General features: G+C 48.1%; 1 protein-coding gene across 1 annotated transcript; it reads right to left on the bottom strand.

The window, feature by feature from the left end:
- Window positions 1-18623: 18623 nt before the first annotated feature.
- LOC149431547 (uncharacterized) lies at window positions 18624-56015 on the bottom strand. The gene is made up of 5 exons (XM_089665486.1): window positions 55938-56015; window positions 51199-52354; window positions 30231-30430; window positions 21856-21996; window positions 18624-18706 (listed from the first exon to the last, which is right to left on the bottom strand). Exons 1-5 carry the CDS (start codon window positions 55984-55986, stop codon window positions 18624-18626), a joined length of 1629 nt encoding a protein of 542 aa, XP_089521612.1. The 5' UTR covers window positions 55987-56015.
- Between the last annotated feature and the right edge of the window lie 16074 nt (window positions 56016-72089).

Below are 72089 nucleotides of genomic sequence, written 5' to 3'. Positions count from 1 at the left end.
TTCTGGAAGAATGGTCCAACCTTCCCATAGACACCCTCCTAAACCTTGTGGACGGCCTTCCCTGAAGAGTTGAAGCTGTTATAGCTGCAAAGGGCGGGGCCAACTCAATATTGAACCCTACGGACTAAGACTGGGGGCCATTAAAGGTCATGTGTGGGGAAAGGGCGGGGCCAACTCAATATTGAACCCTATGGACTAAGACTGGGGGGCCATTAAAGGTCATGTGTGTGGGGAAAGGGCGGGGCCAACTCAATATTGAACCCTACGGACTAAGACTGGGGGTCATTAAAGGTCATGTGTGTGGAAAGGGCGGGGCCAACTCAATATTGAACCCTACGGACTAAGACTGGGTGCCATTAAAGGTCATGTGTGTGGAAAGGGCGGGGCCAACCCAATATTGAACCCTACGGACTAAGACTGGGGGGCCATTAAAGGTCATGTGTGTGGGGAAAGGGCGGGGCCAACTCAATATTGAACCCTACGGACTAAGACTGGGGGGCCATTAAAGTTCATGTGAGGGGAAAGGTCGGCGGCCCAATACTTGGGACAATATAGTGTATTTTGCAGGTAAAAAAATGTGCATTCATTTATTGATTTATTTATTTTACATAGTAGCCTGTAAGTCTCGGTTCACACTACTGCGACCTGAAGGTCGCAAAACTTACAATGTGACTTTTCCCAGCGACTTGAGTACTATTTGGTTAAGCTCCCAGGATCAGGGCCCTCCTATCCCTCTTGTATTGAACTGTATTGTTGCTGTATTGTCTCCCGTTATATTGTAAAGCGCTGAGCAAACTGTTGGCGCCATAAATCCTGTATAATAATAATAATGTAAATTGATGCGACTTTGAAGCAACTTTCAGAGAATGCTGGGTAATCTTCCTGTAATGCCGGATCCAAATCACATCAATACAGATGAGGATCCGACTCGGAGGTGACTTCCATTAAAGTCTATGGGCACAAGTTGGATAGAAGTCGCCTTGAAGTAGCAGGGGGAAATTTTCTAAAGTCAGAACTATTTCAGACGTGCTAATTTTAACATATATTTGTAAATGCATTCCAAAAATGTAGATTTGTATTTTTAAGACATACAGTATATTTGAAAAAGTATTTTTAAAAATATTTTTCATATATCTTGTAAAAAAAAACGCATTACAAAATGATATCTATCTATATATATATATATATATATATATATATATATATATATATATATATATATATATATATAGATAATATATTCTTCCCAAATATATATATATAGATAATATATTCTTCCCAAATATATTGACATATATTTGAAATACTACAATTTTGGCCATGTTCAATATATTAAAATTTATATATATATATATATATATATATATATATATATATATATATATATATATAAAATATGGCCAAAATTGTAGTATTTCAAATATATGTCAATATATTTGGGAAGAGTATTTTTAAAACATATTTCAGATATATTTTTCTTCCATGTGGGAAGGAGCACATGGAAGGACGACACATGTCAGGAACAAACAAAAATGCCCAGCTCATTTACCAGCCAGCCTACAAAACAAGTTGTCCTGTCTAGTGGTTCACGGTTTTAGTTTGCACACATTTGCAAACATATGTGTAGGTTGCAGAGGAACCCCAGTGTACTGCAGTCCTAACTCTGTAATTTTGAAAGTCTCCTGAATTTAAGCACATATATAATAATGGATAGATTGAGGTCAGGTATGCCTGGTGGGAGCACACCCCTCAAAAGGGACGGGGACGCTCAGGACACCCAGCAACAGCACAATGGCAGTGAAGGTATACAGTGTGTCCCCTCACCAATTCTCCAACAGTACAAACAATGGCAACCACCCCAACCTATAACTGGCTTTTGCAGCAAGGAGCACATGGAAGAGCAACGCATGTCAAAAACAAAGAATTTCAGCTGACTTAGTTGGTGAACTGGTGCGCGGACGCACTGGTTAACTTAAAGCGGAGTTCCACTCACTCTGTACTGTAGCTGTTAACTTTTAAAAAAAACAGCCAATCACCTGTCCGACGATCCTGCGTTGCCCCCGCTGCAGCCTATTTCACCGGCCGTCCTGTATTCCAGGATGCCGGCATCTTCAGTGTGGGCACCCGGCTGTGACAGCTTGCGGCTTCACAGGCGGGTGCCCATTGCGCATGCGTGAGAAGCTCTGCGCTTCCTGAATGGCCCCGTCCTCTTCTGGGACCTGTCACGTGTCCAAGACTTCGGGGAGGGAGGTTCGGAGGACAACTTCCGTTTCCAAACGCCTAAGAAATACGGGTACCCGTTCCTTCCCCCCGCTCCCCAAAGGTGCGGGGGACCAATCTTTAAAGCGGAACTCCCCCTTTTGGGTGGAACTCCGCTTTAAGCTGCCAACGTTTTCAAGGAATGATGGGCTTCCTCCAGGCACCCCGCTCTTTATCTATCCATTCTTGTATATGTGCTCCAACTTGTGAGACACTCAAAATTATAGAGTTAGGACCGCAGTACAATGGGGTGCCTTGACGTGGCCGCTGCAGCTTAACACATATTTGCAAATGTATGCGACTAACAGTGAACTTTTAGACAGGGAAAATTCGGTTTTGTTGCAGGCTGGCTGGTAAGTGAGCTGGGAATTGTTTGTTTTTGAATGTTCATAGCTTGACCGCAGGTTCACATTAACCTCCCTAGCGGTCTGATTATGTCCATATTTCTGTGCTCAAAGCGGTACTTTTTTTTTTGCATGGAAATGTGTTTTTTTTTTTTTTTATTGTAGGCCTGTAATTCTCAGGAATAACTCACTGAAATCTGTCCGAACAAGAGTCTAGTAAACATTATTTTATTATTATTATACAGTATTTATAAAGCGCCAATAGTTCGCTCAGCGCTGATCCCGGGTATGTTAAAATTTGAAACACGAAATCATAAATTATAATGTAATAATCATAAAAAATAATATAATAATAATAAATTTAACGCAATAATATAATCAAACCAAAAACATTGAAATGTGAAATAGAGCGCCAAGTTGGCACATCACTGAGCTCAGTCGCAGAATCGTTTTCAGTGTCTGATGAGGAATTTCCCCCACCAATCATTATCACTCAATTCTGCAAGTGGTTCTGATTTACTATCGCTGTTCTCTAGCCGGTCTAAAACCGCGTCTGACCTAAAGGGACGCTTTTTGGACGCCATGGACGTTTCTCAGTTTCCAGGCAGAAAGAACAGTAAAAATGCAGGCAGGGCGCCGGACAAAGCACTCGGGACACAATGTATGTGAAATGGTTTTATACAGGAATGTTATACTATGTGATTTTAGTGTATTTAGTGAATGTCACTTTTTGTCATTTTCAAATTTCCCGCCAGTTCTGTCCCCCGTACGTCCCGACGTCGCAGGGAACGGAACCCGGAAGACAGATGCCGGCATCGGACATTGCTGGGGACACTGCAGGAGGGACATCGCGGGAGCGCAGGACAAGGTAAGTGCTGGAGGGATCCCGGAGCAACGCGGCAGTGTATTCCCGAGTGTAGCTCGGGGGGGTTACCGCTTGTGGTGCTGAAACTTTACCCCGAACTACACTCGGGAATACCGCCAGGGGGGTTAAGGCGTTTTTTAAAGAACTCATATGTCTGACTCGAGTAGCAAAATGCAAGCGCACACACCAAGAATGCGACATGCGGGACATTTTCTGCCAACACACCTTGATGCAACGCATAACCTCAGAGGGCTAAATCCCGGCCATAGATGGATCGAATCTCGGCAGGTTCTGCAGGGTCCGGCTGAGACTCAAACCATCTACGGGCAGGCTGGTTGTACTGAAGCCAATCCATCGATCGACTTCAGTACAACCAGCCTGTTGGATTTTTAACATTTTATTTATTTCAGGTACTTGTATAGCGCCGTCAATTTACGCAGCATTTTACATATATATTGTATATTCACATCAGTCCCCGCCCCCGAGGAGCGTACAATCTAAGGTCCCTAACCCTCAAGGGGTGTACAATCTAAGGTCCCTAACCCTCAAGGGGCGTCCAATCTAAGGTCGCTAACCCTCAAGGGGCGTCCAATCTAAGGTCGCTAACCCTCAAGGGGCGTACAATCTAAGGTCGCTAACCCTCAAGGGGCGTCCAATCTAAGGTCGCTAACCCTCAAGGAGCGTACAATCTAAGGTCGCTAACCCTCAAGGAGCGTACAAACTAAGGTCGCTAACCCTCAAGGGGCGTCCAATCTAAGGTCCCTAACCCTCAAGGAGCGTACGATCTAAGGTCGCTAACCCTCAAGGGGCGTCCGATCTAAGGTCGCTAACCCTCAAGGGGCGTCCAATCTAAGGTCGCTAACCCTCAAGGGGCGTCCAATCTAAGGTCGCTAACCCTCAAGGGGCGTCCAATCTAAGGTCGCTAACCCTCAAGGGGCGTCCAATCTAAGGTCGCTAACCCTCAAGGGGCGTCCAATCTAAGGTCGCTAACCCTCAAGGGGCGTCCAATCTAAGGTCGCTAACCCTCAAGGGGCGTCCAATCTAAGGTCGCTAACCCTCAAGGGGCGTCCAATCTAAGGTCGCTAACCCTCAAGGGGCGTCCAATCTAAGGTCGCTAACCCTCAAGGGGCGTCCAATCTAAGGTCGCTAACCCTCAAGGGGCGTCCAATCTAAGGTCGCTAACCCTCAAGGGGCGTCCAATCTAAGGTCGCTAACCCTCAAGGGGCGTCCAATCTAAGGTCGCTAACCCTCAGGGGGCGTCCAATCTAAGGTCGCTAACCCTCAAGGGGCGTCCAATCTAAGGTCGCTAACCCTCAAGGGGCGTCCAATCTAAGGTCGCTAACCCTCAAGGGGGCGTCCAATCTAAGGTCCCTAACCCTCAAGGGGCGCACAATCTAAGGTCCCTAACTCACATTCATACATACACATACTAGGGCCAATTTAGACAGGAGCCATATAACCTACCAGCATGTCTTTGGAGTGTGGGAGGAAACGGGAATACCCGGAGGAAACCCATGCAGGCACAGGGAGAACATGCAAACTCCAGACAGGTGGTGCCGTGGTCAGGATTCGAACCAGCGACCCGAGTACTGCCAGGCGGAAGTGCTAACCATTTAGCCACTGTGCTGCCCATGCGATCTCTCTCGGTGGCTATAGCCGCTAGCAGTAATCATTGTGTCTGCTGGCCGACAGCAGAACACAATAGCTCTGCGGGAGGGACTCCTTGGTCAACATTGACCGTGTTGATGGAGGACTCAAGCAATTTTCTCTCTTTCAAACCACAGTTGCAGGTAACAAAATGGCATCATCTATGGCTTGCCTTAATCAGACATGTCCGCGTGTTTTGCCTGTGCTGGAAAAAGTCCATACAACATACATGACAGGCTATGGGTCTATGAAAGGAAAAGTTCTCTGTAATGTGAGCTGATGAGAAACAGATATCCCTGGTCATGTTACCCTGCAGAGGAATGACAGCACACGATCACTTCCCGGGGGAAAGGGTCAACACGCAACCCTTACATTCGGGACACATGGCACGACACATGTTCACATGGCAGGACCAGCACCAGACCCCCGAGAAAACAAACATACTGTATACATTCTATACCAGAGCGGCTGTGCTGCCCCAGCCAACCCAACTCATACACTCATCTATTCTATTTTCAGACCCAGACAATGTTACGCAGCAAATGCACATATACAGTCATGGCCAAAAATATTACCCCCCCCCCCCCCCCCCGAATTTCTTCACCCAGAAAATTGTGGCGAGTGCAAATGTTTCCACATTCTCATGTTTATTTCTTTGGTTTGTATCGGTATGACACAAAAAAAGTGGAGAAACAAAAAGCCAAATCTGACACAATCCACCCAAACCCCCCCCCAAAAATGGACCGGACAAAATTATTGGCACCTTCTCAAAGTTGTAAGAAATAATTGCATTCCAAGTGTGTGATGCTCCTGGAATTTGTCATCAAACTCACATGTATTAAATAACAGATCTTAATGTTCCTGTGTCCACTGTGCGAAACCTTGTCAAGATGTTTATTAGCCCGTGGAACTGTATCTAATCTCCCTGGATGTGGATGAAAGAGAAAAACTTGATTAAAGATCGCAACAAAGGATTGTTGGAATGGTGGGTAAAGAACCTCCATCAACTTCCAGACAAATCCAAGTTGACCTTCAGGCACCGGGTACACCTGTGTCACCTCACACTATACGTCACCATCTGAATGAAAAGGGACGCTATGGTAGGAGACCCAGGAGGACCCCACTGCCGACACAAATATGAGAGGAGACCCAGGAGGACCCCACTGCCGACACAGAAATATGAGAGGAGACCCAGGAGGACCCCACTGCCGACACAGAAATATGGTAGGAGACCCAGGAGGACCCCACTGCCGACACAGAAATATGAGAGGAGACCCAGGAGGACCCCACTGCCGACACAGAAATATGAGAGGAGACCCAGGAGGACCCCACTGCCGACACAGAAATATGGTAGGAGACCCAGGAGGACCCCACTGCCGACACAAATATGAGAGGAGACCCAGGAGGACCCCACTGCCGACACAAATATGAGAGGAGACCCAGGAAGACCCCACTGCCGACACAGAAATATGGTAGGAGACCCAGGAGGACCCCACTGCTGACACAGAAATATGGTAGGAGACCCAGGAGGACCCCACTGCTGACACAGAAATATGGGAGGAGACCCAGGAGGACCCCACTGCTGACACAGAAATATGGGAGGAGACCCAGGAGGACCCCACTGCTGACACAGAAATATGAGAGGAGACCCAGGAGGACCCCACTGCCGACACAAATATGAGAGGAGACCCAGGAGGACCCCACTGCCGACACAAATATGAGAGGAGACCCAGGAGGACCCCACTGCCGACACAGAAAAATGAGAGGAGACCCAGGAGGACCCCACTGCCGACACAAATATGAGAGGAGACCCAGGAGGACCCCACTGCCGACACAGAAATATGGTAGGAGACCCAGGAGGACCCCACTGCCGACACAAATATGAGAGGAGACCCAGGAGGACCCCACTGCCGACACAAATATGAGAGGAGACCCAGGAGGACCCCACTGCCGACACAGAAATATGGTAGGAGACCCAGGAGGACCCCACTGCCGACACAGAAATATGGTAGGAGACCCAGGAGGACCCCACTGCTGACACAGAAATATGGGAGGAGACCCAGGAGGACCCCACCCTGACACAGAAATATGGGAGGAGACCAAGGAGGACCCCACTGCTGACACAGAAATATGGGAGGAGACCCAGGAGGACCCCACTGCTGACACAGAAATATGGTAGGAGACCCAGGAGGACCCCATTGCTGACATAGAAATGTGGGAGGAGACCCAGGAGGACCCCACTGCTGACACAGAAATATGGGAGGAGACCCAGGAGGACCCCACCGCTGACACAGAAATATGGGAGGAGACCCAGGAGGACCCCACCGCTGACACAGAAATATGGTAGGAGACCCAGGAGGACCCCACCGCTGACACAGAAATATGGTAGGAGACCCAGGAGGACCCCACCGCTGACACAGAAATATGGTAGGAGACCCAGGAGGACCCCACCGCTGACACAGAAATATGGGAGGAGACCAAGGAGGACCCCACCGCTGACACAGAAATATGGGAGGAGACCCAGGAGGACCCCACCGCTGACACAGAAATATGGGAGGAGACCCAGGAGGACCCCACCGCTGACACAGAAATATGGGAGGAGACCCAGGAGGACCCCACCGCTGACACAGAAATATGGGAGGAGACCCAGGAGGACCCCACCGCTGACACAGAAATATGGGAGGAGACCCAGGAGGACCCCACCGCTGACACAGAAATATGGGAGGAGACCCAGGAGGACCCCACCGCTGACACAGAAATATGGGAGGAGACCCAGGAGGACCCCACCGCTGACACAGAAATATGGGAGGAGACCCGGGAGGACCCCACTGCTGACACAGAAATATGGGAGGAGACCCAGGAGGACCCCACTGCTGACACAGAAATATGGGAGGAGACCCAGGAGGACCCCACTGCTGACAGAAATATGGGAGGAGATCCAGGAGGACCCCACTGCCGACACAGAAATATGGTAGGAGACCCAGGAGGACCCCACTGCTGACACAGAAATATGGTAGGAGATCCAGGAGGACCCCACCGCTGACAGAGAAATATGGTAGGAGACCCAGGAGGACCCCACTGCTGACACAGAAATATGGTAGGAGATCCAGGAGGACCCCACCGCTGACAGAGAAATATGGTAGGAGACCCAGGAGGACACAACTGCTGACACAGAAATATGGGAGGAGACCCAGGAGGACCCCACCGCTGACACAGAAATATGGGAGGAGACCCAGGAGGACCCCACCGCTGACACAGAAATATGGGAGGAGACCCAGGAGGACCCCACCGCTGACACAGAAATATGGTAGGAGATCCAGGAGGACCCCACTGCTGACACAGAAATATGGTAGGAGACCCAGGAGGACCCCACTGCTGACACAGAAATATGGTAGGAGACCCAGGAGGACCCCACTGCTGACACAGAAATATGGTAGGAGATCCAGGAGGACCCCACCGCTGACACAGAAATATGGGAGGAGACCCGGGAGGACCCCACTGCTGACACAGAAATATGGGAGGAGACCCGGGAGGACCCCACTGCTGACACAGAAATATGGGAGGAGATCCAGGAGGACCCCACTGCTGACACAGAAATATGGTAGGAGATCCAGGAGGACCCCACTGCTGACAGAAATATGGGAGGAGATCCAGGAGGACCCCACTGCCGACACAGAAATATGGTAGGAGATCCAGGAGGACCCCACTGCCGACACAGAAATATGGTAGGAGATCCAGGAGGACCCCACTGCTGACAGAGAAATATGGTAGGAGACCCAGGAGGACCCCACTGCCGACACAGAAATATGGGAGGAGATCCAGGAGGACCCCACTGCTGACACAGAAATATGGGAGGAGACCAAGGAGGACCCCACCGCTGACACAGAAATATGGGAGGAGACCCAGGAGGACCCCACCGCTGACACAGAAATATGGGAGGAGACCCAGGAGGACCCCACCGCTGACACAGAAATATGGGAGGAGACCCAGGAGGACCCCACCGCTGACACAGAAATATGGGAGGAGACCCAGGAGGACCCCACCGCTGACACAGAAATATGGGAGGAGACCCAGGAGGACCCCACCGCTGACACAGAAATATGGGAGGAGACCCAGGAGGACCCCACCGCTGACACAGAAATATGGGAGGAGACCCAGGAGGACCCCACCGCTGACACAGAAATATGGGAGGAGACCCGGGAGGACCCCACTGCTGACACAGAAATATGGGAGGAGACCCAGGAGGACCCCACTGCTGACACAGAAATATGGGAGGAGACCCAGGAGGACCCCACTGCTGACAGAAATATGGGAGGAGATCCAGGAGGACCCCACTGCCGACACAGAAATATGGTAGGAGACCCAGGAGGACCCCACTGCTGACACAGAAATATGGTAGGAGATCCAGGAGGACCCCACCGCTGACAGAGAAATATGGTAGGAGACCCAGGAGGACCCCACTGCCGACACAGAAATATGGTAGGAGATCCAGGAGGACCCCACTGCCGACACAGAAATATGGTAGGAGATCCAGGAGGACCCCACTGCTGACAGAGAAATATGGTAGGAGACCCAGGAGGACCCCACTGCCGACACAGAAATATGGGAGGAGATCCAGGAGGACCCCACTGCTGACACAGAAATATGGGAGGAGACCAAGGAGGACCCCACCGCTGACACAGAAATATGGGAGGAGACCCAGGAGGACCCCACCGCTGACACAGAAATATGGGAGGAGACCCAGGAGGACCCCACCGCTGACACAGAAATATGGGAGGAGACCCAGGAGGACCCCACCGCTGACACAGAAATATGGGAGGAGACCCAGGAGGACCCCACCGCTGACACAGAAATATGGGAGGAGACCCAGGAGGACCCCACCGCTGACACAGAAATATGGGAGGAGACCCAGGAGGACCCCACCGCTGACACAGAAATATGGGAGGAGACCCAGGAGGACCCCACCGCTGACACAGAAATATGGGAGGAGACCCGGGAGGACCCCACTGCTGACACAGAAATATGGGAGGAGACCCAGGAGGACCCCACTGCTGACACAGAAATATGGGAGGAGACCCAGGAGGACCCCACTGCTGACAGAAATATGGGAGGAGATCCAGGAGGACCCCACTGCCGACACAGAAATATGGTAGGAGACCCAGGAGGACCCCACTGCTGACACAGAAATATGGTAGGAGATCCAGGAGGACCCCACCGCTGACAGAGAAATATGGTAGGAGACCCAGGAGGACCCCACTGCTGACACAGAAATATGGTAGGAGATCCAGGAGGACCCCACCGCTGACAGAGAAATATGGTAGGAGACCCAGGAGGACACAACTGCTGACACAGAAATATGGGAGGAGACCCAGGAGGACCCCACCGCTGACACAGAAATATGGGAGGAGACCCAGGAGGACCCCACCGCTGACACAGAAATATGGGAGGAGACCCAGGAGGACCCCACCGCTGACACAGAAATATGGTAGGAGATCCAGGAGGACCCCACTGCTGACACAGAAATATGGTAGGAGACCCAGGAGGACCCCACTGCTGACACAGAAATATGGTAGGAGACCCAGGAGGACCCCACTGCTGACACAGAAATATGGTAGGAGATCCAGGAGGACCCCACCGCTGACACAGAAATATGGGAGGAGACCCGGGAGGACCCCACTGCTGACACAGAAATATGGGAGGAGACCCGGGAGGACCCCACTGCTGACACAGAAATATGGGAGGAGATCCAGGAGGACCCCACTGCTGACACAGAAATATGGTAGGAGATCCAGGAGGACCCCACTGCTGACAGAAATATGGGAGGAGATCCAGGAGGACCCCACTGCCGACACAGAAATATGGTAGGAGATCCAGGAGGACCCCACTGCCGACACAGAAATATGGTAGGAGATCCAGGAGGACCCCACTGCTGACAGAGAAATATGGTAGGAGACCCAGGAGGACCCCACTGCCGACACAGAAATATGGGAGGAGATCCAGGAGGACCCCACTGCTGACACAGAAATATGGGAGGAGACCCAAGAGGACCCCACTGCTGACACAAACATATTGGAAGCCAGATTGGAGTTTGCCAATACTTACCTGAGGAAGCCAAAATCCTTTTGGCAGAATGTGCTGGGGACAGACGAAACAAAATGGCAGCTTTTTGGTAAAGCCCATCATTCTACTGGTTTCAGAAAAAGCAATGAGGCCTTTAACCTCTTCAAGCCGACAGTACGCAAATACGTGGCCTCTCAGAGGCTGGGCATCCATGCTGAGCAACCGCATATTTGCGTACCATTTGCAAACAAATGTGCTGAGAGCGGGCGCCCTGTGCGCTCCCAGCACGTGTTGGCATCCTACAGAAAGGTCCTGATCTCTCCTTGCGATCGGGACCTTTCCGGTCATGTGACTGCCATGACAGCCAATCACAGTGGTCACATGATGCCAAACCCCACCCCACCTCCCGGTGTCAGTAACTTCTTAAAAGGAGTGGGAGGCGCCAACGTGAAGGGATTAAAGAAAAGACTCCAGTCCCTCCAGTCACACATGGTGGGGGGTCCCAGTCCCTCCAGTCACACATGGTGGGGGGGGGGGGGGGTCACTGATGGTTTGGGGTTGCTTTGCTGCTTCAGGCGCTGGATGTCCTGACCATGTGCATGGCATTATGAAATCTGAAGGCTATCAAAGAATTCTGGGGGGCAATGTAGGGCCCGGTGTCAGAAAAATGGGTCTCTGTCAGAGGTCATGGGTCTTCCAGCAGGACAATGACCCAAAGCACACGTTAAAAAAAACCCAGAAACGGTTTCAGACAAAGTACTGGAGAGGACTGAACTGGCCAGCAATGAGTCCAGATCTCCATCCCATAGAGCTCCTGTGGAGAGATCTCAGACCAGCAGTTGGGGAAAGGAACCTTCCAATCTGAGAGACCCGGAGCAGTTGGTGGAAGAAGAGCGATCCAAAATTCCAGTAGAGAGGTGGAAGAAACTCATTGATGGTGACAGGAAGCCATTGATGATTTCAGGTATTATTTTCAAGGGGTGTGCTACCAAATATTACATTGGAGGTGCCAATAATTCTGTCCAGTCCATTTTTGGGGTTTTGTGGAGGTGCCAATAATTCTGTCCAGTCCATTTTTGGGGTTTTGTGGAGGTGCCAATAATTCTGTCCAGTCCATTTTTGGGGTTTTGTGGAGGTGCCAATAATTCTGTCCAGTCCATTTTTGGGGTTTTGTGGAGGTGCCAATAATTCTGTCCAGTCCATTTTTGGGGTTTTGTGGAGGTGCCAATAATTCCGTCCAGTCCATTTTTGGGAATTTTGCTTGGAATGTGTCAGATTTGGCTTTTTGTTTCTCCACTTTTTTGTGTCATACCAATAAAAACAAAAGAAATAAACATGAGAATGCCGAAACATTTGTCATTGCAACAATTTTCTGGGTGAAGTGGTGCGTTATCTGACAGGAATGCAGGTGGGGGGGGCAGCAAGATTTTTGGCCATGACTATGTATGCATGGAAGGCAATCGGTGGGAAAAAAACTGTGCAGCCCCCATCATTTTCCATCTGTGGTTGATATTTCTTTAACCATCTGCTGCCCAGGGCCATTCTGACATACCCCAAACACACCTCCAAGACCACCACTGCCTTGCTGAAGAAGCTGAGGGTGAAGGTGATGGACTGGCCAAGCATGTCTCCAGACCTGAACCCTATTGAGCATCTGTGGGGCGTCCTCAAACAGAAGGTGGAGGAGCGCAAGGTCTCTAACATCCACCAGCTCCGTGATGTCGTCATGGAGGAGTGGAAGACGGAAGGTGGAGGAGCGCAAGGTCTCGAACATCCACCAGCTCCGTGATGACGTCATGGAGGAGTGGAAGACGGAAGGTGGAGGAGCGCAAGGTCCCGAACATCCACCAGCTCCGTGATGACGTCATGGAGGAGTGGAAGACGGAAGGTGGAGGAGGGCAAGGTCTCTAACATCCACCAGCTCCGTGATGTCGTCATGGAGGAGTGGAAGAGGACTCCAGTGGCAACCTGTGAAGCTCTGATGACCTCCATGCCCAAGAGGGTTAAGGCAGTGCTGGAAAATAATGGCGGCCACACAAAATATTGACACTTTGGGCCCAATTTGGACCTTGTCACTTAGGGGTGGAGTCACTTTGGTTGCCAGAGGGTTAGACATTAATGGCGGTGTGTTGAGGTATTTTGAGGGGACAGTAAATTTCCACGTTGTACAAGCTGTACACTGACTACGTCACATTGTAGCAAAGTGTCATTTCTTCAGTGTTGTCACATGAAAAGAGAGAATCAAATATTGACACAAAATGTGAGGGGGGGGGGGGGACGGGACTCACTTCTGGGAGATAATATATATATGTTTTAAGCACAGGCCCTGGAGAATTTTTTTTTTTTTTATTTTGCAAATTTTTACAGCTGTTTTACTGAATTTAAGAGCACATAAACACATTAGAAAACTGATTTTTTATTTTTTCTTTTATTTATTTTTTACAGAATAACAGTTTTTAGTCACACAGGAGATCTGGGGATAGAATTATTGCTCTCGCCGTGATGTTTGCAGGGATACCTCACACGTGTGCTGTGAACAGCGTTTACATATGCATGCAGGACCTATGTATGTGTTCATATTTGAGAGTGTGGAAATGGCAGCACACAGCAGTGGGAGGAGCATCTTCTTGTAAAAAGATTGAGCGGCTGTTTACTTCCCCCCCCCATGCTCCATTCAAAGCAACCCACAATGCAGCACATTCCAGAGACTTGAAGGATGGGTGTATGGAGCACGGCCCACCTCCTCCAATCACAACATGCTTTCCATTGTGGGACTGTAGAGTACGGGGGGGGGGGGGTGAAAGTCGAAACTTGTGATGGGTGCCTATCGCAGATGCAGCCGCTGATCCTGACCCTCGCAGCACCGGAAGCTTTGAATAAATTATTTTCATTTTCATTACATACTTTATTTTGGATCCGGCGATGTCATCACTGAGTCTCTGTACTTCTCTATGCAATGCAGACAGATCGTGGCTGGTAGGAGGGGCCAGCAGGGTGCTGTACACAGCTTCCTTAAAACATCAGTGCACCCTGCTTCAGCACTCCTCCTGAGAGCAAATGATGGGATGGCTGATGGAAGGAGTGATGCAAATATCAAAATGGCTTGATGGGTGTAGACCAGGGGTGGGCAACTGTGGCCCTCCAGCTGTTGTAGAACTACAAGTCCCATGAGGCATTGCAAAACTGACAGTTACAAGCATGACTCCCAAAGGCAGAGGCATGATGGGACTTGTAGTTCACCAACAGCTGGAGGGCCACAGTTGCCCACCCCTGCTCTAGGCACATTAATCAAGTGAATATACTCAGAGAGGTGACCGGCCTCAGGTGATACACAGAGATGAAACCAATCCTCCTACATAAGTTGTACCTGTTTATCTGTCGCCCTCTCTTCTCTACAGCCATTTGCACAGCCTTTCTGAGCTTCAGCTGGAGGGCCACAGTTGCCCACCCCTGGTGTAGATTAATCTAGAGGAGTGGGCGTTCCTAGGCAGGCTGGATTTGCGTGCAATAAAACCTACGAAACATCCGCCTGTGATGCTCCGCCTCCATTATTGAAGGAACTGAAATCCAAAGAAAGGGGTGGGGCCAGTCTGAGGAGGAAAGGGCAGATTGACAGCCTCAGCTCTGTGCCTGTGTGCTGTTTGGAGGGGGATGTCTATCCCTTCCCTCCAATCAGCTCTCATTGAGTGCAAATTCAGCTCCCCAGCCCCCTGCTTTCTGAGTTCTCAGGCAAGCTTTATAAATTCTGCACTCTGAACGGATGTCGAGAAGAGGGGGCTGCAGATAAACAGGTGCAACGTATGTAGGAGGATTTGTTTCATCTCTGTGTATCACCTGAGACCGGCCACTTCACTGGGTATATGTGACAGGCGATTGACATTCCATCAGAAATCAGAACCATACATGTCGCAATTATTGAACGACTTCAAGAAAAAGAAGCCCAGATCGATTCTAATCGGATCGGATCCTCGACATGCAGTCGCATAAATCCCCAATCGGCGTTCTGTTCGAGGCTGGAGAACGAGCCGCCACCCGGCGCTGGGAATACGGATCCCTTCCCCATCTCCACCAAAAACAGGTGTAAGGGCCCCATTTGTCTCCTGGAGCCCGTCCAGAGGAGACGTCCCAGAATTCCCTTCTCCGGGTTGGGTTCAGAAACTCGTTCACCTGTAAATGCTGAACATGTCAACGGAAACTCGATCCCGTCAAATACGCGCGGTGACGAGGCTAGCGCTGGGACGGGGGCCAACTATGTGAACTTTCACCGACGACTCCCCCCCCCCAACCCGCCACCAAGCGGCCCCCAGCCTTGTTACTGAGCTCACTGCTGCTGCACCGGGGCCAGATCTGAGATCTGAGAACTTAATGATTTATGAGGAGGGTCGGGGTGGACGGCCTGCAGACAGCCGGGCTACTAATGACATTAACCCCGCAGCCCTCAGCTGGGGACACATTTGTACTATGAATATGGGAGGTCTTCACCCCGGGGGGGGGGGGGATATGTGACCTGCAGCCAAATAAAGACACCCGACAGCTGAAGGTGCCTCGTGCACAACTCCCGCACATCGACCCGCTCATGTCCACCCTATCAGAATGATGGATCAACGTATTCCCCGATACCATCATCCAATCAGAATACAACAACGCACAGAAGATTCACAGTGTACACAATATTTATATCCGGAGGGCGGTGATGTCACTCTGTATAATATATCTTATATCTGGAGGGTGGTGATGTCACTCTGTATAATATATCTTATATCTGGAGGGCGGTGATGTCACTCTGTATAATATATCTTATATCTGGAGGGCGGTGATGTCACTCTGTATAATATATCTTATATCTGGAGGGCGGTGATGTCACTCCTGTATAATATATCTTATATCTGGAGGGCGGTGATGTCACTCCTGTATAATATATCTTATATCTGGAGGGCGGTGATGTCACTCTGTATAATATATCTTATATCTGGAGAGCGGTGATGTCACTCTGTATAATATATCTTATATCTGGAGAGCGGTGATGTCACTCTGTATAATATACCTTATATCTGGAGGGCGGTGATGTCACTCTGTATAATATATCTTATATCCGGAGGGCGGTGATGTCACTCTGTATAATATATCTTATATCTGGAGGGCGGTGATGTCACTCCTGTATAATATATCTTATATCTGGAGGGTGGTGATGTCACTCTGTATAATATATCTTATATCTGGAGGGTGGTGATGTCACTCTGTATAATATATCTTATATCTGGAGGGCGGTGATGTCACTCTGTATAATATATATTATATCCGGAGGGCTGTGATGTCACTCCTGTATAATATATCTTATATCTGGAGGGCGGTGATGTCACTCTGTATAATATATCTTATATCTGGAGTGCGGTGATGTCACTCTGTATAATATATCTTATATCTGGAGGGCGGTGATGTCACTCCTGTATAATATATCTTATATCTGGAGGGCGGTGATGTCACTCTGTATAATATATCTTATATCTGGAGGGCGGTGATGTCACTCTGTATAATATATCTTATATCCGGAGAGCGGTGATGTCACTCTGTATAATATATCTTATATCTGGAGGGCGGTGATGTCACTCCTGTATAATATATCTTATATCTGGAGGGCGGTGATGTCACTCTGTATAATATATCTTATATCTGGAGGGCGGTGATGTCACTCTGTATAATATATCTTATATCTGGAGGGCGGTGATGTCACTCTGTATAATATATCTTATATCTGGAGAGCGGTGATGTCACTCTGTATAATATATCTTATATCTGGAGGGCGGTGATGTCACTCTGTATAATATATCTTATATCTGGAGGGCGGTGATGTCACTCTGTATAATATATCTTATATCTGGAGGGCGGTGATGTCACTCCTGTATAATATACCTTATATCTGGAGGGCGGTGATGTCACTCTGTATAATATACCTTATATCTGGAGGGCGGTGATGTCACTCTGTATAATATATCTTATATCTGGAGGGCGGTGATGTCACTCCTGTATAATATATCTTATATCTGGAGGGCGGTGATGTCACTCTGTATAATATATCTTATATCTGGAGGGCGGTGATGTCACTCTGTATAATATATCTTATATCTGGAGGGCGGTGATGTCACTCTGTATAATATATCTTATATCTGGAGGGCGGTGATGTCACTCCTGTATAACAGAACATATGTGGGGATCTTACGTTTGGTTGCAACACCCCTGGTAATAGGTAGGTGCTGATAACTAGCTCAGGGAGGTAAGTGAACCGGAGGTGGTTGGTCCCTCTACTGGCAGGTGCAGCCGCTGCCCGGCCAGTGACATCTGATCGGGTGTGACAATGTTCCTGTGTATTGGGGGCTCTGTGTATAAGAGAATCCAGTGGGATTGTGGCTGTTAATCCGTCGATAACTGTATCCCCACATGAACCCACGCTTTGCCCTTGTAGGATATTTTTACTGCAGGGTAACACTGACCTCATCCAGAGCGCGGGCCTGAAATAACCTCTTCACCCCTCCTCTCTGGCCATACAGGGGCCGGCCCGCAGCTTTACAGACATATTCATTCTCAACAACAATTCCTTAAAGTGTAAGAGAACCTTTATGTGGTGCGAGTTGTGTGCTGGGGCCACAGTGAGGAACGGAGATCCTGACAACCCAATGTGTGGGACTGGTCAAGGACTCAAAATATTCGCGTCCATTCTGCAGGACAGATTAAAGAGATTAAAGTACCCCCCCATCCCCCTCCTATGCAGCTATACCAGCTTCCACTTTTCTGGGAAGGATTTCCACTGGATTTTGAAGTGTGTCTCTGTACCACTGAGCCAAAAGAACATTTGTGAGGTCAGGTACTGATAGAGGATGGGAAGACCTGGCTCACCATCAATGATCTAATTCATCCCAACGGTGATCAGTAGGGTTGAGGTCAGGGCTCCGTAAAGGACCACTCAAGTTCCTCCACCACAAACCAAGTCTTTAAGGAACTGGCTTTGTACACAGGGTACAGTCCTGGTGGAACAGAGAAGGGTCTTCACCAAACTGTTACCACTGGATTTTGAAGGGTGTCTCTGTACCACTGAGCCAAAAGAACATTTGTGAGGTCAGGTACTGATATAGGATGGGAAGACCTGGATCATCATCAGTGATCTAATTCATCCCAATGGTGATCAGTAGGGTTGAGGTCAGGGCTCCGTAAAGGACCGCTCAAGTTCCTCCACCACAAACCAAGTCTTTAAGGAACTGGCTTTGTACACAGGGTACAGTCCTGGTGGAACAGAGAAGGGTCTTCACCAAACTGTTACCACTGGATTTTGAAGGGTGTCTCTGTACCACTGAGCCAAAAGAACATTTGTGAGGTCAGGTACTGATATAGGATGGGAAGACCTGGATCATCATCAGTGATCTAATTCATCCCAATGGTGATCAGTAGGGTTGAGGTCAGGGCTCCGTAAAGGACCACTCAAGTTCCTCCACCACAAACCAAGTCTTTAAGGAACTGGCTTTGTACACAGGGTACAGTCCTGGTGGAACAGAGAAGGGTCTTCACCAAACTGTTACCACTGGATTTTGAAGGGTGTCTCTGTACCACTGAGCCAAAAGAACATTTGTGAGGTCAGGTACTGATATAGGATGGGAAGACCTGGATCATCATCAGTGATCTAATTCATCCCAATGGTGATCAGTAGGGTTGAGGTCAGGGCTCCGTAAAGGACCACTCAAGTTCCTCCACCACAAACCAAGTCTTTAAAGAACTGGCTTTGTACACAGGGTACAGTCCTGGTGGAACAGAGAAGGGTCTTCACCAAACTGTTACCACTGGATTTTGAAGGGTGTCTCTGTACCACTGAGCCAAAAGAACATTTGTGAGGTCAGGTACTGATAGAGGATGGGAAGACCTGGCTCACCATCAATGATCTAATTCATCCCGACCTGGCTCAGCATCAGTGATCTAATTCATCCCAATGGTGATCAATAGGGTTGAGATCAGGGCTCTGTACAGGACAACTCAAGTTCCTCCACCCCAAACCAAGTCTTTAAGGAACTGGCTTTGTACACAGGGTACAGTCCTGGTGGAACAGAGAAGGGTCTTCACCAAACTGTTACCACAAAGTTGGAATAACACAACTGTCTACAATGTCTTTATATGATGGAGTATTTCCAGTACCCTTCACTGGAGACACCTGAACTCGATAATCTGAAGAAGTGTCCACATTCTTTGGGCCATATAATGTATTAGTTTTGAGTGTGATGTCCCCGTTACCATTAATGGTAGAGTTCATTACTCATAAGTTTACAAGAACAAAACGGATGTCGGATGAGAAGATCTGGCTCACCATGTGCAATCCAATCAATCCAATTGACACTCAAGCTCCTCTACACCAAACTGGCCAAACCATGTCTTTATGGAGCTTGCTTTGTACACATGCGAAAAAGTCACCGCAGGCCATCCCCACTTCAGTCTATCCTGAATACTGCGGCCAGACTCATCCACCTTACGAACCGCTCCGTATCCGCCACCCCCCTCTGCCAATCCCTCCACTGGCTTCCGATTGCCCAATGGTTAAAATTCAAAATGCTAACATTAACGTACAAAGCTATTCATAATACTGCCCCAAACTACATCACCGATCTGGTATCCAAATACCACCCAAACCGTACTCTCCACTCTTCACAAGACCTCTCCAGTTCCCTGGTTTCCTCCTCCCATGCCCGTCGCCAGGACTTCTCCAGGGCTTCCCCCATCCTCTGGAACTCCCTACCCCAATCCATCAGACTATCACCTACTCTCCTCACCTTTAGGCACACTCTGAAAACCTACCTCTTCAGGGAAGCCTACCCCGCCCTCAGCTAATTGCCGATCTCCTCCACTCTTCCTACCACTCCATCCCCCACAGCTATTTCCTCCTGTACCACCATCCCCTCCCTTCTAAAATGTAAACTCCAAGGAGCAGGGCCCTCGAACCCCTCGTGTATTGAATTGTATTGTTACTGTACTGTCTCCCATTATAATGTACAGCGCTGAGCAAACTGTTGGCGCTATATAAATCCTGTATAATAATAATACAGTCATGGTGGGACAGACAAGGGTCTTCACCAAATTGTACATTTTATGAGCTTGTTGGACATCCCATTCCAAAACCATGGTCATTAATATGGAGTTGGACTCCTTTGTGGCTTTAACATCCTCTACTTCTCTGGAAAGACTTTCCACAAGCTTTGGCAGGGTGGAAATTTGTGCACATTTGTGGAGGTCAGGTACTGATTTTGGTTAAAAAAAAAAAAAAGTGGCTCCAAATACTTGTTCCAATTCAATCCAAAGATGTTCAGTAGGGAGGAGGTCAGGGCTCTGGTAAAACCATGTCTGTAGTCATGTCAGAATAGAAAAGAGTCTTCTGCAAACAATACCCTATATGAGCTTTTTGGACATCCCATCCCAAAACAATGGCCATTATTATGGCGTTGGCCTCTTTTGTGGCCTCCACTCTATTGGGAAGGCCTTCCTTACAACTTTGGATGATGTCTATAGGAAATCTGTGCCTGTTTCTGAGGTCAGGCACTGATATTGAATGAGAACACCTGGCTCACAATTGAATACATCTCAAAGGTGTTCAGTAGGGTTTTGAGGTCAGGGCTCTGCACAGGACACTCACATTCCTTCACAGCAAACTGGTCAAACCATGTCTTTATGGCGCTAGTTTTGTACACAGGGGACAGTCATGATGGAACAGTAAAGGGTCTTGACCAAACTGTTACCGCAAAGTTGGAAGAGCGCAATGGTCTACAATGTCTTGGCAGGGCTGAAGCTCCCATATCACAGCACCTGCTGCAGCCTGGAGCGCCCACTCTGCTTATCACTGGAGGCTTTCAGGGAGACACCAAGGGGATGCCCCCATCTACAGTGGTCACTGCAGCATCCTAGGGGCTGGTGAGAGGGCTATTCCCAGGGATCTCTGACAGCAGGATACAAGGGTACCCAATCCATACCACACTTAGACTGCACCTATACCGCATTATACTGAACCTTTACTGCATCTGAACCAAATCTACTTTGCACCTGTGCCGAAACTATACTAAACCTATACTGCATGCAGGTTAACTGGGACTGTCAAGTGCAAAGCTGCTCCTAAAGGGCCCCAACGTTAGCCGGCAGAAGAACATCTCAAAAGACTGCCCCTCCCATAATAACAATTCAGCAAGCCCCCTTTGTTTCCCTGTCCTCTCCACTACCCTCCTTTTCTTTTTTAAAGTCCATACCCAGTCAGTCTAGGACTAGCATAGCCGCCATCAATGCACTCTGGCAGTACAGTTCCAGAACTCAGTAGATTACTTGACTACTGCTCACTACTGCACTTGTATGATGGAGTATTAACAGTACCCTCCGCTGGAGACCCTGAACTCAAATCATTTGGTTTTGGAATCAGATGTCCATCAAGCTCATATAGGTGAATTGGTCAGGGACCTTACATTGTATTTCCTGACGTTGTCTTGGTGTAAGCTGCCTGTGCAGTGGTGTACGTAGGCAACACAAAAACGTGCGCCCCCCCCATCCCCATCCAGCATCTTTCCTCCCCAGGCCGGGCTCCCTCTCCCATCCACAGCCAGCACCCTCTGCTCCGCTCTTGCTGGATCCCCACACAATGGGCGCCGGCTGCTCCCAGGCAGCACTCACCGATCAGTAGAGCCTCCTTGCTGATCCGGCCGCTTGGCTCCTCCTCTCCTCCTCCTCCGGCCTGTGTGCCCCCTGCAGATCTGGCAGCCACCGTCCTCTCATGGATAGGATCCCATGTAGTGGAGACTGCTGCAAGCAAGCCTGCAAACACAACGGCTCCTGTGTGTCACTCCCCCCTGAAAAATGCCGCCCAAGGCAAACGCCTTCTTTGCCTGGCAAGGAACTCACCGATCAGTAAAGTCTCCTTCCTTGTCTGGCCGCTTGGCTCCTCCTCTCCTCCTCCTCCAGCCTGTGTGCCCCCTGCAGATCTGGCAGCCACCGTCCTCTCACAGATCGGATCCCATGTAGTGGAGACTGCTGCAAGCAAGCATGCAAACATAACGGCTCCTGTGTGTCACTCCTCCCTGAAAAATGCCGCCCAAGGCAAACGCCTTCTTTGCCTGGCAATGCCAATTCACCTGTCAGGGTCCTGTCCATGGCAGAAGTTCTGGAAGATCTGGCATGTCTGCCAGTACTCTACATGGCCGCAGAAGTACACATCAGCCTCAGTCTGGTGCCAGACAACCTTTATAAGGAGGCTCATCACTTCCTCTAGTTGCTGGATGATCTCTAGCTCCTCGTGCCCTGGTCCTGGTTCCTGTGATTCTGACCCGTGATTTCCTGTTACCGACTTGGCTTGCTCCTGGACCTGTCTACTCTGCGTTACCCCGGATCTGACCTCGGCTTGGCTTATGGATACTCTCTATTTCGCTCCTCTGTGTATGACCTCGGCTATCCCATCTGACTACGTCTGCTCTGATTCCCACCTGGTACCTGACCTTGGCTTGAACCGACTACCCAGTAAACACCTAAATCCCGGAAGGGCTTACATACCACACACAGGCGCCTCCTGTCTGCAGACCTATCTCCGTGCACCAGCTGTGCTCCTGAGTGGACCACCAACCAGCACTCCTACAGGCGACCTGTGCAACTTTGGGCCTGACCCCCGCTGTACCACTCTCAGGGGAGTCCGGAACTTAGCCGCAAGGGAAGCCCTCTCTCCATTGGCCTCCATCACCAGGTACGTGATACTGAGGTTCTCCATCACCAGGTACGTGATACTGAGGTTCTCCATCACCAGGTACGTAATACTGAGGTTCTCCATCACCAGGTACGTGATACTGAGGTTCTCCATCACCAGGTACGTGATACTGAGGTTCTCCATCACCAGGTACGTGATACTGAGGTTCTCCATCACCAGGTACGTGATACTGAGGTTCTCCATCACCAGGTACGTGATACTGAGGTTCTCCATCACCAGGTACGTGATACTGAGGTTCTCCATCACCAGGTACGTGATACTGAGGTTCTCCATCACCAGGTACGTGATACTGAGGTTCTCCATCACCAGGTACGTGATACTGAGGTTCTCCATCACCAGGTACGTGATACTGAGGTTCTCCATCACCAGGTACGTGATATAGCCCCTGCCTACAGCTTCACTCTAAACTCCATCCACAAGCCAGTAATCAAAGTCTTGGACCCAGGAACGGACTGAACTTTATTTAAAAAGCAAGGCGTCGACAAAAGACTGCCTGAGCCACCGTGCACCGACCTCCGTCCACAAGTCTCCTCATAACAAGGTCTCCTGTGCTGGCCCAGCTAATGGATTACCTCCGATCTATCAGCGGGCCGAGGAAGCGGATGATTCATTTCTGCTGTCCTCCCAGGTTTTTATAAACCGGCCCGACCGCGATCATTAGTAATTCAATTTTCTCTTTTTATTAGCCCGCGCTTATCTGCCGGGCTCGCCGGCGAGAGCCTGACCTCTCCTCACACGGGTAAATGTTTCAAATCTTCTCCCTGATTAATTTTGCCAGTTAAAGTGGAGCTTTTAAAAAGAAGAAGGAGCAAGAATGGGAAGGCTGATAGGCCTCGGCGACGTATAAAGTTTAATGTTGATTGTGATGGAATTTCTAATGGCGAGGGAATTGATTGAAGGCGGCAATTACGCGGCGATAGTAACTCAGGCAAAATGGCCGGCGGATCCTTCCCCGGCTGCCGCGTTTTGGTTATTTAAAACAATCCAATTTGCAAGGATAATTATATATTAGTGTTTTATCTGCCCTTAGGAATGAACACAGGGTGTGTTTTTCGGGCTATTTTTTTTCCCCGCTCTGATACGGGGACCCTGCATTAGCGGCTTATTGCTGCAAATTACTTGATATCTGCTTTCCTTCACATAAAGAGGAAATTGGGCAATTCATTACATGGCGAGAGGTGGACAAGGTGGTGCGAGAGCCTGGCACAAGGCTGCCCTCTGATGGGCGCTTCCTGTAAAACGGCAACCTGGAGGATCACGGATTTACCGGATTCAGAGTATTTCTACAAGCCGGGACAAGCGATGAGATCCAGATAATCAAAGATATAAAAGGTTACATGTCGTGATTTACCGCCCCGCACCGAAACAAGAGGGTGCAACTTTGTGCATGTGCAACTGTTGGGATTGACATTTTCTACACAATACCCACAAGAGGTCACTACAAATGAAGGTTGTAGAAAGCTTTGACTAGTCCAGTGGTCTCCACACTGAGCCCTTTGCTGGCCTTTTCGGGCACTTGGGGCACTGTTCCTCCCACTGACACCAACAATGAGGCACCAATCCATCCACTGACACCGACAATGGAGCACCATTACTTCCTCCTTATAATGACACCAACAATGGAGAACTATCTCCCCCACCATCACCACCACCCTGAGACCAACAATGGGGCACTATTCATTCCACTGACACCAACAATGGAGCACCAATCCCTCCACTGACACCAACAATGGGAAACTATTCCCTCCACTGACACCGACAATGGGAAACTATAACTTCCACTGACACCGACAATGGGGCACTATTCCTTCCACTGACACCAATAATGGGGCACCAATCCCTCCACTGACACCAACAATGGGAAACTATTCCTTCCACTGACACCAACAATGGGGCACTATTCCATCCACTGACACCGATAATGGGGCACTATTCCATCCACTGACACCGATAATGGGGCACTACTCCTTCAACTGACACCGATAATGGGGCACTATATCTCTCACTGACACCAACAATTGGGCACCATTCCTTCCTCCTTATAATGACACCAACAATGGAGCACTATCTCCCTCCCATCACCACCCTGAGACCAACAATGGGGCACTATTCCTTCCACTGACACCAACAATGGAGCACTACTTCTCCACTGACACCAACAATGGAGCACTATATCCACCCCACCACCCTGACACAAACAATGGGGCACAATTCCTTCCACTGACACCAACAATGAGGAACAATTCCTTCCACTGGCACCAATGGGGCATAATTCCTTCCACTGACACCAACAATATGGCACCATTCCTTTCACTGACACCAACAATGGGGCACCATTCCTTTCACTGACACCAACAATGGGGCACTATTCCTTCTAGTGGTGCACTGAAATGAAAATTCTGGTGCCAAAACCGAAAATTCAGAATGCACTTCGCTGAGAACCAAAACCAAAATGGACAGTTTTTAAAAATGTAGATTTTTCAAAAGCAATTTTTTTGGGAAAAAATCCACTTTAATGAATAAGAAAAAAAAAAACATAACAAAATACCCCTTTTTTTGTAAAATATGAAAGATGATGTTACAGCGAGCAAATAGATACCCAACATGTCATGCTTTAAATATGCACACGTGGAATGGCGCCAAACTACGGTACTTAAAAAAAATCTCCATGGGCGTCGCTTTAAAAAATTTCTACAGGTTACCAGTTTAGAGTTCCAGAGGAGGTATAGTGCTAGAATTATTGCTCACGCTCCGACGTTCGCTGCAATACCTCACACGTGTAGTTTGAACACCTTTTACATATGTGGGCGTGGCCTACATATGCGTTCACCACTGCGAGCGAGCACAGGGGCACTTTAAACATTTTATTTTTATTATCCCTTTAAAAAAACAGAACCAAAAGTGACATGGCTCCGGTCCTCCAAGGGCATAGAGATGAGTGGCGGCCATCTTTCCTTCACTGATCTCTATGCCCAGCGCCAGGATCGTTGGATGGGTTCTCAGGTGAGGTTGAGAACTATCGGGTGGTGGGGGCGGGGCTATTTTCGGCACCTGTATCTCCAAAGACCAATAGGGGTATTTTTCAGCTGAAACGTTTTGGCCGACAAAATTTCAGTGCAACCCTAATTCCTTCTACTGACACCAACAAAGGAGCACCATTTCACCCCCCCCCCCCCCCCAAACCCCGACACCAAAAATGGGGCACGATTTCTTCCAACAACACCAACAATACAATGACACCAGTACAAACAATGACACCAACAATCAAGCACCATTTTACCCCCCCAAACAACACCAAAAATGGAGAACTATTTCTTCCACCGCCACCAACAATGGAGCACCATTTCACCCCCACACCAAAAATTGGGCACCATTTCTTCCACCGACACCAACAACTGAGCATTCACCCTCCCCCCACCTTCACACCAACAATGGAGCACCATTTCACCAAGCCCCCCAAACCCTGACATCACAAATGGGGCACTATTTCTTCAACTGACACCAACAATTGAACAATCACCCCCCCCCCCCACCTTGACACCAATAATGGAGCACCATTTTACCCTTCCCCTCAAACCCTGACACCAAGAATGGGGCACTATTTCTTCCACTGACACCAACAATTGAGCAATCACCCCCCCCCCCCACCTTGACACCAACGATGGAGCACCATTTCACCAACCCCCAAACCCTGACACCAAAAAATGAGGCACTATTTCTTCCACTGACACCAACAATTGAGCAATCACCCCCCCCCCCCACCCCCCCACCTTGACACCAACAATGGAGCACCATTTCACCAACCCCCAAACCCTGACACCAAAAAATGGGGCACTATTTCTTCCACTGACACCAACAATTGAGCAATCACCCCCCCCCCCCCCCAACCTTGACACCAATGATGGAGCACCATTTCACCAACCCCCACCCAAACCCTGCCACCAAAAATGGGGCACTATTTCTTCCACTGACCCCAACAATTGAGCTATCACCCCCCCCCCCCCCCCACCTTGACACCAACGATGGAGCACCATTTAACCCCCCCCCCCACCCAAACCCTGACACCAAAAATGGGGCACTATTTCTTCCACTGACACCAACAATTGAGCATTGAGATTGGTATCTGCTGCCCATTGCACAGAAGGTGAAGTCGTATTTGCACAATACAAAGCATCCGCTGCAGATTTAGGGAAATATTGAAGCTGAAACCGATCAGATGATATTATCCACGGCGGATGTGACACCAATATACACAATCATTGATCACCAACACGCACTAGACGTGACAACGTGGGCCATGAAGGAACTGACTGACCTCAAATGTAAACAAAGGAAATACTTATTGCAGCGCCTGGAGTACAAGTGCCGTATTTGTCACTCCATAAGACGCACCTAGGTTTTAGAGGACTGCGGACACAGTACAGGAGATGACCAGAGACTGCGGACACAGTACAGGAGATGACCAGAGACTGCGGACACAGTACAGGAGATGACCAGAGACTGCGGACACAGTACAGGAGATGACCAGAGACTGCAGACATAATACAGGAGATGACCAGAGACTGCGGACACAGTACAGGAGATGACCAGAGACTGCGGACATAGTACAGGAGATGACCAGAGACTGCGGACACAGTACAGGAGATGACCAGAGACTGCGGACACAGTACAGGAGATGACCAGAGACTGCGGACACAGTACAGGAGATGACCAGAGACTGCGGACACAGTACAGGAGATGACCAGAGACTGCGGACACAGTACAGGAGATGACCAGAGACTGCAGACATAATACAGGAGATGACCAGAGACTGCGGACACAGTACAGGAGATGACCAGAGACTGCGGACATAGTACAGGAGATGACCAGAGACTGCGGACACAGTACAGGAGATGACCAGAGACTGCAGACATAATACAGGAGATGACCAGAGACTGCGGACACAGTACAGGAGATGACCAGAGACTGCGGACACAGTACAGGAGATGACCGGAGACTGCGGACATAGTACAGGGGATGACCAGAGACTGCAGACACAGTACAGGAGATGACCGGAGACTGCGGACATAATACAGGAGATGACCAGAGACTGTGGACACAGTACAGGAGATGACCAGAGACTGCGGACACAGTACAGGAGATGACCAGAGACTGCGGACACAGTACAGGAGATGACCAGAGACTGCGGACACAGTACAGGAGATGACCAGAGATTGCAGACACAGTACAGGAGATGACCAGAGACTGCGGACACAGTACAGGAGATGACCGGAGACTGCAGACATAATACAGGAGATGACCAGAGACTGTGGACACAGTACAGGAGATGACCAGAGACTGCGGACACAGTACAGGAGATGACCAGAGACTGCGGACACAGTACAGGAGATGACCAGAGACTGCGGACACAGTACAGGAGATGACCAGAGATTGCAGACACAGTACAGGAGATGACCAGAGACTGCAGACATAGTACAGGAGATGACCGGAGACTGCAGACATAATACAGGAGATGACCAGAGACTGTGGACACAGTACAGGAGATGACCAGAGACTGCGGACACAGTACAGGAGATGACCAGAGACTGCGGACACAGTACAGGAGATGACCAGAGACTGCAGACATAATACAGGAGATGACCAGAGACTGCGGACACAGTACAGGAGATGACCAGAGACTGCGGACATAGTACAGGAGATGACCAGAGACTGCGGACACAGTACAGGAGATGACCAGAGACTGCGGACATAGTACAGGAGATGACCAGAGACTGCGGACACAGTACAGGAGATGACCAGAGACTGCGGACACAGTACAGGAGATGACCAGAGACTGCAGACATAATACAGGAGATGACCAGAGACTGCGGACACAGTACAGGAGATGACCAGAGACTGCGGACATAGTACAGGAGATGACCAGAGACTGCGGACACAGTACAGGAGATGACCAGAGACTGCAGACATAATACAGGAGATGACCAGAGACTGCGGACACAGTACAGGAGATGACCAGAGACTGCGGACACAGTACAGGAGATGACCGGAGACTGCGGACATAGTACAGGGGATGACCAGAGACTGCAGACACAGTACAGGAGATGACCGGAGACTGCGGACATAGTACAGGAGATGACCAGAGACTGCAGACATAATACAGGAGATGACCAGAGACTGTGGACACAGTACAGGAGATGACCAGAGACTGCGGACACAGTACAGGAGATGACCAGAGACTGCGGACACAGTACAGGAGATGACCGGAGACTGCAGACATAATACAGGAGATGACCAGAGACTGTGGACACAGTACAGGAGATGACCAGAGACTGCGGACACAGTACAGGAGATGACCAGAGACTGCGGACACAGTACAGGAGGTGACCAGAGACTGCGGACACAGTACAGGAGATGACCAGAGACTGCAGACACAGTACAGGAGATGACCGGAGACTGCGGACATAGTACAGGGGATGACCAGAGACTGCAGACACAGTACAGGAGATGACCGGAGACTGCGGACATAGTACAGGAGATGACCAGAGACTGCAGACATAATACAGGAGATGACCAGAGACTGTGGACACAGTACAGGAGATGACCAGAGACTGCGGACACAGTACAGGAGATGACCAGAGACTGCGGACACAGTACAGGAGATGACCGGAGACTGCAGACATAATACAGGAGATGACCAGAGACTGTGGACACAGTACAGGAGATGACCAGAGACTGCGGACACAGTACAGGAGATGACCAGAGACTGCGGACACAGTACAGGAGGTGACCAGAGACTGCGGACACAGTACAGGAGATGACCAGAGACTGCAGACACAGTACAGGAGATGACCGGAGACTGCGGACACAGTACAGGAGATGACCAGAGACTGCGGACACAGTACAGGAGATGACCAGAGACTGCGGACACAGTACAGGAGATGACCAGAGACTGTGGACATAGTACAGGAGATGACCAGAGACTGCAGACCTTTCGGGAGCGGAAGGGGGGGGGGGGGAGTGGGTACTCGAATATGACAGGTACCCGCTCCCGCTCCCGCAGAGTTGTCCTCCCTCTCCTGGGACACGTGACAGTTCCCAGAAGACTGCTGGACCATTCACACTAAAGATGCAGGCGCCAGGGAGAGAAGACGGTGAGGACACGGCTGGACCGAGGAACAGGATTTGCTGCACAGAAGAGCCGAGCGGCTGGCCGGTATTCTAACACCATGGTGGTCATCAGCAGCACAACATACTTTATATATATACAGTATATGCCTACATATTATGAACCTACCTTCTCGGACGGTGGGGGACGGTGTCTTGGTGGGAGGAAGTCTTCTCAGTCGGTGTTTGGAGAGATGGACCAGCGCCCGCGGAGAGCTTCTTTTCACAGTTACCGGGGACTTTACCCGGGGAGAGCTCTTCCTGCGGAGGACGTACCGACTCTTCACAGTCAGAGGAGGGAGAGGTGAGGCCTTCTTCTCTACAGGAGACCTGGAAATAAGAGGAGACAGATATGGGGTTAGTGGATATTAAACTACATCAAAGGTATAAACTTCTGGCTTCGAGATAAAAACACCGACCTCAGATGGAATTTTCTTTTTTCTTAAAAAATCATGTGTACAGTGAACTTTTACGATAGCACAAATGGGGCCCAAAGAATGTAAAACAAAACCCCAACCCCCCAAAAAAAATAAATAAATGAGTCCATTAAAAGATAAAATAGAAAAAACAGCTTTTGCTGCAATTCTCCTCTTCAGTCCACAGCGCCCACCCTGCAGTAATAATTGTCCACAAATAGATGTCACCAATCTTTCAGTTTCAGCCTCAGGAGTACTATTGCACTAAATTGCGTTGCATGTGTCATTTCGTGAGCAGAACTCCGTTCAGTACTGACCACCCTTGTGTGTGACCTTGGCTTAGCTCCTGACCATGACTCTCACCAAAATCCTACTGATCACCCATGTATGACCATGGCTTGGCTCCTGACCATGACTCTCTCACCTACATCCTATTGACCATCCATGCATGACCTTGGCTTGGCTCCTGACCATGACTCTCATTTACATCCTACTGACCACACATGTATGACCTTGGCTTGGCTCTACATCCCACTGTTCACCTTTGTATGCCCTTGGAAAAGCTCCCGACCACGACTCTCTCACCTATATCCTATTGGCCACCCATGTATGACCTTGGCTTGACTCCCAACCACGACTCTCTCATCTGCATTCCTACTGACCATCCATGTATGACCTTGGATTAGCTTCCGACTATGACTCTCACCCACATCCTACTGACCACCCATGTATGACTTCACTTGGCTTCTGACCATGACTTCACCAACTACATCCTACTGATCACCTGTGTATAACTTTAGCTTGGTTTCTGACCATGACTTCCTCATCTACATCCGACTGACCACCCATTGTATGACCTTGGCTTGGATTCTGACCATGACGCCCTCATCAGCATCCTACTGACCACCCATTGTATGACTTCACTTGGCTTCTGACCGTGACTTCCTCATCTACAGCCTACTGGCCACCCATGTATGACCACGGCTTGGCTCCTGAACATGACTCCCTCATCTACATCTTACTGACCACCCATTGTATCACCTCAAATGGCTTCTGACCATGACTTCCTCATCTACATTCTGCTGATCACCCGTGTATAACCTTGGCTTGGCTTTTGACCATGACTCTCTCAGCTACAGCCTACTGATCACCTGTGTATGACCTCACTTGGCTTCTACCAATGATTTTCGCATCTACATCCTACTGATCACTTGTGTATGACCTCAGTTTGGCTCTTGACCATGACTCTCTCAGCTACAGCCTACTGATCACCTGTGTATGACCTCGGCTTGGCTCCTGACCATGACTCTCTCAGCTACATCCTACTGACCACCCATTGTATCACCTCACTTGGCTTCTGACAATGACTTTCTCATCTACATCCTACTGATCACTTGTGTATGACCTCGGCTTAACTCCTGACCATGACTCTCTCAGCTACAGCCTACTGATCACCTGTGTATGACCTCTGCTTGGCTCCTGACCATGACTCTCTCAGCTACAGCCTACTGATCACCTGTGTATGACCTCGGCTTGGCTCTTGACCATGACTCTCTCAGCTACAGCCTACTGATCACCTGTGTATGACCTCGGCTTGGCTCTTGACCATGACTCTCTCAGCTACAGCCTACTGATCACCTGTGTATGACCTCGGCTTGGCTCCTGACCATGACTCTCTCAGCTACAGCCTACTGATCACCTGTGTATGACCTCGGCTTAGCTCCCGACCATAACTTTCTCATCTACATCCTACTGATCACCTGTGTATGACCTTGGCTTGGCTCCTGACCATGTCTCTCTCATCTACATCCTACCGATCACTCATGTATTACCTCGGCTTGGCTTCTGATCACGACTCCCTCGTCTACATCCTACTGACCACCCATTGTATGACCTCACTTGGCTTCTGACCATGACTTCCTCATCTACATTCTACTGATGACCCGTGTATGACCATGGCTTGGCTTCTGACCATGACTCCCTCATCTACATCTTACTGATCACCTGTGTATGACCTCAGCTGGGACTTTGACCACAACACCACTACGCTCCAGTTCCTCATTGCTGGTCTTATTCCGCATCATTTTGGCCTACCAGAGGTGTCAGATTTCCACCAGCTGCTAGGCCCAGTTCCCAACAGTGACTCTCATCCCTAGCCAAAGGGCTACCCTGCTGACCACCCCCAGGAGCAGCTACTAACAAACTGGACCTTTAGCACTCATGCCACTTTGTGCCTCGCACTTCCTGTTACTCCCCGGGGTACGTGGACCAGAGCTGAATAGGAAGCCCTCGTCATTTCAGCCCCTAACCAGGTCAGTGATAGCATTGGATCGTTTTAATCCACTGAATGTGTAATAAACACCACCGTGGACTCTTGTGTGTGGCGCTCTCATTACTAATTTACAGAAGGTTGTTTTCTCGATGTTTTCATCAGAAAGACAAGTCAGGTAGTCCTACTGCACACCTTATGGAATCGACCAAGATAAACAATCACAGGAACATAGGGGGAAGATCTACATCATCAGGATGTCTAGCCACTTGCCCTACAGAAAATTTACTCCCCTTCATGACCAGGCCATTTGTTCTGCTATATGGAGCTGCGCTACTTTAACTGAAAATTGCGCGATCATGCAACACTGTGCACACATTCAATTTGTATCATTTTTTTCACACAAATAGAGCTTTATTTTGCTGGTATTTGATTACTACTGTTTTTTTTTATATTTTGCTATAGAAAGGAAAAAAGACTGAAAATTTTGAAGACTGAAAAATATATCCAATAAAAAAAAAAATTTTAAAAATAAAATTTCTTCATAAATTTAGTCCAAAATGTATTCTGCTACCTGTCTTTGCTAAAAAAAAAAATATCCCAATAAGTGTACATTAATTGGTTTGTATGAAATTAATAGCGTCTGCAAAATGGCGGAATAGATACTGGAATTTTTTTTTTTATACTAGTAATGGTGGCGATCAGCAACTTATAGCGGGACTGTGATAGTACGGCGGGCATTCTGGCACTGACTAATTGCCACAGAGGCTTCCGTACCAAATATTAACACAGATTTTCTCAGGTGTTCAAATACTTATGTTCAGCATCAGGGACGGACTGACCATTTGGAAACTTGGGCACTGCCCAAGGGCCCGGGGTCAGTAGGGAGCCCCATGAGATGCCCCTGGTACCTTTTTCATAGGCTTTTTTGAGTTTGGGCAAGGACACAGGGGCCCCATGATCCCCTATTGCCCGGGGGCCCTATGAGTTGTCAGTCTGCCCCTGTTCAGCAGTGCAAGACAAATACATTCTTTACAAATCATACAGTGTGATTTCCTGAATTTTTATTTTAAATTCTGTCCTCGGAGTGGGAATGCCCCTACAATGTGAGTGTCAGACCCCTCCATGATTTCTAAGTGGGAGAACTTGCAAAATCACAGGGGTTCAAATACTTCTGTTCCTCACTGTATATATATATATGCATACATACACACACATACAACCTCAATGCTCTGTGTAATTGGGCAACTATGTGGCAAATGAGGTTTAATGTTGATAAATGTAAGGTTCTGCACTTGGGGGGTAGGAATATGCATCATACATACTAGGGGGGGTACAACTGGGGGAATGAATGATGGAGAAGGATCTGGGGGGGGACAGTGGTGGAGAAGGATCTGGGGGGGGTCAATGGTGAAGGATCTTGGGGGGGGGGGTCAATGGTGGAGAAGGATCTGGGTGGGGGGTCAATGGTGGAGAAGGAACTGGGGGTTCTGGTAGATCACAAACTTAATAATGGCAGCAATGCCAAGCTGCGGGTTCTAAAGCGAGCAAAATCCTCTCTTGTATCAGGAGAGGTATAGACTCCAGAGAGAGATATCATCCCCCCCCCCCCCCGGTAAAAATCAGAAGTCAATATGCAGTTCAGTTTTGGGCACCAATTCACAAAAAGAACATTGGGGAACTGGAGAAAGTACAGAGAAGGGAAATCAAACTGATAAGAGGCATGGAGGAGATCAACTATGGGGAAAGATTAGAGGAACTGAATATATTCTCTACTGAGAAGAGGAGATTAAGGGGGATATGATCTCCATGTATAATACATAAGGGGGGGATATGATCTCCATGTATAATACATAAGGGGGGATATGATCTCCATGTATAATACATAAGGGGGATATGATCTCCATGTATAATACATAAGGGGGGATATGATCTCCATGTATAATACATAAGGGGGGATATGATCTCCATGTATAATACATAAGGGGGGGATATGATCTCCATGTATAATACATAAGGGGGGATATGATCTCCATGTATAATACATAAGGGGGGATATGATCTCCATGTATAATACATAAGGGGGAGGGTATGATCTCCATGTATAATACATAAGGGGGGATATGATCTCCATGTATAATACATAAGGGGGAGGGTATGATCTCCATGTATAATACATAAGGGGGAGGGTATGATCTCCATGTATAATACATAAGGGGAGGATATGATCTCCATGTATAATACATAAGGGGGGATATGATCTCCATGTATAATACATAAAGGGGGGGGGATATGATCTCCATGTATAATACATAAAGGGGGGATATGATCTCCATGTATAATACATAAGGGGGATATGATCTCCATGTATAATACATAAGGGGGATATGATCTCCATGTATAATACATAAGGGGGAGGGTATGATCTCCATGTATAATACATAAGGGGGAGGGTATGATCTCCATGTATAATACATAAGGGGAGGATATGATCTCCATGTATAATACATAAAGGGGGGGGGGGATATGATCTCCATGTATAATACATAAAGGGGGGGGGATATGATCTCCATGTATAATACATAAAGGGGGGATATGATCTCCATGTATAATACATAAGGGGGATATGATCTCCATGTATAATACATAAAGGGGAAGGGATATGATCTCCATGTATAATACATAAGGGGGGATATGATCTCCATGTATAATACATAAGGGGGGATATGATCTCCATGTGTAATACATAAGGGGGGATATGATCTCCATGTATAATACATAAGGGGGGATATGATCTCCATGTATAATACATAAGGGGGGGATATGATCTCCATGTATAATACATAAGGGGGGATATGATCTCCATGTATAATACATAAGGGGGGATATGATCTCCATGTATAATACATAAGGGGGGATATGATCTCCATTTATAATACATAAGGGGGGGATATGATCTCCATTTATAATACATAAGGGGGGGATATGATCTCCATGTATAATACATAAGGGGGGATATGATCTCCATGTATAATACATAAGGGGGGATATGATCTCCATGTACAATACATAAGGGGGATATGATCTCCATGTACAATACATAAGGGGGATATGATCTCCATGTACAATACATAAGGGGGGATATGATCTCCATGTATAATACATAAGGGGGGGATATGATCTCCGTGTATAATACATAAGGGGGGATATGATCTCCGTGTATAATACATAAGGGGGGATATGATCTCCGTGTATAATACATAAGGGGGGATATGATCTCCGTGTATAATACATAAGGGGGGATATGATCTCCGTGTATAATACATAAGGGGAGGATATGATCTCCGTGTATAATACATAAGGGGGATATGATCTCCATGTATAGTACATAAGGGGGGATATGATCTCCATGTATAATACATAAGGGGGATATAATCTTCATGTATAATACATAAGGGGGGATATGATCTCCATGTATAATACATAAGGGGGATATGATCTCCGTGTATAATACATAAGGGGGGGATATGATCTCCATGTATAATACATAAGGGGGGATATGATCTCCATGTATAATACATAAGGGGGGATATGATCTCCATGTATAATACATAAGGGGGGATATGATCTCCATGTATAGTACATAAGGGGGGATATGATCTCCATGTATAATACATAAGGGGGATATAATCTTCATGTATAATACATAAGGGGGGATATGATCTCCATGTATAATACATAAGGGGGATATGATCTCCATGTATAATACATAAGGGGGGATATGATCTCCATGTATAATACATAAGGGGGGTATGATCTCCATGTATAATACATAAGGGGGGTATGATCTCCATGTATAATACATAAGGGGGGTATGATCTCCATGTATAATACATAAGGGGGGGATATGATCTCCATGTATAATACATAAGGGGGGATATGATCTCCATGTATAATACATAAGGGGGGATATGATCTCCGTGTATAATACATAAGGGGGGGATATGATCTCCGTGTATAATACATAAGGGGGGGATATGATCTCCGTGTATAATACATAAGGGGGGGATATGATCTCCGTGTGTAATACATAAGGGGGGATATGATCTCCGTGTATAATACATAAGGGGGGATATGATCTCCGTGTATAATACATAAGGGGGATATGATCTCCATGTATAATACATAAACGGGAAGGGATATGATCTCCATGTATAATACATAAGGGGGGATATGATCTCCGTGTATAATACATAAGGGGGGGATATGATCTCCGTGTATAATACATAAGGGGGGGATATGATCTCCGTGTATAATACATAAGGGGGGGATATGATCTCCGTGTGTAATACATAAGGGGGGATATGATCTCCGTGTATAATACATAAGGGGGGATATGATCTCCGTGTGTAATACATAAGGGGGGATATGATCTCCGTGTATAATACATAAGGGGGGATATGATCTCCGTGTATAATACATAAGGGGGGATATGATCTCCATGTATAATACATAAGGGGGGATATGATCTCCGTGTATAATACATAAGGGGGATATGATCTCCATGTATAATACATAAGGGGGGATATAATCTCCGTGTATAATACATAAGGGGGGGATATGTCTCCGTGTATAATACATAAGGGGGATATGATCTCCATGTATAATACATAAGGGGGATATGATCTCCATGTATAATACATAAGGGGGGATATGATCTCCATGTATAATACATAAGGGGGGATATGATCTCCATGTATAATACATAAGGGGGGATATGATCTCCATGTATAATACATAAGGGGGGATATGATCTCCATGTATAGTACATAAGGGGGGTCTGATCTCCATGTATAATACATAAGGGGGGGATATGATCTCCATGTATAATACATAAGGGGGATATGATCTCCATGTATAATACATAAGGGGGGGATATGATCTCCATGTATAATACATAAGGGGGGATATGATCTCCATGTATAATACATAAGGGGGGATATGATCTCCATGTATAATACATAAGGGGGGATATGATCTCCATGTATAGTACATAAGGGGGGATATGATCTCCATGTATAATACATAAGGGGGATATAATCTTCATGTATAATACATAAGGGGGGATATGATCTCCATGTATAATACATAAGGGGGATATGATCTCCATGTATAATACATAAGGGGGGATATAATCTCCATGTATAATACATAAGGGGGATATGATCTCCATGTATAATACATAAGGGGGGTATGATCTCCATGTATAATACATAAGGGGGGTATGATCTCCATGTATAATACATAAGGGGGTATGATCTCCATGTATAATACATAAGGGGGGATATGATCTCCATGTATAATACATAAGGGGGGATATGATCTCCATGTATAATACATAAGGGGGGATATGATCTCCATGTATAATACATAAGGGGGGATATGATCTCCATGTATAATACATAAGGGGGATATGATCTCCATGTATAATACATAAGGGGGGATATGATCTCCATGTATAATACATAAGGGGGGATATGATCTCCATGTATAATACATAAGGGGGATATGATCTCCATGTATAATACATAAGGGGGTATGATCTCCATGTATAATACATAAGGGGGATATGATCTCCATGTATAATACATAAGGGGGGATATGATCTCCATGTATAATACATAAGGGGGGATATGATCTCCATGTATAATACATAAGGGGGGGATATGATCTCCATGTATAATACATAAGGGGGGGATATGATCTCCATGTATAATACATAAGGGGGGTATGATCTCCATGTATAATACATAAGGGGGGTATGATCTCCATGTATAATACATAAGGGGGGTATGATCTCCATGTATAATACATAAGGGGGGTATGATCTCCATGTATAATACATAAGGGGGGATATGATCTCCGTGTATAATACATAAGGGGGGATATGATCTCCGTGTATAATACATAAGGGGGGGATATGATCTCCGTGTATAATACATAAGGGGGATATGATCTCCATGTATAATACATAAGGGGGGATATGATCTCCATGTATAATACATAAGGGGGGATATGATCTCCATGTATATAACATAAGGGGGGATATGATCTCCATGTATAATACATAAGGGGGGATATGATCTCCATGTATAATACATAAGGGGGGATATGATCTCCATGTATAATACATAAGGGGGGATATGATCTCCATGTATAATACATAAGGGGGATATGATCTCCATGTATAATACCTCGGTTCCCAGTACGGTTGCGTTTCCCAGTGCGGGCGGCGTGCCATTAGAACTAATGGCACCCGCCCGCGGGACCACAATTCTCTGTGCAGGTGGTGCGGCTGCACGGATTTTTGTGCAGATCTGCAGCGGCACCACCCGCACAGATGTGACCCGGGGGTCAAATAGTAGTTTCAATTTTTTTTGCCACACAATATTACCACAAAGGCCTAGGAAACTCAACATTTCAGTTGTCAGGGTGGTGGAGTTTTTTTTTTTTTTTTTGGGGGGGGGTTATGTACTTAACTTTTTTATTTCATCACATAGGGACAAAATGTCCCCTATATGATGATTTTTAGGTGATAGGTTCTCTGTAGCCTCCCTAGCGGTCTGATTATGTCAGTATTTCTGTGCTCAAAGCGGTACTTTTTTTGCATGGAAATATGTATTTTTTTTATTGTAGGCCTGTAATTTTTAGGAATAACTTAGGAATAAACGCTTTTTGGACGCCATGGACGTTTCTCAGTTTCCAGGCAGAAAGGGCGGTAAAAATGCAGACAGGGCGCCGGACAAAGCACTCGGGACACAATGTATGTGAAATGGTTTGATACAGGAATGTTATACTATGTGATTTTAGTGAATGTCACTTTTTGTCATTTTCAAATTTCCCGCCAGTTCCGTCCCCCCGTACGACCCGACGTCGCAGGGAACGGAACCCGGAAGACAGATGCCGGCATCGGCTGGAGGACATTGCTGGGGACACTGCAGGGGGGACATCGCGGGAGCGCAGGACAAGGTAAGTGCTGGAGGGATCCGGGAGCAACGCTGCAGTGTATTCCCGAGTGTAGCTCTGGGGGGTTACCGCTTGTGGTGCTGAAACTTTACCCCGAGCTACACTCAGGAATACACTGCAGCGTTGCTCCAGGATCCCTCCAGCACTTACCTTGTCCTGCGCTCCCTCAACGTCCCCCCTGCAGTGTCCCCCCAATGAGACATGCAGAGTCAAAAAGACCCCCCCCAACACCTCCTCTGGCCTCCACTGAATGTATTGCAATGCAGATCACTCTATAATACATCTATTCTAGCCGGGGAAAGTGACAGCGGTGACCCGGAAGTGATGTCATACGCGTGGCTTTCTGGGTCGCAGCAAGAAGGGGTGAGGATCGGATGTGTCTGCACCCCACAGCACCCGCCATGTCAGTACCGGGCCTGCAGATGGGCAAGTGGAGCCCGGTATGCATGGCAGGAGCGCAGGCACCGGGGTTGGCAGCCTTACCAGGAACTGTGGAAGCCATTGGGCAGCAGTGCAGCCGCCCAACTGCTTCCACCTGACAGGAAAGACTCTGCCCGTCAGTTTTAGACACAATCCTGGTAGCTGCAGCCACTGGATTGTGTCTAAAATCCCCCCCCCACCCCCCTCCGAGCTGTCAGGACCTGGCGGCGAAAGGGGTAACGCATCAGACAGGTTCAGTTTCCTTTGCAGACACACAATGTGCTGTGACACCCACCCCATCCTCCAACCTCGGTCATTCTTATTAATGAACACTAGAGGGCAGCACGGAGCCAGGCAAGGTCTGGGCAGAGGGGAAATATTTGCAGAACTCCAGTCTGATTGCAGTTTTAGGGCCCATTCACACCTGTAGCGCATTTTTTGCATGCGCAGTAACGTGCATTTCAGATGCGTTTTTAACATGCATTTTATCTAAGCTTGCCTTTCCTTTGAGGTCGCTTCCATGTTCTTTCTTCATTGGGCTTTTATGTTCAGTGCGCTGCATTTACGCGTAATTGTGCGCAATTTCTGTGCATTTGCAGTGCAGAAAAATGCAGCTTGCTGTACTTTTTGCACTGCACCGCATTGCAATAGTCCTGAACTGCTATTATTATACAGGATTTATATACAACCGACAGTTTGCGCAGCGCTTTACAACATGAGGGCAAACAATTCAATACAGGAGGATTCAGAGGGCCCGGCTCCTTAGAGCTGACAATCTAGGAGGGAGGGTCATGTGATACAAAAGGTAATGACTGTGGGGGGGGATGAGCTGATGAAGAAAATATAACTGCAGTTGTTAGGTGGGGGCAGAATAGGCTTCTCTGAAGGGGAGGGTTTTCAGGGATTGACTAAAAGCACACAAGCAACGTGGGGTAGGGAGTTCCATAGGATAGGAGAGGCTCAGGATAAGTCCTAGAGGTGAGCATGGCAGGAGGTGACGAGGGAGCTAGAGAGCAGGAGGTCTTGGGAGGAACGAAGAGAATGATTAGGTCGGTATTTAGAGACCAGGGTAGAGATGTAACTGGGGGCCGAGTCGTGGATGGCTTTGTAAGTTGTTGCTAGTGTCTAGAATTTATTATTATTATTATTATACAGGATTTATATATTATTATTATTATTATAATACAGGATTTATATATTATTATTATTATTATACAGGATTTATATATTATTATTATTATTATTATACAGGATTTATATATTATTATTATTATTATTATACAGGATTTATATATTATTATTATTATTATAATACAGGATTTATATATTATTATTATTATTATTATACAGGATTTATATATTATTATTATTATTATACAGGATTTATATATTATTATTATTATTATTATACAGGATTTATATATTATTATTATTATTATACAGGATTTATATATTATTATTATTATTATTATTATTATTATACAGGATTTATATATTATTATTATTATTATTATACAGGATTTATATATTATTATTATTATACAGGATTTTATTATTATTATTATACAGGATTTATATATTATTATTATACAGGATTTATATATTATTATTATTATTATACAGGATTTATATATTATTATTATTATACAGGATTTATATATTATTATTATTATACAGGATTTATATATTATTATTATACAGGATTTATATATTATTATTATTATACAGGATTTATATATTATTATTATACAGGATTTATATATTAATTATTATTATTATACAGGATTTATATATTATTATTATACAGGATTTATATATTATTATTATACAGGATTTATATATTAATTATTATTATTATACAGGATTTATATATTATTATTATACAGGATTTATATATTATTATTATTATTATTATACAGGATTTATATATTATTATTATTATTATACAGGATTTATATATTATTATTATTATTATTATACAGGATTTATGGCGCCAACAGTTTGCTCAGCGCATTACGGGAGACAATACAGTCCAATACAAGAGGGTTAGGAGGGCGGGAGGGAGGGAGGTTAGGAGAATTTGAATTTGTTTGGGAACTGACTGCCACTAATACAGTTATCAGTGCTAATAAAAAGCACTGACACTGTACTAATGGCACTGGGCAGGAAGGGGTTAACATCTGGGGCCATCAAAGGGTTAACTGTGTGCTGTCTTACTATTTTGTCTGTGTGTGCTTTCCAATGTAAACATGCTGCTTTGTATGGCTCTGCGACGTACATCAATACAAAGCAGCAAGCTGGTTCTGACAGGTGAGAGATCTGTATTGTTTGCATACAGACCTCTCCCCTGTCAGTGTTCCTTGGCAATTGCCGGGTACCGGCGGGGAATCTCCGGCTGGGACACAGTGATCGACAGCTGTAGCCTCCAATGGCAGCGCAGGTAGGGCAGTGCGTGTGTGCCCCCTCCCCGGAAATACAAAATCACATATTATATATACAATGAGGAACAGAAGTATTTGAACCCCCTGCGATTTTTCAAGTTTTCCCACTTCTCCATCATGGAGGGTCTGACATTCACATTGCAGGGGATTCTCACTCTGAGGACAGAATTCAGGAGATCACATTGTATGATTTGTAAAGAATGTATTTGTCTCGCACGGCTGAACAGAAGTATTTGAACACCTAAGAAACAGCAAGAATTCTGTCTCTCAGAGACCTGTTACTGCGCCTTTATAAAGTCCCCCTCTACTCCACTCATTCATCTCACTTAGTAGCACCTGTCTGAGCTCTTTAAAGACACCTGTCCACCCCGCAGTCAGTCAGACGCCAACTACTACCATGGGCAAGACCAAAGAGCTGTCAAAAGACACCAAAGACATAATTGTGGACCTCCACAAGGCTGGAAAGGGCTACGGGGCAATTGCCAAGCAGCTTGGTGAAAATAGATCAACTGTTGGAGCAATTGTTAGACAATGGAAGAGGCTAAAGATGACTGTCAGTCTCCCTCGGACTGGGGCTCCATGCAAGATGTCCCCTCGTGGGGGATCACTGATGAGAAGAAAGGTGAGGAATCAGCCCAGAACTACAAGGGAGGAGCTGGTCAATGACATGGAGAGAGCTGGGACCACAGTTTCACAGGTCACTGTCGGTAGTACACTACGCCGTCATGGTTTCCCATCATGCATTGCATGGAAGGTTCCCCTGCTCCAGTCATCACATGTCCAGGCCCGTCTGAAGGTTCCCCTGCTCCAGTCATCACATGTCCAGGCCCGTCTGAAGGTTCCCCTGCTCAAGTCATCACATGTCCAGGCCCGTCTGAAGGTTCCCCTGCTCAAGTCATCACATGTCCAGGCCCGTCTGAAGGTTGCCAATGACCATCTGGATGATCCAGAGGAGGCATGGGAGAAAGTCATGTGGTCAGAGGAGACCAAAGTAGAACTTTTTGGTCTAAACTTCACTCGTCGTGTTTGGAGGAAAAAGAAGGATGAGTTGCATCCCAAGAACACCATCCCTACTGTGAAGCATGGGGGTGGTAACATCATGCTTTGGGGGTGCTTTTCTGTGAAGGGGACAGGACGACTGCACTGTATTAAGGAGAGGATGAATGGGGCCATTTATTGTGAGATTTTCAGCAACAACCTCCTTCCCTCAGTCAGAGCATTGAAGATGGGTCGTGGATGGGTCTTCCAACATGACAACGACCCGAAGCACACAGCCAGGAGAACCAAGGAGTGGCTCCGTAAGAAGCATATCAAGGTTCTGGAGTGGCATAGCCAGTCTCCACACCTAAATCCAATAGAACATCTTTGGAGGGAGCTGAAACTCCGTGTTGCTCAGCGACAGTCCCGAAACCTGACAGATCTAGAGGAGATCGGTGTGGAGGAGTCGGCCAAAATCCCTGTTGCAGTGCAAACCTGGCCAAGGACTACAGGAACCGTCTGACCTCTGTAATTGCAGACAAAGGCTTCTGTACCAAATATTAACACGGATCTTCTCAGGGGTTCAAATCCTTCTGTTCAGCCGTGCGAGACAAATACATTCTTTACAAATCATACAATGTGATCTCCTGAATTCTGTCCTCAGAGTGGGAATCCCCTGCAATGTGAATGTCAGACCCTCCATGATGGAGAAGTGGGAGAACTTGCAGAATCGCAGGGGGTTCAAATACTTCTGTTCCTCACTGTATATATATATATATATACAGTCATGGCCGAAATTGTTGGCACCCTTGATATTTTTCCTGAAAATCAAGTATTTCACACAAAAAAGGTATTGCATTAACACATGTTTTGCTATACACATGTTTATTCCCTTTGTATGTATTGGAACAAATATAAAACAGAGGCAGAAAAGCAAATATGACATAATGTCACACAAAACCCCAAAAATGGGCTGGACAAAAGTATTGGCACCCTTAACTTAATATTTGGTTGCACACCCTTTGGAAAACATAACTGAAATCAGTCGCTTCCTATAACCATCAATAAGCTTCTGACACCTCTCACCCGGAATTTTGGACCACTCTTCCTTTGCAAACAGCTCCAGGTCTCTCTTATTGGAAGGACACCTTTTCCCAACAGCAATTTTAAGATCTCTCCACAGGTGTTCAATGGGATTTAGATCTGGGCTCATTGCTGGCCACTTCAGAACTCTCCAGCGCTTCTTTGCCATCCATTTCTGAGTGCTTTTTGAAGTATGTTTGGGGTCATTGTCCTGCTGGAAGACCCAGGATCTTGGACGCAAACCCAGCTTTCTGACACTGGGCCCTACAGTGCGACCCAAAATCCTTTGGTAATCCTCAGATTTCATGATGCCTTGCACACAGTCAAGGCACCCAGTGCCAGAGGCAGCAAAACAACCCCAAAACATCATTGAACCTCCACCATATTTTACCGTAGGTACTGTGTTTTGTTCTTTGTAGGCCTCATTCCGTTTTCGGTAAACAGTAGAATGATGTGCTTTACCGAAAAGCTCTATCTTGGTCTCATCTGTCCACAAGACGTTTTCCCAGAAGGCTTTTGGCTTACTCAAGTACATTTTGGCAAACTGTAGTCTTGCTTTTTTATGTCTCTGTGTCAGCAGTGGGGTCCTCCTGGGTCTCCTGCCATAGCGTTTCATTTCATTTAAATGTCGACGGATAGTTCGCGCTGACACTGATGCTCCCTGAGCCTGCAGGACAGCTTGAATGTCTTTGGAACATGTTTGGGGCTGCTTATCCACCATCCGGACTATTCTGCGTTGCAATCTTTCATCAATTTTCCTCATCCGTCCACGACCAGGGAGATTAGCTACAGTGCCATGGGTTGCAAACTTCTTGATAATGTTGCGCACTGTGGACAAAGGCAAATCTAGTTCTCTGGAGATGGACTTGTAACCTTGAGATTGTTGATATTTTGCCACAATTTTGGTTCTCAGGTCCTCAGACAGTTCTCGTCTCCTCTTTCTGTTGTCCATGCTTAGTGTGGCACAGACAGACACACAATGCAAAGGTTAAGTGAACGTCTCTCCTTTTTATCTGCTTTCAGGTGTGATTTCTATATTGCCCACACCTGTTACTTGCCCCAGGTGAGTTTACAGGAGCATCACATGCTTGTAACATTCTTATTTATCCGCAGTTGTGAAAGGGTGCCAATACTTTTGTCCAGCCCATTTTTGGAGGTTTGTGTGACATTATGTCGAATTTGCTTTCTTTCCTCCCTTTTTTTGTTTTGTCCCAATACACACAAAGGGAATAAACATGTGTATAGCAAAACATGTGTTAATGCAATACGTTTCGTGAGAAATACATGATTTCCTGGAGAAATATCAAGGGTGCCAACAATTTCGGCCATGACTGTATATATACACACACACACACACACATACACACACATATACAGTGGGATGGAAAGTTTGGACACCCCAGCTAAAAATTTGTATTAATGTGCATAAAGAAGCCAAGGAAAGATGGAAAAATCTCCAAAAGGCATCAAATTACAGATTAGACATTCTTATAATATGTCAACAAAAGTTAGATTTTATTTCCATCATTTACACTTTCAAAATAACAGAAAACAAAAAAATGGCGTCTGCAAAAGTTTGGGCCCCCTGCAGAATTTATAGCATGCACTGCCCCCTTTGCCAAGCTGAGACCTGCCAGTGTCATGGATTGTTCTCAATCATCGTCTGGGAAGACCAGGTGATGTCAATCTCAAAGGTTTTAAATGCCCAGACTCATCTGACCTTGCCCCAACAATCAGCACCATGGGTTCTTCTAAGCAGTTGTTTAGAAAACTGAAACTGAAAATAGTTGACGCTCACAAAGCTGGAGAAGGCTATAAGAAGATAGCAAAGCGTTTTCAGATGTCAATATCCTCTGTTTGGAATGTAATTAAGAAACGGCAGTCATCAGGAACAGTGGAAGTTAAAGCAACATCTGGAAGACCAAGAAAAATATCAGACAGAACAGCTCGCAGGATTGTGAGAAAAACAATTCAAAACCCACGTTTGACTGCACGATCCCTCCAGAAAGATCTGGCAGACACTGGAGTTGTGGTCACTATTCCACTATAAAGAGATACTTGTACAAATATGGGCTTCATGGAAGAGTCATCAGAAGAAAACCTCTTCTACGTCCTCACCACAAAAATCATCGTTTGAACTTTGCAAATGAACATATAGACAAGCCTGATGCATTTTGGAAACAAGTTCTGTGGACCGATGAGGTTACAATTGAACTTTTTGTTCGGAATGAGCAAAGGTACGTTTGGAGAAGAAGGGGCACAGAATTGAATGAAAAGAACCTCTGTCCAACTGTTAAGCATGCGGTTGGATCAATCATGCTTTGGGGTTGTGTTGCAGCCAGTGGCACAGGGAACATCTCACGAGTAGAAGGAAAAATGGATTCAATCAAATTTCAGCAAATTTTGGATGGTAACTTGATGCCATCTGTGAAAAAGCTGAAGTTAAAGAGAGGATGGCTTCTACAAATGGATAATGATCCTAAACACACCTCGAAATCCACGGGGGATTACATCAAGAGGCGTAAACTGAAGGTTTTGCCATGGCCTTCACAATCTCCTGACCTCAACATCATTGAAAATCTATGGATAGACCTTAAAAGAGCCGTGCGTGACAGACAGCCCAGAAATCTCAAAGAACTGGAAGACTTTTGTAAGGAAGAATGGGCAAAGATACCTCAAACAAGAATTGAAAGACTCTTGGCTGGCTACAAAAAGCGTTTACAAGCTGTGATACTTGCCAAAGGGGGCAGTACAAGATATTAACTCTGCAGGGGGCCCAAACTTTTGCAGACGCCATTTTTTTGTTTTCTGTTATTTTGAAAGTGTAAATGATGGAAATAAAATCTAACTTTTGTTGACATATTATAAGAATGTCTAATCTGTAATTTGATGCCTTTTGGAGATTTTTCCATCTTTCCTTGGCTTCTTTATGCGCATTAATACAAATTTTTAGTTGGGGTGCTTAAACTTTCCATCCCCACTGTACCTGTCATGGGGTTGTTTTGTTATTACATATATCCTAATTTTTGTTCCCTCTACTATGATCTTTTTTTCTGGTTTTCCATTTTTAGGAGGTCATTCTATTCACTGTGGTGGTCACCAAAACACTTTTTGAAGAATGTTCCCCTCATGCAGATATTATATGGAAAATATGGAAATCCTTTGATCTAGTAGTTAGGAACTTCATTGCCTCATGTGGATTCCTGATTGCCGAATATTATTAGATCTGGAGACACAGAATGTTTTTAATTCAGTGATTTTATAAAGACTTGTTTACAATGTCTCTGTCTAATCTCCGTATGATCCATGTGATCGAATAAAACTTGTTTGTTAATACTTATTATATTACTCCGCTTGGATTTTCTAATAACAACTCTGTGTGAGCAGCATTGTACTCATCATACTGCTATGTTTTATGCTAAGTATTTGGGTTTATAAATCCACACTAATCATTAGTGAGACGGAGATATTTATATGACATATATTTACGGTTCATGTTAGGTGGCTACCCCTCCCCCCTTTTTTCCCATCACATGTCCAGGCCCGTCTGAAGGTTGCCAATGACCATCTGGATGATGCAGAGGAGGCATGGGAGAAAGTCATGTGGTCAGATGAGACCAAAGTAGAACTTTGTGGTCTAAACTTCACTCGTCGTGTTTGGAGGAAAAAGAAGGATGAGTTGCATCCCAAGAACACCATCCCTACTGTGAAGCATGGGGGTGGTAACATCATGCTTTGGGGGTGCTTTTCTGCGAAGGGGACAGGACGACTGCACTGTATTAAGGAGAGGATGAATGGGGCCATTTATGGTGAGGTTTTCAGCAACAACCTCCTTCCCTCAGTCAGAGCATTGAAGATGGGTCGTGGCTGGGTCTTCCAACATGACAACGACCCGAAGCACACAGCCAGGAGAACCAAGGAGTGGCTCCGTAAGAAGCATATCAAGGTTCTGGAGTGGCCTAGCCAGTCTCCACACCTAAATCCAATAGAACATCTTTGGAGGGAGCTGAAACTCCGTGTTGCTCAGCGACAGCCCCGAAACCTGACAGATCTAGAGGAGATCGGTGTGGAGGAGTCGGCCAAAATCCCTGTTGCAGTGCAAACCTGGCCAAGGACTACAGGAAACGTCTGACCTCTGTAATTGCAGACAAAGGCTTCTGTACCAAATATTAACACTGATCTTCTCAGGGGTTCAAATCCTTCTGTTCAGCCGTGCGAGACAAATACATTCTTTACAAATCATACAATGTGATCTCCTGAATTCTGTCCTCAGAGTGGGAATCCCCTGCAATGTGAATGTCAGACCCTCCATGATGGAGAAGTGGGAGAACTTGCAGAATCGCAGGGGGTTCAACTACTTCTGTTCCTCACTGTGTATATATATATATATATATATATATATATATATATATATATACACACACACACACACATATATATACATACATAATATACATACATATATACACATACATACATATATGTGCATGTGCATATTATTAATAGTGGAGCACGACACCATTGGTGTTTGACACGTTACATATCGCTGCGCACGCTGGAGTGAGAGCAATAATTCTAGCACCAGACCTCCTCCATAACGCACAAAGACTGACCTATAGGGAGCTTTTAAAGTGTCTTTATAGAAAATATCGGGTACTGAAGTTTGCCGCCATTTCACAGGCGCACACAAATTTAAGGTCTGACATGTTGAGTATCTATTCATCTTTTATCTTTTACAAAAAAAATGGGTAATTTATTGCATTTGTGCGCCCTAAAATCAACTTTAGTGTGTTTTCTTACTGAAATTTTGGGTTTCTTAGATCTTTGCTGTAATATCGTTCGACATTAAAAAAAAAAATGGAACTACCACCATTTTATTCCCTAGGGTGTCTGATTTCAGAAAATAGATCATGTTTGGGGGTTTTATGTCATCTTCAGGCTTAAATTATTTTTTTTTTTTTACGTGTGCAAAAAAAAAAAAATGGTTCGGGCAGTGAAAGGACTAAAACCCCTGCCAGGTTTTTTGCACCATTGGGGAAATTTCCCTTCACCTGTCCAAAAGACAGAGAGAGAGGAAATCTTCTAAAAGGAGGGGAATTCCCCTTTAAGACAGTTGACCACAGAACAGGTGCCCCCATTGGAAGACTCCCCCTCACCTCTTGTTCTGGGGACAACGGCGCCCCCATTAGAGGACTCCCCCTCACCTCTTGTTCTGGGGACAACGGTGCCCCCATTGGAAGACTCCCCTCACCTCTTGTTCTGGGGACAACGACGCCCCCATTGGAAGACTCCCCCTCACCTCTTGTTCTGGGGACAACGACGCCCCCATTGGAAGACTCCCCCTCACCTCTTGTTCTGGGGACAACGGTGCCCCCATTGGAAGACTCCCCCTCACCTCTTGTTCTGGGGACAACGGTGCCCCCATTGGAAGACTCCCCCTCACCTCTTGTTCTGGGGACAACGGAGCCCCCATTGGAAGACTCCCCCTCACCTCTTGTTCTGGGGACAACGACGCCCCCATTGGAAGACTCCCCCTCACCTCTTGTTCTGGGGACAACGGTGCCCCCATTGGAAGACTCCCCCTCACCTATTGTTCTGGGGACAACGACGCCCCCATTGGAAGACTCCCCCTCACCTCTTGTTCTGGGGACAACGGTGCCCCCATTGGAAGACTCCCCCTCACCTCTTGTTCTGGGGACAACGGTGCCCCCATTGGAAGACTCCCCCTCACCTCTTGTTCTGGGGACAACGGAGCCCCCATTGGAAGACTCCCCCTCACCTCTTGTTCTGGGGACAACGACGCCCCCATTGGAAGACTCCCCCTCACCTCTTGTTCTGGGGACAACGGTGCCCCCATTGGAAGGCTCCCCCTCACCTATTGTTCTGGGGACAACGTCGCCCCCATTGGAAGGCTCCCTCTCACCTCTTGTCCTGGGGACAACGGTGCCCCCACTGGAAGGCTCCCCCTCACCTCTTGTTCTGGGGACAACGGCGCCCCCATTGGAAGGCTCCCCCTCACCTCTTGTTCTGGGGACAACGTCGCCCCCATTGGAAGGCTCCCTCTCACCTCTTGTCCTGGGGACAACGGTGCCCCCACTGGAAGGCTCCCCCTCACCTCTTGTCCTGGGGACAACGGTGCCCCCACTGGAAGGCTCCCCCTCACCTCTTGTTCTGGGGACAACGGCGCCCCCATTGGAAGGCTCCCCCTCACCTCTTGTTCTGGGGACAACGGCGCCCCCATTGGAAGATTCCCCCTCACCTCTTGTTCTGGGGACAACAGCGCCCCCATTGGAAGACTCCTCCTCACCTCTTGTTCTGGGGACAACTCTATCATTTTAGATTTCTCCTCACAGCAATTGAATAAATCGCCCCCCCCCACAATGAAATATAAAGAATCATCCCTAAAGCACCAACTGCAATAGAAATAAAATGATGTTTTTGATGCAGGGATGAGCTCCTGTATACCTGGAGGTGCTTCGTCGTCTCACCAGCTTGGTGCGGCTCTTCACTTTGTAGCCGGAATTCCCAGAGTCCCTGTAGGAAGCGGCCCCGGCGCCCCCCGTGCACTGTGGCGACTTGGTTTCGGGAGTCTGTGTCCTCTGAGCGCTTCTGGTAATGGCAGTCAGGCTAGAAGTGGCAGTTGCAGAAGGGGTGACGGTGGAAGGCTGAGCTTTCCACTTGTAGCGGTTCCTGGGGGTACATTTTTGGTGTGGACTGTTCTTCTTCGTTTTGCCCCCATTCCCGCCAGCCGGAGATTTGGCTTTCTCCGGAGCTCCGCTCGCCCTCTTTGCGCCCGGGCTGACTTTTTTCACGGGCGGGTTGGTTTTCGGAGACGCGGCCACCCAGGTGTATTTAGTCCTAGAAGACCTCAGCACTTTAGATGCAGCAATGGCAGGCAAAGTATTTTTAGGTGGAGTCAGGGAAGGTTTGGGGGGGACGAGTCTGTTTTTGGCGGCTCCGGCATTTGGGGGAGGGGAAGTGACGGCAGATTTGGGATGAGGAGCGGGGAGGCGATTAGAAGGCGGCAGTGTTCCTGTAGATCCCTGAGTTGTGTTGGATAAGTTCTGGGAGGTCCGGGAAGCCGGTGCAGATGTCCTGCATGGTCCTCCGGGAGACCCCTGGGGGGTTTTCCTGAGTCTGACAGCCCACTCTGCAGAGGTGGAGGGCACAGCGGATTCAGCTGACAGCGGTTTCTGGGTGCTCACCGAAGGCGGACATTTTGCTTTTGGCACAGAGAGGGTTTTATTATTATTGATGACCGTCAGGTTCCCCGACACCTTCTGTCTGCTGCTTGTTTCAGATTTGGGTGGATTATTGTTTGCTGGGATTTTCTGTGTGTGACCCTTAGTGGGAGGATAGGCTGGACGGACACTGGGAACCACCACAGGAGGGGGGGCATGGTGTTCTGTGCCATGAGAAGTCCTATTCACCAGGGAGTACTGAGCTCGCCATGTGCTGTGCGGATGAAGCTGCCGTGGTTGGTACCCGGTTATAGGAGCTCCGCCGCGGTATGATCCTCGAGGCCGGTACTGCAGCTGCAATGGGTCCCTCCATCGTGGATGTGCTGGTGCTGTCGGTGCTGGAGCATTGCCATGTATATATCTGTGTCGGCTAATGAGACCTGCAGAGGAACAGGATCACTGATCAGGGTGGGGGAAGGTCAGAGTGCAGTTATTACACCCCCCGAATAGTTATTCCAAGCCACGCCCACTCTGCCCCTCACCATCAGCTGCTGCCTGGGGCCATGTGACCACTCTATCCAACCCTGTCCTCCCTCTGTGCCTGCTCTGCCCCTTCCCCCAGGGCTCCTCTCTCCCCCCCTCTGTGCCCGCTCTCCCCCTTCCTCCATGACCCCCCCCCCTCTGTGCCTCTGCTCTCCCCCTTCCTCCATGACCCCCCCCCCTCTGTGCCTCTGCTCTCCCCCTTCCTCCATGACCACCCCCCCACCCTCTGTTCCTGCTCTCCCCCTTCCTCCAGGACTTCCCTCTGTGCCCGCTCTCCCCCTTCCACCATGGCCTCTCTCTCCCCCCTCTTCCATGACTTCTCTCTCTCCCCTGTGCCCGCTCCCTCCCTTTCTTTCTCTCTCCTACCCCAACCCCCACCCAGGACTTCTTAATCCCTCCCCTTTGTGCATGTTCTCCCCCTTCCTCCAGGACTTTTCGCTTCCCCACCTCTGTGCTCGCTCTCCCCCTTCCTCCAGGACTTTTGTCTCTCCCCTCTGTACCTGCTCTCCCCCTTCCTCCAGGACTTCTCTCCCTCCCCTCTATGCCTGCTCTCCCCCTTCCTCCAGGACTTTTCTCTCGCACTTCCTCCATGACCCCACCCCCCCCCCCCCCCCCGTGCCCGCTCTCCCCCTTCCTTCTCTCTCTCCCCTCTGTGCCTGCTCTCCCCCTTCCTCCAGGACTTCTCTCTCCCCCCTCTCCCCCTTCCTCCAGGACTTCTCTCTCCCCTCTGTGCCCGCTCTCCCCCTTCCTCCATGACTTCTCTCTCTCCCCTGTGCCCGCTCCCTCCCTTTCTTTCTCTCTCCTACCCCAACCCCCACCCAGGACTTCTTAATCCCTCCCCTTTGTGCATGTTTTCCCCCTTCCTCCAGGACTTTTCGCTTCCCCACCTCTGTGCTCGCTCTCCCCCTTCCTCCAGGACTTTTGTCTCTCCCCTCTGTACCTGCTCTCCCCCTTCCTCCAGGACTTCTCTCCCTCCCCTCTATGCCTGCTCTCCCCCTTCCTCCAGGACTTTTCTCTCGCACTTCCTCCATGACCCCACCCCCCCCCCCCCCGTGCCCGCTCTCCCCCTTCCTTCTCTCTCTCCCCTCTGTGCCTGCTCTCCCCCTTCCTCCAGGACTTCTCTCTCCCCCCTCTCCCCCTTCCTCCATGACTTCTCTCTCCCCTCTGTGCCCGCTCTCCCCCTTCCTCCATGACTTCTCTCTCCCCTCTGTGCCCGCTCTCCCCCTTCCTCCATGACTTCTCTCTCCCCTCTGTGCCCGCTCTCCCCCTTCCTCCAGGACTTTTCTCTCGCCCTTCCTCCATGACCCCCCCCCCTCCCCGTGCCTGCTCTCCCCCTTCCTTCTCTCTCTCCCCTCTGTGCCCGTTCTCCCCCTTCCTCCATGGCCTCTCTCTCCCCCCTCTATGCCCGCTCTCCCCCTTCCTCCATGACCTCTCTCTCTCCCCCCTCTATGCCCGTTCTCCCCCTTCCTCCATGGCCTCTCTCTCTCCCCTCTATGCCCGTTCTCCCCCTTCCTCCATGGCCTCTCTCTCTCCCCTCTATGCCCGTTCTCCCCCTACCTCCATGACCTCTCTCTCTCCCCTCTATGCCCGTTCTCCCCCTTCCTCCATGGCCTCTCTCTCTCCCCTCTATGCCCGTTCTCCCCCTTCCTCCATGGCCTCTCTCTCTCCCCTCTATGCCCGTTCTCCACCTTCCTCCATGACCTCTCTCTCTCCCCTCTATGCCCGTTCTCCCCCTTCCTCCGTGGCCTCTCTCTCTCCCCTCTATGCCCGTTCACCACCTTCCTCCATGACCTCTCTCTCTCCCCTCTATGCCCGTTCTCCCCCTTCCTCCATGACCTCTCTCTCTCCCCTCTATGCCCATTCTCCCCCTTCCTCCATGGCCACTCTCTCTCCCCTCTATGCCCGTCCTCCCCCTTCCTCCATAGCCTCTCTCTCCTCCCCTCCATGACTTCTCTCCCCCCCCTCTGTGCCCACTCTCCCCCTTCCTCCATGACTTCTCTCCCCCCCTCTATACTCCCCTCTCTTCATTCAGTGTACATGGCACCTCTACTTCTGTGGTGGAAACCCCCTAAGTGAATGTTATTCGACAGAATGCTGTATGCAACTTATACTGCTGAAACCTTAATAACTGGTATATAACTCAAACAAAATAACTAAATGTGATCTATAACACATAAATATATCTATTCTGCATAAAAGAAAACCATAAAACGGCAAAGTGCCCAATGTGCAATATGAAATATGAAATAAACTCCGCCCACCTCATCCTACTACTCCCCCCAACCCCTCCTCTCATATCTGGGTCACCTCAGTCTCCTCCCCCACTGCACCCCCAACTATTTCCCCTCTATATACCCTCAGTCCTCCACCACGTTCCCCCTTCCTACTCTCCCCTCCACTCAACCCTTGTGCACCCCTTCACTCCCTGACTCCTCCTCCCTCCATGTAACCCCTGTCCTCCCCTAGTTCTCCCCTATGTACCCCCTAACCCCCTGTCCACCCCATAATTCTCCCCACCATGTATCCTCTGTCCCTCCCCCCTCCTTTTCTCTATGTATCCCCTGCCCCCCTCTCCTATGTACCCCACTCACTCTCACTCCCTGTCCCCCCTCTCTCCTAGTTATCCCCCTTACTTTCACCCCATGTCCCCTCTACCCCCTTTGTAACTCCTTCACCCCTATGTACCCCCTCTCTCAACCCCGTCCCCTTTATCTCCTATGTACCCCCTCATCCCCCATCTCTTCCTCCCAACCCTGACCCCCATATACCCCCTCTCAGCCCCGGTCTCCCCCATGTACCCCCGTAACCACTCCCACCCCTTGTCCCTCCCCACTTTCACACCCTGTCTCCCCTTCCCCCTATGTAACCCCCCTCACCTCTCACTCTCCCCTAGGTACACCCCCCACTTTCACCCTATCCCCCTCTCGCCATCACTCCCACCCCCTGCCCCCCCTTCCCTTTATGTACCCCCCCCACACCTTGTATCCCACTCTGCCCTGAGTTTCTTTCCCCCCCCCCTCCAGCCCGTCACTGCCCCTCCTTTTCCCTATGTATCTTCTGTCTCCCTCCCCCATGTACCCCCTCGCCCCCTGTCCCCCCTCCCCTATGTCCCTCCTCCCCACACACACTTCCACCCCCTGTCCCCCCTACGTTCCCCCCACCTCATCCCGTGGTTCCCCCCTCCTTTTCCCTATGTATCCTGTCCCCCTTCCCACAGCCATCCATCCCACCCCCATGTGCCCCCCTCATCCTGTGTCCCCCCTCCCCTATGCCCCTCCTCCCCACACACACTTCCACCCCCTGTCCCCTCTACAAACCCCCCACCCCATGTCCTCCCTTTCCCCCCTCCTTTCCCCCATGTATCCTCTGTCGTCCTCCCCCCACACACACACTTCCACCCCCTGTCCTCCTTACGTACCCCCAACCCCGTCTCCCCCCCCATATATCCCCTGCCCCCTCTTGTTATGTCCCCCCTCTCACCCTGCAGTTGTTGGATTTGTCTCCTCAGAGTCTCCCTTTCCTCCTCCATGTCGTTTGGTGTCTCACCGTCATCAGTGAAGCGCCTCTAATCTTCGGCCCCTCCCCCCTCCAACCCTCAGCCGCCATGTTGGAAGAGGGCAGATAGCCATTCCTTCTGGCAGCCGGAATTATACAGCAATGTACGGTCATGTCCGTCCGCAGTGTGTACAGTGGGGCCAAACAGAACCTCCTTGTGCCGCTTCTTCCTCCTGTCTACAGAAGAAAGACCCGCCAAGGTTTCCTTTCCCACTTCCAAGATGGCAGACCTCGTGCTCGGTCATGTGACCGGCCCGATTGTGGTAAACAGGCGGGCGGTATCCTAGCAACCGGCAAAATGCCAGCGGCGGAGACAGCTGGAGCCTGTCATGTGATCTGTCACATGATGTCAACAACAGCTGGTGCCCTGTCATTCTTTCCAGAAGCCTGGGGGACTACAAGTCCCAGCATGCATTGTAGCTGGGGGCCCTCCAGGTTCTGGGGCTCTAAAATTCCTATTCTTCTCCATTTTAGTTGAGTCATGACAGGAGACTGGTGTGAGCCTGAAGAAGGGATCAGGGACATGGACAACATATTGGGGGGTCTGGATGACAGTAACATGGTCCCCAATACAAATATAACAGTCAGATGGGTGACATCACACCCCAACACATCAGTGATTACACCGATATGTGAAAATACATGGGCAGGGAACGGGCAATGGTGACAACACATGGGCAGGGAACGGGCATTGGTGACAATACATGGGCAGGGAACGGGCATTGGTGACAACACATGGGCAGGGAATGGGAAATGGTGACAACACATGGGCAGGGAACAGGCATTGGTGACAATACATGGGCAGGGAATGGGCATTGGAGACAATACATGGACAGGGAACGGGCATTGGTGACAATACATGGGCAGGGAACGGGCATTGGTGACAATACATGGGCAGGGAACGGGCAATGGTGACAATACATGGGCAGGGAACGGGCAATGGTGACAATACATGGGCCGTGAACGGGCAATGGTGACAACACATGGGCAGGGAACGGGTAATGGTGACAACACATGGGCAGAGAACGGGCAATGGTGACAACACATGGGCCGTGAAAGGGGAAATGGTGACAACACATGGGCAGGGAACGGGCAATTGTGACAACACATGGGCAAGGGACGGGCAATGGTGACAATACATGAGCCGTGAACGGGCAATTGTGACAATACATGGGCAGTGAACAGGCAATGGTGACAATACATGGGCAGGGAATGGGCAATGGTGACAATACATGGGCCGTGAACGGGCAATGGTGACAATACATGGGCTGTGAACGGGCAATAGTGTCAAAACATTGAAAGCGAATGGGTATTGGTGACAATAACATGGGCCGTGAACAGGCAATGGTGACAATAACATGGGCCGTGAACGGACAATGGTAAGAATAACATGGAGCGTGAATGGGCAATGGTGACAATAACATGGGCTGTGAATGGGCAATGGTGGCAATACATGGGATGTGAACGGGCAATGGTGACAAAACATGGGCAGTGAACAGACAAAGGAGACAATGCATGGGAAGTGAACAGACAATGGTGACAATACAGGGGAAGTAAATGGGCAATGGTGACAATACACGGGAAGTGAATGGTCAATGGTTACAGTACATAGGCAACGAACGGGCAGTGGTGACATTTCATGGGCAGTGAACAGACAATGGTGACAATGCTTGGGCAGTGAACTGGCAATGATGACAATACACAGGAAGTGAACGGGCAATGGTGACAATACATAGGAAGTAGCAGGCAAGGGTGCAAATACATGATTAATGAACGGGCAATGGTGACAATAAATGGGAAGTGACTGTGCAATATGTGACAATACATGGGAAGTGAATGGGCAAGGGTGAAGATACATGGGTGATGAACGGGCAATGGTGACAATACATGGGAAGTGAGCAGGCAAGGGTGCAAATACATGATTAAGAACGGGCAATGGTGACAATAAATGGGAAGTGACTGGGCAATATGTGACAATACATGGGAAGTGAATGGGCAAGGGTGAAGATACATGGGTGATGAACAGGCAATGGTGACAATACATGGGAAGTGAATAGGCAATATGTGACAATACTAGGGCAGTGAACAGGCAATGGTGACAATACATGGGAAGTGAATAGGCAATATGTGACAATACTTGGGCAGTGAACAGGCAATGGTGACAATACATGGGAAGTGAATAGACAATATGTGACAATACTTGGGCAATGAACCGGCAATGGTGACAATACATGGACAGTGAACAGACTATGGTGACAATACACAAGGATTGAATGGTTAATATGTGACAATATATGGGCAGTTAAAAGGCAATGGTGACAATACATGTGTAGTGAACAGACAATGGTGACAATGCTTGGGCAGTGAACTGGCAATGATGACAATACACAGAAAGTGAATGGGCAATGGTGACAATACATGGGAAGTGAATGGGAAGTAGTGATATTACATGGCCAGTGAATGGGCTGTGGTGACAATACATGGGAAGCGAATGGACAATTGTGACAATACATAGGAAGTGAATGGGCAAGGGTGCAAATACATGGGTAATGAACGGGCAATGGTGACAATATATGGGAAGTGAATAGGCAATGGTAACAATACATAGGTAGTGAACAGGTGATTGTGACAATACATGCAAAGTGAATGGGCAAGGGTGACAATACATGGGTAGTGAACAGGCAATGGTGACAATACATGGGTAGTGAAAGGGCAATGGTGACAATACATGGGTAGTGAACAGGCAATGGTGACAATACATGAACAGTGAGTGGGCAATGGTGACAATACATGAACAGTGAGTGGGCAATGGTGACAATACATGGGTAGTGAACAGGCAATGATAACGCTACATGGACAGTGAAAGGGCAATGGTGACAACACATTAGGCAGTGGCATGTTAAAGGTGTATTGCTGTACACACATGTGAGGGTAACTCCCAATGCAGAATCAGGAGGTGGGGATAAAAGCAGCACATGATGTACGCCACACCAAAAGATAGGTGTGGCCAAATTGTGCCAACAGTGGGAGGTGCTTAAGAAGGGGCATGGTTTAATAACCCCTAAGCCTAGTTTACTCTGGGTCAAGAGCGCCAGCCCAGGTGTGCGCTGCAGGTCACCATCACAAGCAAGGGCAAGGTGGCAAAAACAATTGCCCACATCTGGCCATCCCACGAGGAAGTCTTAGAGCCACATAATATCGACATGTGACGTCATCAATAATCCCAAGGCCAGCTGGACGCAGACGCACCCCTCCCCTCTTTCCTCCTGCGCCAGGCCAATCACAGGAACATTGTAAAGATGGATTACCTCTCAGCCGCCCGGGCCCAGGGAAACCATTTTTAAACCTGGAAAGAAATCAGGCACGCATTCTTTAAACCGGTGACTTTTTTTTTCTGGGGACGGCCCCTGGAAAAAAAGGGTCTGTCCCTGTAAACCTGGGGAAAACAGATATTTGTTTACTTTTGTTCCTCTTCTATTTCAAGGAGAAAAAGATACAATGTATCTTATTTTTCATTGAATAGAAGAAAAAAAAATAAAAAACCACATGGGTGGGCTATACAGTGACTGATTACTATGACAGCCAATCAGAGGTTATCACAGTGTTCAAGTGATCGGGGACCGGGACCCCCGTTTACCAATCAGTTAGAGCCCGGTCACTGTGCTAGGAGCGCACAAACACAGGTACGCGTATATGGGGGTCTCACAGATAAAGACCCACTTCTGTGAGGCCACATATATTGTACAGTCAGGTCCATAAATATTGGGACATGGGCACAATTCTAACATTTTTGGCTCTATACACCACAATGGATTTGAAATGCAATGAACAAGATGTGCTTTAACTGCAGACTGTCAGCTTTAATTTGAGGGTATTTACATCCAAATCAGGTGAACGGTGTAGGAATTACAACAGTTTGCATATGTGCCTCCCACTTGTTAAGTGACCAAAAGTAATGGGACAGAATAATAATCATAAATCAAACTTTCACTTTTTAATACTTGGTTGCAAATCCTTTGCAGTCAATTACAGCCTGAAGTGTGGAACGCATAGACATCACCAGACGCTGGGTGTCATCCCTGGTGATGCTCTGCCAGGCCTCTCCTGCAACTGTCTTCAGTTCCTGTTTGTTCTTGGGGCATTTTCTCGTCAGTTTTGTCTTCAGCAAGTGAAATGCTCAATCGGATTCAGGTCAGGTGATGGACTTGGCCATTGCAGAACATTCCACTTCTTTCCCTTAAACTCTTTGGTTGCTTTTGCAGTCTGCTTTGGGTCATTGTCCATCTGCACTGTGAAGCGTCCAATGAGTTGTGAAGCATTTGGCTGAATATGAGCCGATAATATTCCCGAAACACTTCACAATTCATCCGGCTGCTTCTGTCAGCAGTCACATCATCAATAAATACAAGAGAAGCAGTTCCATTGGCAGCCATACATGCCCACGCCATGACACTACCACCACCATGATCACTGATGAGGTGGTATGCTTAGGATCATGAGCAGTTCCTTCTCCATACTCTTCTCTTCCCATCACTCTGGTACAAGTTGATGTCGGTCTCATCTGTCCATAGGATGTTGTTCCAGAACTGTGAAGGCTTTTTTACATGTCGTTTGGCAAACTCTAATCTGGCCTTCCTGTTTTTGAGGCTCACCAATGGTTTCCATCTTGTGGTGAACCCTCTGTATTCACTCTGGTGAAGTCTTCTCTTGATTGGTGACTTTGACACACATACACCTACCTCCTGGAGAGTGTTCTTGATCTGGCCAACTGTTGTGAAGGGTGTTTTCTTCACCAGGGAAAGAATTCTTCGGTCATCCACCACAGTTGTTTTCTGTGGTCTTCCGGATCTTTTGGTGTTGCTGAGCTCACCGGTGCGTTCCTTCTTTTTAAGAATGTTCCAAACAGTTGTTTTGGCCACGCCTAATGTTTTTGCTATCTCTCTGATGGGTTTGTTTTGTTTTTTCAGCCTATTGATGGCTTCACTGATAGTGACAGCTCTTTGGATCTCATCTTGAGAGTTGACAGCAACAGATTCCAAATGCAAATAGCACACTTGAAATGAACTCTGAACCTTTTATCTGCTCATTGTAATTGGGATAATGAGGGGATAACACACACCTGGCCATGGAACAGCTGAGTAGCCAACTGTCCCATTACTTTTGGTCCCGTAACAAGTGGGAGGCACATATGCAAACTGTTGTAATTCCTACACCGTTCACCTGATTTGAATGTAAATACCCTCAAATTAAAGCTGACAGTCTGCAGTTAAAGCACATCTTGTTCGTTTAATTTCAAACCCATTGTGGTGGTGTATAGAGCCAAAAATGTTAGAATTGTGTAGATGTCCCAATATTTATGGACCTGACTGTATGTCTACAGGCGGCGGGAAGGGGTTAAAGGCAGGGCCGGCTCTAGACTATTTTGCGCCCAAGACATGACCAGCTACTTGCACCCCCCCTCCCCCAAAGAATAAATAAATAAATGCATAAATCATTTTAACCGCTTAAGGACCGCCCTATAGCAGATATACTGCTACAGGGAGGCACCCGTGTGCAGAATCACGTATATATACATGATTTTGCATTTCCAGGTAGGGGGCGCGCTTGCACCCTACCCGCGCCGCCATTCGCAGCCGCGGATGTCAATCACCGGGTCTCTGGGTAATTACCTGCCAGCGCCTGGTGATTACTGAGCATCTCCAACAGGGAGGAAGATTATTTTGTTTACAAACAATCTTCCTCCCTGTCGGCTCGGGCGCACTGCGCAGCACAGCCATCCTCAGCAGTGTGATTAGAGTGAAGCACACAGACCCCCCCCCCCTAGTAAAACACTCCTAGCACACAGTTAACCCTTTGATCGCCCCTCACATTAACCCCTTCCTGCCCAGTGCCATTAGCACAGTGTCAGGGCTTTTTTTTTAGCACTGATCACTGTATTGGTGTCACTGGGGATGTCAGTGACACCAAGTTAGCTCCCCCCCAGTGTCAGAATGTCCACCGCAGTCCCGCTATAAGTCGCTGATCGCCGCCATTACTGGTAAAAAGAAATAAAAATCCCAGTAACTTTCCCGCCATTCGTAAACGCTATAACTTTCACGTAAACCAATTAATTTACACGTATTGGGATTTTTTTTAGCAAAGACACGGAGCAGAATACATTTTGGCTGAAATTTATGAAGAAATTCGATTTTTTACATTTTTTTGCTGGACATGTTTAATAGCAAAAAGTCCAAAATATTGTTTTTTTCTCAAAATTGTCGGTCTCTTTTTGCTTATGGCGCAAAAAATAAAAACCGCACAGGCGATCAAATACCACCGAAAGAAAGCTCCATTCGTAGAAAAAAAATAACGCAAATTTAATTTGGGTGCGGCGTTGCATGACTACGCAATTGTCATTTAAAGAGGACATACTCATGGGTGAGATGCAGATGAAGGACATACTCCTGGCCTGAGTGGGATGAAAACAGAGGACATACTCATGGGTGAGATGCAGATGGAGGACATCCTCCCGGTCTGGGTGGGATGAAGACAGAGGACATACTCATGGGTGAGATGCAGATGAAGGACATACTCCTGGTCTGGATGGGATGAAGACAGAGGACCAGGGGCAGACTGAAAACTCATGGGGCCCCCGGGCAATAGGGGATCATGGGACCCCTGTGTCCTTGCCCAAACTCAAAAAAGCCTATGAAAAAGGTACCAGGGGCATCTCATGGGGCCCCCTACTGACCCCGGGCCCTCGGGCAGTGCCCGAGTTTCCAAATGGTCAGTCCGCCCCTGCAGAGGACATACTCATGGGTGAGATTCAGATGAGGGACATACTCCTGGCCTGGATGGGATGAAGACAGAGGACATACTCATGGGTGAGATGCAGATGAAGGACATACTCCTGGTCTGGATGGGATGAAGACAGAGGACATACTCATGGGTGAGATGCAGATGAGGTACATACTCCTGGCCTGGATGGGATGAAGACAGAGGACATACTCATGGGTGAGATGCAGATGAAGGACATACTCCTGGTCTGGATGGGATGAAGACAGAGGACATACTCATGAGTGAGATGCAGATGAGGTACATACTCCTGGCCTGGATGGGATGAAGACAGAGGACATACTCATGGGTGAGATGCAGATGAAGGACATACTCCTGGTCCGGATGGGATGAAGACAGAGGGCATACTCATGGGTGAGATGCAGATGAAGGACATTCTCCTGGCCTGGATGGGATGAAGACAGAGGGCATACACATGGGTGAGATTCAGATGAAGGACATACTCCTGGCCTGGGTGGGATGAAGACAGAGGACATACTCATGGGTGAGATGCAGATGAAGGACATACTCCTGGTCTGGGTGGGATGAAGACAGAGGACATACTCATGGGCAGGATGCAGATGAGGTACATACTCCTGGCCTGGATGGGATGAAGACAGAGGACATACTCATGGGTGAGATGCAGATGAAGGACATACTCCTGGTCTGGATGGGATGAAGACAGAGGACATACTCATGAGTGAGATGCAGATGAGGTACATACTCCTGGCCTGGATGGGATGAAGACAGAGGACATACTCATGGGTGAGATGCAGATGAAGGACATACTCCTGGTCCGGATGGGATGAAGACAGAGGGCATACTCATGGGTGAGATGCAGATGAAGGACATACTCCTGGTCTGGGTGGGATGAAGACAGAGGACATACTCATGGGCAGGATGCAGATGAGGTACATACTCCTGGCCTGGATGGGATGAAGACAGAGGACATACTCATGGGTGAGATGCAGATGAAGGACATACTCCTGGTCTGGATGGGATGAAGACAGAGGACATACTCATGAGTGAGATGCAGATGAGGTACATACTCCTGGCCTGGATGGGATGAAGACAGAGGGCATACACATGGGTGAGATTCAGATGAAGGACATACTCCTGGCCTGGGTGGGATGAAGACAGAGGACATACTCATGGGTGAGATGCAGATGAAGGACATACTCCTGGTCTGGGTGGGATGAAGACAGAGGACATACTCATGGGCAGGATGCAGATGAGGTACATACTCCTGGCCTGGATGGGATGAAGACAGAGGACATACTCATGGGTGAGATGCAGATGAAGGACATACTCCTGGTCTGGATGGGATGAAGACAGAGGACATACTCATGAGTGAGATGCAGATGAGGTACATACTCCTGGCCTGGATGGGATGAAGACAGAGGACATACTCATGGGTGAGATGCAGATGAAGGACATACTCCTGGTCCGGATGGGATGAAGACAGAGGGCATACTCATGGGTGAGATGCAGATGAAGGACATTCTCCTGGCCTGGATGGGATGAAGACAGAGGGCATACACATGGGTGAGATTCAGATGAAGGACATACTCCTGGCCTGGGTGGGATGAAGACAGAGGACATACTCATGGGTGAGATGCAGATAAAGGACATACTCCTGGTCTGGGTGGGATGAAGACAGAGGACATACTCATGGGCAGGATGCAGATGAAGGGCATACTCCTGGTCTGGGTGGGATGAAGACAGAGGACATACTCATGGGTGAAGTGCAGATGGAGGACATACTTCTGGTCTGGGTAGGATGAAGATAGAGGGCATACTCATGGGTGGGATAAAACGAAGGCATACTCATGCATAGGATGAAGATCAGGGGTGAAGACAAAGAGAGGGCAAGAGATGAAAACAAAGGTTTTCCTCCTGGACTCAGATGAAAACAGAGGGCACCTTCCTAGGGGACGGGGTGGGGGGGGGGGGGTTGGGGGACAGGATGAAGACAGGACATCCTTCTGGATGAGATTAAGACAGAGTACATCCTTGTGGGAGGCATGAAGATAGAGGCTATCCTCCTGAGTTCGATAAAGAAGCATGACATCCTCATGAGTGGGATGAAGACAGAGATATTCTTCTGGGTGGGGTGAAAACAGAGGAGACTCTCCTGAGTGAGATGGAGATAGAGGATATCTTCCTGGGTTGAATGGAGACAGAAGACATACTCATGGGTGGGATGAGAATGGAACACATCCTCCTGGGTGGAATGAATATGGTGGACATCCAAGGATCCATTATCTCCTGCGCTCAAAGACTCAGATCAAACAGGCGTTAGTGACAAGCAGCGTGTTGTGTGTTCATCCGCTGGTGATCAGAGGTTGTGCAGCTCTAACATGAAGCTGGGGAAGCTTAATAAAACTGTAGAGGAAGATGAAAATGATGGGAGCACCCTTCGAAACGCGTTAGCCTTCATCCCCCCTTTTCGATTTACCTGTAACCCTGTTAACCATTGTTAACCCCCGGCAAGTGGTCAGCAATGATAACTCCCAGAAAATTTGAAGGCTGGCAATAACACATTGCTGGGCATTATTATTGCCAGCCTTCGAATTTTCCCCTAGCACGTGTCAGGGCCCGCAGTAATCCACAGCACTTTACAATAATTAATTAAACCCCAGCATTGTACAACAAATAAATCCCAGCACTGTGCAATAATTATCCACTGACATTGGTCATCGGTGTGCTCTCCTTACATTGTGGATCATGGTGTTCACCTTACGTTGGGGATAACTGTGCTTCCAATAGATTGATGGTCAATGTGTTTCCCTTACATTGTTGTTCAGTGTGGCCCTCTTATTGTACATTGGTTGTCAGTGTTCTTCCTTCACCAGGGTAGCCAGAATGCTTCCCTTACATTGGTTGTCAGTATGCCCCCTTACATTGGTGGTCAGAGTAATCTTACATCCGTGGTCAGAGTGCTCCCCTTACATTTGTGGTCAAAGTGCTCCCTGTACATCAGTGGTCAGAATGCTCCCCTTAAGTTGATGGTCAGAGTGCTCTCCTTACATTGGTGGTCAGGGTGCTCTCCTTACATTGATGGTCAGAGTGCTCTCCTTACATTGGTGGTAAGGGTGCTCTCCTTACATTGGTGGTCAGATTGCTCTCCTTACATTGGTGCTCAGAGTGCTCTCCTTACATTAGTGGTCAGTGTGTTCTCCTTACATTGGCGGTCAGAGTGCTCTCCTTACATTGGTGGTCAGAGTGCTCTCCTTACATTGGTGGTCAGAGTGCTCTCCTTACATTGGTGGTCCATGTGCTCTCCTTACATTGGTGGTCAGAGTGCTTTCCTTACATGGGTGGTCCATGTGCTCTCCTTACATTGGGGGTCAGAGTGCTTTCCTTACATTGGGGGTCAGAGTGCTCTCCTTACATTGGGGGTCAGAGTGCTCTCCTTACATTGGTGGTCAGTGTGCTCTCCTTACATTGGTGGTCAGGGTGCTCTCCTTACATTGATGGTAAGAGTGCTCTCCTTACATTGGTGGTCAGATTGCTCTCCTTACATTGGTGCTCAGAGTGCTCTCCTTACATTGGTGGTCAGTGTGTTCTCCTTACATTGGTGGTCAGAGTGCTCTCCTTACATTGGCGGTCAGAGTGCTCTCCTTACATTGGTGGTCAGAGTGCTCTCCTTACATTGGTGGTCAGAGTGCTCTCCTTACATTGGTGGTCCATGTGCTCTCCTTACATTGGTGGTCAGAGTGCTTTCCTTACATGGGTGGTCCATGTGCTCTCCTTACATTGGGGGTCAGAGTGCTTTCCTTACATTGGGGGTCAGAGTGCTCTCCTTACATTGGGGGTCAGAGTGCTCTCCTTAAATTGGTGGTCAGAGTGCTCTCCTTACATTGGTGGTCAGTGTGCTCTCCTTACATTGGTGGTCAGAGTGCTCTCCTTACATTGGTGATCGGTGTACTCTCCTTACATTGGTGGTCTGTGTGTTTTCCTTACATTGGTGGTCAGAGTGCTCTCCTTACATTAGTGGTCAGAGTGCTCTCCTTACATTGGTGGTCAGTGTTCTCTCCTTACATTGGTGGTCAGAGTGCTCTCCTTACATTGGTGATCGGTGTACTCTCCTTACATTGGTGGTCTGTGTGTTTTCCTTACATTGGTGGTCAGGGTGCTCTCCTTACATTGGTGGTCAGAGTGCTCTCCTTACATTGGTGGTCAGTGTGTTCTCCTTACATTGGTGGTCAGGGTGCTCTCCTTACATTGGTGGTCAGATTGCTCTCCTTACATTGGTGCTCAGTGTGCTCTCCTTACATTGGCGGTCAGAGTGCTCTCCTTACATTGGCGGTCACAGTGCTCTCCTTACATTGATGGTCCGAGTGCTTTCCTTACATTGGTGGTCAGTGTGTTCTCCTTACATTGGTGGTCAGGGTGCTCGCCTTTCATTGGGGGTCAGAGTGCTCTCCTTACATTGGTGGTCAGTGTGTTCTCCTTACATTGGTGGTCAGAGTGCTCTCCTTACATTGGTGGTCAGAGTGCTCTCCTTACATTGATGGTCCGAGTGCTTTCCTTACATTGGTGGTCAGTGTGTTCTCCTTACATTGGTGGTCAGGGTGCTCTCCTTACATTGGTGGTCAGAGTGCTCTCCTTTCATTGGGGGTCAGAGTGCTCTCCTTACATTGGTGGTCAGTGTGTTCTCCTTACATTGGTGGTCAGAGTGTTCTCCTTACATTGGTGGTCAGTGTGTTCTCCTTACATTGGTGGTCAGGGTGCTCTCCTTACATTGGTGGTCAGAGTGCTCTCCTTTCATTGGGGGTAAGAGTGCTCTCCTTACATTGGTGGTCAGAGTGCTCTCCTTACATTGGTGGTCAGAGTGCTCTCCTTACATTGGGGGTCAGAGTGCTCTCCTTACATTGGTGGTCTGAGTGCTCTCCTTACATTGGGGGGTCAGAGTGCTCTCCTTACATTGGGGGTCAGAGTGCTCTCCTTACATTGGTGGTCTGTGTGTTTTCCTTACATTGGTGGTCAGAGTGCTCTCCTTACATTGGTGGTCAGTGTGCTCTCCTTACATTGGTGGTCAGAGTGCTCTCCTTACATTGGTGATCAGTGTGCTCTCCTTACATTGGTGGTCAGTGTGCTCTCCTTACATTGGTGGTCAGGGTGCTCCCCTTATGTTGGTGGTCAGACTGCTCTCCTTACATTGGTGGTCAGGGTGCTCTCCTTACATTGGTGGTCAGAGTGTTCTCCTTACATTGGTGGTCAGTGTGTTCTCCTTACATTGGTGGTCAGGGTGCTCTCCTTACATTGGTGGTCAGAGTGCTCTCCTTTCATTGGGGGTAAGAGTGCTCTCCTTACATTGGTGGTCAGAGTGTTCTCCTTACATTGGTGGTCAGTGTGTTCTCCTTACATTGGTGGTCAGAGTGCTCTCCTTACATTGGTGGTCAGAGTGCTCTCCTTACATTGGGGGTCAGAGTGCTCTCCTTACATTGGTGGTCTGTGTGTTTTCCTTACATTGGTGGTCAGAGTGCTCTCCTTACATTGGTGGTCAGTGTGCTCTCCTTACATTGGTGGTCAGAGTGCTCTCCCTACATTGGTGGTCAGTGTGCTCTCCTTACATTGGTGGTCAGAGTGCTTCCTTTACATTGGTGGTCAGGGTGCTCTCCTTACATTGGTCATCAGAGTGCTTCCTTTACATTGGTGGTCAGGGTGCTCTCCTTACATTGGTGGTCAGGGTGCTCTCCTTACATTGGTGGTCAGTGTGCTCTCCTTACATTGGTGGTCAGGGTGCTCCCCTTATGTTGGTGGTCAGACTGCTCTCCTTACATTGGTGGTCAGGGTGCTCTCCTTACATTGGTGGTCAGTGTGCTCTCCTTACATTGGTGGTCAGTGTGCTCTCCTTACATTGGTGGTCAGAGTGCTTCCTTTACATTGGTGGTCAGAGTGCTCTCCTTACATTGGTGGTCAGAGTGCTCTCCTTACATTGGTGGTCAGAGTGCTCTTCTTACATTGGTGGTCAGGGTGCTCTCCTTACATTGGTGGTCAGAGTGCTCCCTTTACATTGGTGGTCAGTGTGCTCTCCTTACATTGGTGGTCAGTGTGCTCTTTTTACATTGGGGGTCAGAGTGCTCTCCTTATGTTGGTGGTCAGTGTGCGCTCCTTACATTGGTGGTCAGAGTGCTCTCCCTACATTGGTGGTCAGTTTGCTCTCCTTACATTGGTGGTCTGTGTGTTTTCCTTACATTGGTGGTCAGAGTGCTCTCCTTACATTGGTGGTCAGAGTGCTCTACTTAAATTGGTGGTCAGGGTGCTCTCCTTACATTGGTGGTCAGATTGCTCTCCTTACATTGGTGCTCAGTGTGCTCTCCTTACATTGATGGTCCGAGTGCTTTCCTTACATTGGTGGTCAGTGTGTTCTCCTTACATTGATGGTCAGGGTGCTCTCCTTTCATTGGGGGTCAGAGTGCTCTCCTTACATTGGTGGTCAGTGTGTTCTCCTTACATTGGTGGTCAGAGTGCTCTCCTTACATTGGAGGTCAGAGTGCTCTCCTTACATTGGTGGTCAGAGTGCTCTCCTTACATTGGTGGTCAGTGTGCTCTCCTTGCATTGGTGGTCAGAGTGCTCTCCTTACATTGGTGATCAGTGTGCTCTCCTGACATTGGTGGTCAGAGTGCTCTCCTTACATTGGTCATCAGAGTGCTTCCTTTACATTGGTGGTCAGGGTGCTCTCCTTACATTGGTGGTCAGAGTGCTCTTCTTACATTGGTGGTCAGAGTGCTCTCCTTACATTGATGGTCAGAGTGCTCCCTTTACATTGGTGGTCAGTGTGCTCTCCTTACATTGGTGGTCAGTGTGCTCTCCTTACATTGGTGGTCAGAGTACTCCCTTTACATATGTGGTCAGGGTGCTCTCCCTACATTGGTGGTCAGTGTGCTCTTTTTACATTGGGGGTCAGAGTGCTCTCCTTATGTTGGTGGTCAGTGTGTGCTCCTTACATTGGTGGTCAGAGTGCTCTCCTTACATTGGTGGTCAGAATGCTCTCCTTACATTGGTGGTCAGTGTGCTCTACTTACATTGGTGGTCAGTGTGCTCTCCTGACATTGGTGGTCAGAGTGCTCTCCCTACATTGGTGGTCAGTGAGCTCTCCTTACATTGGTGGTCAGTGTGCTCTCCCTACATTGGTGGTCAGTGTGCTCTCCTTACATTGGTGGTCAGGGTGCTCTCCTTACATTGGTGGTCAGAGTGCTCTACTTACATTGGTGGTCAGGGTACTCTCCTTACATTGGTGGTCAGATTGCTCTCCTTACATTGGTGCTCAGTGTGCTCTCCTTACATTGGTGGTCAGAGTGCTCTCCTGACATTGGCGGTCACAGTGCTCTCCTTACATTGGTGGTCAGATTGCTCTCCTTACATTGGTGGTCAGATTGCTCTCCTTACATTGGTGGTCAGGGTGCTCTCCTTACATTGGTGGTCAGAGTGCTCTCCTTTCATTGGGGGTCAGAGTGCTCTCCTTACATTGGTGGTCAGTGTGTTCTCCTTACATTGGTGGTCAGAGTGCTCTCCTTACATTGGGGGTCAGAGTGCTCTCCTTACATTGGGGGTCAGAGTGCTCTCCTTACATTGGTGGTCTGTGTGTTTTCCTTACATTGGTGGTCAGAGTGCTCTCCTTACATTGGTGGTCAGGGTGCTCTCCTTACATTGGTGGTCAGAGTGCTCTCCTTACATTGGTGATCAGTGTGCTCTCCTTACATTGGTGGTCAGTGTGCTCTCCTTACATTGGTGGTCAGGGTGCTCCCCTTATGTTGGTGGTCAGACTGCTCTCCTTACATTGGTGGTCAGGGTGCTCTCCTTACATTGGTGGTCAGTGTGCTCTCCTTACATTGGTGGTCAGTGTACTCTCCTTACATTGGTGGTCAGAGTGCTTCCTTTACATTGGTGGTCAGAGTGCTCTCCTTACATTGGTGGTCAGAGTGCTCTCCTTACATTGCTGGTCAGAGTGCTCTTCTTACATTGGTGGTCATGGTGCTCTCCTTACATTGGTGGTCAGAGTGCTCTCCTTACATTGGTGCTCAGTGTGCTCTCCTTACATTGGTGGTCAGAGTGCTTCCTTTACATTGGTGGTCAGAGTGCTCTCCTTACATTGGTGGTCAATGTGCTCTCCTTACATTGGTGGTCAGAGTGCCCTTCTTACATTGGGGGTCAGAGTGCTCTCCTTACATTGGGGGTCAGAGTGCTCTCCTTACATTGGTGGTCTGTGTGTTTTCCTTACATTGGTGGTCAGAGTGCTCTCCTTACATTGGTGGTCAGGGTGCTCTCCTTACATTGGTGGTCAGAGTGCTCTCCTTACATTGGTGATCAGTGTGCTCTCCTTACATTGGTGGTCAGTGTGCTCTCCTTACATTGGTGGTCAGGGTGCTCCCCTTATGTTGGTGGTCAGACTGCTCTCCTTACATTGGTGGTCAGGGTGCTCTCCTTACATTGGTGGTCAGTGTGCTCTCCTTACATTGGTGGTCAGTGTACTCTCCTTACATTGGTGGTCAGAGTGCTTCCTTTACATTGGTGGTCAGAGTGCTCTCCTTACATTGGTGGTCAGAGTGCTCTCCTTACATTGCTGGTCAGAGTGCTCTTCTTACATTGGTGGTCATGGTGCTCTCCTTACATTGGTGGTCAGAGTGCTCTCCTTACATTGGTGCTCAGTGTGCTCTCCTTACATTGGTGGTCAGAGTGCTTCCTTTACATTGGTGGTCAGAGTGCTCTCCTTACATTGGTGGTCAGATTGCTCTCCTTACATTGGTGGTCAGAGTGCCCTTCTTACATTGGTGGTCAGGGTGCTCTCCTTACATTGGTGGTCAGAGTGCTCCCTTTACATTGGTGGTCAGTGTGCTCTCCGTACATTGGTGGTCAGTGTGCTCTCCTTACATTGGTGGTCAGAGTACTCCCTTTATATATGTGGTCAGGGTGCTCTCCCTACATTGGTGGTCAGTGTGCTCTTTTTACATTGGGGGTCAGAGTGCTCTCCTTACATTGGTGGTCAGTGTGCTCTCCTTACATTGGTGGTCTGTGTGTTTTCCTTACATCAGTGGTCAGAATGCTCTCCTTACATTGGGGGTCAGAGTGCTCTCCTTACATTGGTGGTCTGAGTGCTCTCCTTACATTGGGGGGTCAGAGTGCTCTCCTTACATTGGGGGTCAGAGTGCTCTCCTTACATTGGTGGTCTGTGTGTTTTCCTTACATTGGTGGTCAGAGTGCTCTCCTTACATTGGTGGTCAGTGTGCTCTCCTTACATTGGTGGTCAGAGTGCT

The sequence above is a fragment of the Staurois parvus genome, unplaced genomic scaffold (assembly GCF_062004578.1).
Source record: "Staurois parvus isolate SC_StPar_1 unplaced genomic scaffold, SC_StPar_1.0 ptg002211l, whole genome shotgun sequence".
Taxonomy (NCBI): domain Eukaryota; kingdom Metazoa; phylum Chordata; class Amphibia; order Anura; family Ranidae; genus Staurois; species Staurois parvus.
The sequence above is the reverse complement of the archived record's forward strand: the minus strand, read 5'-3'. Positions and strand labels throughout refer to the sequence as shown.

Excerpts from the sequence above, each read along its gene's own strand:
- LOC149431547 (XM_089665486.1), bottom strand. The coding sequence starts at position 55,986 with ATGGAGGAGGAAAGGGAGACTCTGAGGAGACAAATCCAACAACTGCAG. Across the intron at positions 30,431-51,198 it reads AGACGACGAAGCACCTCCAG|GTCTCCTGTAGAGAAGAAGG; the intron begins GTATACAGGAGC and ends TCTTATTTCCAG. Across the intron at positions 21,997-30,230 it reads GTCCCCCACCGTCCGAGAAG|GCTTGCTTGCAGCAGTCTCC; the intron begins GTAGGTTCATAA and ends TTGTGTTTGCAG.